We start from the raw sequence: 72,089 nt of genomic DNA, 5'->3' as shown, positions 1-72,089 counted from the left end.
TCACCAGGGTGTCACGTTGGGGAGGGTGCCATCTTTCCATTACTGGGTTACCTGTCCATGTCCATGGGGCTCAGACTGGGAGAGGCTCTGACACAATTAGCACCAAGCTACAATAGAATGTTTTAGTTCTAATACTGGCATTTCTTTCCACTGCTCCCACAGTGCATAACGCATCCATAATCCAAACAGAGCAACGAGAGAGAGAGAAAATGACAGCCAGACCCTGCAGACCATCAGGAATGCCCAGGAGATCCTGTGATGCAGCTCAGACTCTGCCTCCCATCCCAGACCTTGCTGAGAAGCACAGATTGCGGTTCATTTCTTATTTGGGTCCAGCTTAAGAACCCCTTCCTCCCACTGCTAAGCAGTTACTTACCAAAGTAGAACTATTGACTCCAGTGGGGCTGTGCTTGTGTGCAGAGCCATAACTAGGGCGGGGCGAGTGGGGCAGTCACCCAGGGCACAAAACCACAGGGGTGGAAAATGGGGGGGCGGGGCAGGTGGGATCACTTGCCCGTGCCCCCAGATTTCTGCACACTCACAGTTTGAAATTCTCTGTGCTAAATGGAAGGTGTGCCCCTCTATGCATTGCCTCTAGGGAGTGCAAATATACTTGTTCACCCCGCTTGCTAAAATGCTTTGTGAAGGCTCTGTTGTGAGAAAGAGCTCACCTTGGAGAGTAATTTCTCCACAGTCTGGCCTTTTGTCCATTTGGAGAGGGACAGGTCTTGGGCATGTGTCTGTGCACATTTGTGCATAAAGGCCAGTATGTGCCATTGTTACTCTGGCCGAGTAGTACCTGACTTCAAAGGAGCTGCTATTAATATGAATAGCACTACTTGTGGAGTAAATTACTCCTAAAGGTGAGGTATTTGCAGCTTTGACAACATAGAAAGAACAGGAAATTTGTCTTTGCTCCTACATTAACATTTGTCTCTCTAGCTGCGATAAAAACAATCAAATCTCATGCTTCAGGGCATTTGCTGGTTGCCTTCCCAGAGGCCAGGAAGGAATTTTTTTCTCCCCTAATTCAAAATTGGCCAGATGAATTATGGAGTTTTTTCACCAGTCTTCAAAGAAATACTAGCGCATGATCTGGAGGATCAAACCATTATCACCCTTTCCTTAGCGGCAGGGTAACAAATGTCCAAAGTGGCTGAGCAATACACTGGTAGCCTGAGAGCTCCTTGCCTTCTGGCAACACACACTCATACAGGGAGACTCTCAAGACCCTAAAAGACCTCAGTTCTTTAGAATTTTTTTATGCGTGTCTGATCTATAGCCAGAAGCTCCAGAGGGGAAAGGAGCTTTCTACTTCTTGTATTGGTGAAAAGAAAAAAGTGCTGCCATAGGTAGCTTTCTTTGCACAGGCTACCTACCCACAGTTCCTTTAGTGGCATCTCAGTGATCAGCATAAGTATAAATTAACTTGGATTTGGGGCAATAGTAGACTCAGTGAGAGGAGAGATCTTATTTCCAAGCAGCCAGGACTCTAGATAAGGCTCCAAAAGTGCTCTTGTCTCCCCTTTGGTGGGGACTTTGCTGTGAAAGCCTACGTCGATAGTGGAGTTTACTGCAATAAATTAAACAGACCAGGGACTTTGCTATGAGAACCAATGAAGAAAAGAGAAGCAGAGGTGCATGGATTTCATTGAGATCCTGCCTACCCAGCCTCTTAATAAAGCTGAATCATTAAGCCAGCTTAGGTATCATAGAATCATAGGACTGGAAGGGACCTCAAGAGGTCATCTAGTTCAGTCTCCTGCACTTATGGCAGGACTAAGTATTATCTAGATCATCCCTGACAGGTGTTTGTCTAACCTGCTCTTAAAAATCTCCAATGTTGGAGATTCCACAACCTCCCTAGGCAATTTGTTCCAGTGCTTAACCACTCTGAGAGGAAGTTTTTCCTAATGTCCATCCTAAAACGCCAATTTTTTCTCCCTCCTTCTTGTAACATTATTATGTACTTGAAAACTGTTATCATGTCCCTTCTCAGTCTTCTCTTCTCCAGACTAAACATACCCAATTTTTTAATCATCCTCTGAAGCATCAGATATTGGCCACACTGAGACACCTACCCAGGGTAGTGATGCCTCATGGTGGGACCAGGCAAGCAACAACCTTGGGACTGGTGACAGACGTGCAAAGAGATACTTGGCCTACAGCAATTTGCTGATCCCAAACGTGAGTGGGGTTTTGTGGGTGGGTGAAGTAAAAGCAGTCAATGTATTTTTCTCTCTCAGACATTCTCACCAGCTGGGGGAGTTAGATGGACAACTCCCAAAGTTACTGGAAAGGAGCAGGGAAAGATATTTTACCCTTTCTTTGTGTGTATGTATATATATGTCTGTTTGATACAGCCTGGCCAGAGGGCAGCAGGAGAGGGTTGGAAGGGAGCCTTATTCCCTGTAGAGGGAAGAAAGTTTGCTATAGATTAATAAGAGCACCTGAAGCCAATTAGAGCACCTGAAGTCTGTCACCTGATTAAAAAAACCCTGCTTCAATCAGACGGGAAGGAGTTGGAGCAGAGAGGATTGGTGTTGGAGCAGAGAACAGTTTGAAGGAGTAGAAACAGTGGATTGGTGTTGGAGCAGAGAGCAGTTTGGAGGGAAGCAGACGGAAGTTTGGAGAAGTGCTGCAGTGGGCTAAGAAGACCAAGACCCTAGATAAAGGGACACCTGGCTTGTGCAGAGGGAGGGCAGGAAGCCCCCACAAGCTGAAGGGCAGGAGAGGGAAATAGCCCAGGGGAAGGAACCACTAGTTCAAGTGGTTCACTATCCTTAGGACCCCTGGGCTGGGACCCGGAGTAGAAGGTGGGCCCGGGTCCCTCCCTGTCCACTCCCCTCCTCTAGGACATTAGTGGGGCAGTTAATAACCCAGTTCAGGGGCAAGAAACGGCGCCCTAACCCCGCCCCCCCCCCCCCCCCCGCAAGAAGAGAAAGCGCGAGACCCATCATAATAGTGCCGACAATTTGCCACAAATGGTGTCAGGGTGGGATTTACGCGCTGGGGACTTAAACCAGGGTTAGCCAAACCCCCCATCCTTAAGATGGATGACGTGGTCAAGGCCCTAAAACAAGCCACCACGGCCCAGCAGGAGGCTACCCGGGTCCAAGCAACCGCCCAACAGGAGGCGACTCGGATGCAGCAGGAGACTAATCATCTGTTGATGAGTCAGGCTGCCCAGGACCAAGCCCTGCTGAAAGAGCTGGAGAACCAGATGAAGGCCCTTATGGAACTGAACCACAACTGCGAAGGGACCCGGACCATACGGGCCAGCCATTGCCTACAGAAAATGACACGGGAGGATGATGTGGAGGCATACCTCCTGGCTTTTGAAAGAGCAGCCCTGCGGGAGGCCTGGCTCCAAGATCAGTGGTCTGGTATCCTCGCCCCGTTCCTGTGTGGGGAGGCCCAGAAGATCTACTACGATACGGCCGCAGAGACTGCAGCAGATTACCCCCAGCTGAAGGCAGAGATCCTGACCAGATCCGGAGTAACGATGGCGTTGCAAGCCCAGAGGTTCCATGAGCGGCAGTTTATGGAGGACAAGACACCCCGATCGCAATTGTTTGACCTGATCCACCTGACCCGGAAATGGCTGCACCCTGAGGCCCTCAGCTCTGAGAAGATGATGGAGCTCCTGGTATTGGACCAGTATATGAAGGGTCTACCACCAGGCCTCCGGGCTTGGGTTGGCCAGAATGACCCCTCCACCTATTATGAGTTGGTCTCCCTCGTGGAAAGACAGCTGGCAGGCCGTGAACTGTTCCAGACCCCAGGTGGGGAGACAAGGCAATCCAGGAAGCCAACCCCAAACCCAAGGCCCCGCACTGTCGAGAACTACAGGAGATCTGTAACGGAGAGGAAAGACACCAAGGAATGGTTCGAGGCCAAGAAGGGACCTGGGGATTTGGGAAGAGAGCGCTGGGGGGAGGCGGCCAAATAGCCCCAGGCAGAGGGTGACAACCGGAATAAGGGGGCAGTGTTACGAGTGTGGGGAATTGGGGCATATAGCAGCCCAGTGCCCCAATAGGGAAGAGCCTATGCAGTGTAATCTGGGGGATCACGGGGAGCAATGTGGCCTAATCATGGATATACAAGATCAGTAAAAATGAATGGTATTAAGACCATAGCATTAATAGATTCCGGGAGTGCTGTCACGCTGGTCTCGGGGAAGTTGGTGGGGCAAGACCAACTAACCCGGGCCAAAAACACGGGGGTAACGTGCGTTCATGGCACCGTAAATTTCTACCCCACAATCCCGGCACGGATTGAGATCCAGGGGAATACTACCAGGGTGACTGCAGGGGTGGTCCCCAAGCTCCCCAATCCTGTCTTAATTGGTAGGGACTTCCCTGGGTTTGAGAGCTTACTCCCCCGCATAGAGCCAGGGGAGGGTAGCAACCCCCGGGCTGAGACGGAGGCACCTACAGATAGCCTCACCCCAATGTTTGCCGAATTTGCCCCAGAGTTATTCTCATCCCCCGGGAAACCCCAAAACTCTAGGCAGGAAAGAAGGGGAGATAAAAGATTAGGGACCAGGATTCTAGAAAAGAACCAAAAAACCTCCCTTGTGGGTAGGCGAACCCGTTCAGGAGGCCAGGAGATAATTCAGTCAAGTGAGGACTCGGAGGAGGTTCCGAGCCCAAGTAGGAGCAACCCAGGGGGCGGAGTAGAAATAGGCCCCCTAGAATTAGGTCAGATCAGTACCGCACATGAGAATTTTGGGCAGGACCAAGCCAATGACCCGCTATATGTGAATGTGAGGGAGGAGGTAGTGGAAGTAAATGGCGTACCCGTGGAAGGAAAGATCAAAGGCCCAAGGCCATATTATGTGCTCAAACGCGATCTGTTGTACAGGATAGAGCAAATACGAGGGGAAGAAGTAGAGCAACTCTTAGTCTCACGGAAACACACAAGGGCAGTACTAGCGTTAGCTCACAGTCATCTATTTGGGGGACATCTAGGAGTAGACAAGACACTGGATAGAGTCCTAAGAAGGTTTTATTGGCCAGGAATACGTGCAGAAGTCCAGCACTATTATGCCTCCTGCCCTGAATGCCAGTTGCATAGCCCTCGACCTTACTTGCGGGCCCCACTAGTACCTTTGCCTATTATTGAAGTCCCTTTCGAGAGGATAGCCATGGATGTAGTGGGCCCACTGGAAAGATCGGCACAGGGCCACCAAAACGTACTAGTCATCCTTGACTACGCCACGCGGTATCCAGAAGTCATTCCTTTAAGAAACCCCACATCCAAGGCAATAGCAAAAGAACTACTGCAGGTTTTTGCCAGAGTGGGCATCCCTAAGGAGATCCTGACAGACCAAGGAACCCCTTTCATGTCAAAATTAATGAAGGACTTATGTGCCCTACTCCACATCCAGGCCATACGGACCTCAGTCTACCGTCCACAAACAGATGGACTGGTCGAGCAGTTTAACCGTACCCTTAAAAGTATGATCCGGAAGGTGGTAGCACAGGATGGAAAAGACTGGGATACCCTTCTACCGTATCTAATGTTTGCTATACGGGAAGTCCCCCAGGCGTCCACTGGTTTCTCTCCCTTTGAACTACTATACGGACACCACCCAGGCGGAATATTAGATATCGCCAAGGAAGATTGGGAAGAACAACCCAACCCAGGAAAGAATGTCATTGAGCACGTGACACAGATGAGAGAGCGAATAACTCGAGTAATCCCTATAGTATGAGAACATCTGGAAAAAGCACAAGAGGCCCAGTGGACATATTACAACCGTCGGGCGAAAGTGCGGAAATTTCAGCCGGGGGAACGGGTGATGGTGCTAGTGCCGACAGCAGAAAGCAAACTCCTAGCCAGCTGGCATGGACCATATGAGATAGTGGAAGCCATTGGGGAGGTGGACTATAAGGTCAGACAACCAAACCGCCGAAAGCCAGAGCAAATCTACCACATCAACTTACTTAAGCCCTAGCGTAACCGAGAGACATGCCTGGTCATTCGGGGAGCTCCACCCCAGACAGACGACCCACGGGGCAGATGAAGATATCTCCTGAATTAACCCCAGAATAACGAACAGAGGTCATTGATATGATCCAACGGAACCAGGACGTGTTCTGTACACAGCTGGGCCATACGACACTGGTCCAACATCATATTGTCACCAGCCCCAGAGTAAGGGTGACGATAAGACCGTACCAAATACCGGAAGCTAAAAGGGAAGAAATTAGGACGGAAGTGAAGAAGATGCTGGAACTTGGGGTTATTGAAGAATCCCACAGTCAGTGGTCCAGTCCTATTGTCCTAGTCCCCAAGCCTGACGGCACCCTGAGGTTTTGCAACGACTTCCGGAAGTTGAATGAAGTATCCCAATTCGATGCCTATCCGATACCACACATTGATGAGCTAGTTGATCAGTTAGGCAAGGCCCGATACCTAACCACTCTGGATCTGACCAAAGGATATTGGCAAATTCCCCTGGCCAAGAATGCCAAGGAAAAGACTGCCTTCTCTACACCTGATGGCCAGTTCCAATACACTGTCCTCCCTTTTGGACTCCCTGGGGCCCTTGCAACATTCCAACGACTTATGGCTAAATTGCTGTGACCCCATGCCAAGTATGCCGCCGCCTATCTAGACGACATAGTCATCCGTAGCCCTAACTGGGAAACGCACCTAGGAAAAGTAGAAGCAGTGCTAGACGCCCTGCGGAAGACCGGCCTCACTGCCAACCCTCTCAAGTGCGTGATAAGACTAGCTGAGGTCAGATACCTCAGGTATATAGTAGGGAGAGGTTTGGTGAAACTCCAGTGGAACAAAGTGGAGGCAATACAAAGTTGGCCTCGACCAGTCCACAAAAAGCAGGTCAGAGCATTTCTAGGGATAGTAGGATACTATCGGTGATTCATCCCCCATTTCGCCACAAGAGCAGGACCATTGACGGATCTGATAAAGGCTCGGGGTCCCGAGATAGTAAAGTGGACTGATACGGCACAAGAAGCATTTGCAGATTTAAGGACAGCCCTCTGCTGCCATCCAGTACTCATAGCCCCAGACTTCGAGAAGGAGTTCATCCTACAAACAGATGCCTTGGAGGTAGGGCTAGGAGCCGTCCTTTTGCAGAGGGTAGGGGAGGAGGAACACCCAATCTTGTACCTCAGCCGAAAACTTCTCTCCAGGGAACAAAAGTATGCCGTTGTTGAAAAAGAATGTCTGGTGGTAAAATGGGCTATGGAGACTCTCCGCTACTACCTACTGGGGCGGCGGTTTACCCTCACTCCAGTGGATGCACAGAAACACGAAGAGGAACGCAAGAGTGACTAGGTGGTTCCTATCCCTGCAGCCCTTCCATTTCCGAGTACAGCATAGGGCTGGAAGCCAACATGGCAACGCTGATGGCCTATCGCGACAGCACTGCCTCTCGTCCCAAGTAGCCCAACCCCATGGTGTTGAGCGGGGGGGGCAGGGAATATGTGATACAGCATGGCCAGAGGACAGCAGGAGAGGGTTAGAAGGGAGCCTTATTCCCTGTAGATTAATAGATTGCTATAGATTAATTACAGCACCTGAAGCCAATTAGAGCACCTGAAGCCTGTCACCTGATAAAAAAACCCTGCTTCAATCAGACGGGAAGGAGTTGGAGCAGAGAGGATTGGTGTTGGAGCAGAGAACAGTTTGGAGGGAAGCAGACGGAAGTTTGGAGAAGTGCTGCGGTGGGCTAAGAAGACCAAGACTCTAGATAAAGGGACACCTGGCTTGAGCAGAGGGAGGGCAGGAAGCCCCCACAAGCTGAAGGGCAGGAGAGGGAAATATTCCAGGGGAAGGAACCACTAGTTCAAGTGGTTTACCACTAGTTCAAGTGGTTTACCACTATCCTTAGGGTCCCTGGGCTGGGACCCGGAGTAGAAGGTGGGCCCGGGTCCTTCCCTGTCCACTCCCCTCCTCTAGGACATTAGTGGGGCAGTTAATAACCCAGTTCAGGGGCAAGAAATGGCGCCCTGAACCCCACCCCCAAGAAGAGAAAGCGCGAGACCCATCATAGTAGTGCCGACAATTTGCCACAATATGAATGTTACTTACCTTTAACGAGTTCTTCCAGATGAACCCTCTATATTCCTACTTACGAGATGCTCCAACTGGTGCAGACTGCATGGTGGAGGGTTGATTAGCAGTGTCCATTGGGGTGCACATGCACTTTGTTTGCCGTTCCCCTGAGTGATTGTGAATGCTCTGAGGGCCAGACTATAAAAGGGGCCAAGCACTCCAGACACCTCAATTCCTTCTGCCATGACCGTAGGTCCTTTTGCAAGTAGGATTCTGAGGAAGTAGGGAAAGGTGGCAGGGAGTGTGACTAGACCAAGTCCATCTTGAGGAACTCCAGTTACAGGTAAGTAACCTTCATTTCTTCTTTGAGTGTCCTCTGCACATTCCTACTCATGGGAGAGACTAACAAGTAGTACATCCTACCCAGGAAGGTTGGACACAGAGTCCTAACTGAGTAAGGACTGAAAGAGTGCCTATAAAACTTAGCATCTGCTTTAGACTCTATGTGCTGAATAAGAGCATGACCTGAACTCCATGTAGCTTCTCTACAAAGCTCTCTACTAGAGGAATGTGTTTAGTAAAAGCCGCCGCTCTGGTAGAGTATGCACTGATGGCTAACTACTTCAGGAAGTCGGATTGCAGCTACTTTATACACTTCTTTTATGCAGAGTCTTTCCCATTTAGACAGAGTTTAACACTAACAGCTTGACTGTGTGCTCCTAAGGTGACATTTCCCCACATAAATGATACTGGTATCTTGCCATCACCGCCTGATAATTTGCTCGCAAACCCAGAGTAGCAGACGAAAAGATTTTCCTTCCCTCCATATCCATTCTTTTACTTTCCTTATCAGTTGGCATGGAATGAGCTTGCTCTCCTTTAGATCTTTGAATTGCAGCTTCAACCATGAACAAAATTGGGGAAAGGAGGGTGTGGAACATAGGCAAACCTGGGAAAACTCATATACTTTGTCAGTCTTTTTGACATAGGTTGAACTGATGAAGCTGCAGCCCATACTATCTTTGCCAGCTCAGATAAACCATCTAAAAGGTCAAATACAGGGTATATAGATTCTTCTGCGGTCACTGAAGGAATGTCCAGTGTCCTTGTCATTCTATCCAGCTTGTAGAATAATACTGCACCTTCTAATGGTGATGAAGCTGAAGTCACCCCGACACTTTCTTCTGGAGATGTTATTTCTCCAGAGTAGGGATCCAGCAATTAGGGATGAATTAACAACCCAACCTTATCTGATAAACTGTCCCTTGTTAATTCCATGCCAACTGATAAGGAAAGATAAGGGATAGGGGACCTATCCCTGTCATATTGTAACATTGGACCTGAGTCATGTTGTTCGGATAATTGAAATCCTTCCAAGTTCCATGAAAGAAAATGTCCTTATATACACTGGATATCCTGGATAGTGCATTGGTGATGGCCATTGAGGCCATCTAAGCCATGGTGGAGCTTGCCAGTCCAGCCAAAACCCTATACTGCAGAGAAGGGTGGAGGAGGAGGTCTCCTGAAGCTCCTGCCACTCTTTTTGGACAGGTCCTGGGAACACATGGCAAGAAGTGCTGGAACCATTGGAAATGCTGTGGGAAGAACAGCTTTCTTTTTGCTTCCAATGTATTGTGACAAAGTTCCTCCTCTATCTTGGTGGGTCCTGCGCTTATTGGCGGATTTTCTTGCCTCAGAGATTCACCATGTGGGTTGGGGAACAGCCCAGAGACCTTCCCCTCTGGGAGAACCCACAGTCCAGGTCAATTGGGAGGTTTGGGGGGAACCCGGGCCCGCCCTCTACTCCGGGTTCCAGCCCAGGGCCCTGTGGACTGCAGCTGTCTATAGTGCCTCCTGTAACAGCTGCATGACAGGGCTTCTTCCCCATGGCCTCCTCCAAACACCTTCCTTATTCTCACCACAGGACCTTCCTCCTGGTGTCTGATAACGCTTGTGCTCCTCAGTCCTCCAGCAGCACACCCCCTCACTCTCAGCTCCTTGCGCCTCTTGCTCCCAGCTCCTCACCCTCCCACCACAAACTGAAGTGAGCTCCTTTTTAAAACTCAGGTGCCCTGATTAGCCTGCCTTAATGGATTCTAGCAGCTTCTTCTTAATTGGCTCCAGGTGTCCTAATTAGCCTGCCTGCCTTAACTGGTTCTAGCAGGTTCCTGATTACTCTAGTGCAGCCCCTGCTCTGGTCACTCAGGGAACAGAAAACTACTCATCCAGTGACCAGTATATTTGCCCTCTACCAGACTCCTGTACCCCACTGGTCTGGGTCTGTCACATATCCCTCCCCCCTGCTCAACGCCAAGCGGTTGGGCAGCTTGGGACGCCAGACAGTGCACACGTGACAAGCCATCAGCGTTGCTATGACAGCTCCCTGCTCTGTGTTGCACATGGAACTGGAAAGGTTGGAGGGATAAGAACCATCTGGTCACCCTTGTGTTCTTCTCCTTGTTCTGCTGCATCCATTGAAGAGGGGTATGGTCGGTCACGAGGACAAATCTGCGCCCGAGCAGGTAGTAGCGCAATGTTTCCATGGCCCATTTTACAGCAAGGCATTCTCTCTCCACCACTGCATATTTTTGTTCCCTTGGAAGGAGTTTCCAACTGAGGTATAGAATTGGGTGTTCCTCCTCCCCGACCATCTGTGATAGAACGGCCCCCAACCCTACTTTCGATGCATCCGTCTGCAGGATAAACTCCTTGGTGAAATCAGAGCCTATCAGTACAGGGTTACTGCAGAGGGCAGTCCGTAGGTCTGTGAATGCTTCCTCTGGTACGTCAGAGCATCTCACCAGATCACGTCCATGGGCTTTCACTAGGTCTGTCAGGGTGCTTGCCTTTGTGGCAAAGTGAGGGATAAATCGTCGGTAAAAAACCCCACCACACCTAGGAACGCCCGGATTTGTTTCTTGCGACTTGGTCGGGGCCAATTTTGGATGGCCTCTAACTTGTTCACTTGGGGTTTTACCAGACCTTTTCCCACAATGTAGCCAAGATATTTGGCCTCTGTAAACTCTACAGCGCACTTGGCAGGGTTTGCTGTAAGGCCAGCTCGCCTGAAGGTATCGAGGACTGCCTCCACCTTCTCCAGGTGGGTTTCCCAGCCTGGGGTATGAATGACCACATCGTCCAAGTAGGCAGCAGCATAACTGTTATGTGGGCGTAATAGCTTGTCCATGAGGCGCTGGAAGGTAGCTGGGGCCCCATGTAATCCAAAAGGGAGGACAGTATATTGAAAAAGACCCTCTGGTGTAGAGAACGCAGTTTTTTTCCTTTGCATCTTCTGCAAGGGGAATCTGCCAGTACCTCTTTGTCAAGTCTAGGGTAGTCAAGTACCAGGCATTACCCAGACGGTCCACTAGCTCATCTATGCGAGGTATGGGGTTCGCGTCGAACTGGGATACTTCGTTTAGTCGCCGGCAGTCATTGCAAAATCTTGTGGTGCAATCAGGTTTGAGCACCAGCACGATTGGGCTGGACCACTGACTGTGGGATTCTTCGATGATCCCCAACTCCAGCATTATTTTTACTTCTGCTTTTATTTCCTCCCTTTTTGCCGCTGGCACCCGATAGGGCCTCATTGTTACTCTGGCCCCAGGGTTCGTGACGATGTGGTGATATGTCTCGGTTGTTCGACCCGGTTTTGTCGAGAACACATCTTGGTTCTGGAAGATCATCTCAGACACCTCTTTCTTCTGGTCTGGTGTTAAATCGGGAGACACTCTGTTTGGAAGGCTTGGTTTCCTGGGTTAGGTCTTTTTGGACCATTGTGCATGCCTCTTGTGCATGCCAGGGTTTCAGAAGGTTAACGTGATAAATCTGTTTTTGTTTTCTGCTTCCTGGCTGCCGCACATTGTAGGTTACTTCCCCCATGGGTTCAACCACCTCATAAGGCCCTTGCCATTGGGCCAGAAGCTTACTTTCTGCCGTGGGTACCAATACCATAACCCGATCCCCTGGTTGGAACTGTCGTACTTTTGCCTGGCGATTGTAATGGGTTCACTGGGCCTCCTGTGTCTTCTCCAAATGTTCCCGTATAATAGGGATAACCCGGGCTATCCGGTCTCCCATCTGCATTACATGCTCTATTATATTTCTCCCCACATTGGGTTCCTCTTCCCAGATCTCTTTGGCGATATCTAGCATTGGTCTACAATTTTTGAGAAGTCGTCTGCTTCAGAGATAAAATGTGCTATTTATTATGTATTTTGATGTGCTGAATTCAAATATGACAATTAAAACAACTGATTGGCTACTGTTTCTAAGATATTTAAGTTTTTACATTTTATGTCTATGTATATTGTGTAGATAGTAGAGTTTTAATCATAAATTGTAAACTTAGGTCTTTTCATGTGTTTATGGTTGCTTTACATGATACTATTTCACCTGTCCTGTTTATGTAACACTTTAAAAATCAGCAAAAGGGTTATATAAATAAAATTGATTATGAAACAAAAGGCAAAAAACTATTATGTACATAGTTTAGTCCTATTCAGTGTCTACTCAACGCTTCTTGGCTTGTCTCTTGTATTCATTAAATGAAGCATCTCTTGTCACTGTCCAGCAATAGTCTGCAAGCATTGATGGGCTCCATTTGCCCTGATAGCGTTTCTCCATTGTTGCAATGTCCTGGTGAAATCGCTCGCCGTGCTCGTCGCTCACTGCTCCGCAGTTCGGTGGAAAAAAATCTAGATGAGAGTGCAAAAAATGTATCTTTAGTGACATGTTGCAACCAAGGCTTTTGTATGCCTTGAGGAGGTTTTCCACCAACAACCTGTAGTTGTCTGCCTTGTTGTTTCAGAGAAAATTTATTGCCACTAACTGGAAGGCTTTCCATGCCATCTTTTCCTTGCCACGCAGTGCATGGTCAAATGCATCATCTCGAAGAAGTTCACGAATCTGAGGACCAACAAAGACACCTTCCTTTATCTTAGCTTCACTTAACCTTGGAAATTTTCCACGGAGGTACTTGAAAGCTGCTTGTGTTTTGTCAATGGCCTTGACAAAGTTCTTCATCAGACCCAGCTTGATGTGTAAGGGTGGTAACAAAATCTTCCTTGATTCAACAAGTGGTGGATGCTGAACACTTTTCCTCCCAGGCTCCAATGACTGTCGGAGTGGCCAATCTTTCTTGATGTAGTGGGAATCTCTTGCACGACTATCCCATTCGCAGAGAAAACAGCAGTACTTTGTGTATCCAGATTGCAGTCCAAGCAAGAGAGCAACAACCTTCAAATCGCCACAAAGCTGCCACTGATGTTGGTCATAGTTTATGCACCTCAAAAGTTGTTTCATGTTGTCATAGGTTTCCTTCATATGGACTGCATGACCAACTGGAATTGATGGCAAAACATTGCCATTATGCAGTAAAACAGTTTTAAGACTCGTCTTCGATGAATCAATGAACAGTCTCCACTCATCTGGATCGTGAACGATGTTGAGGGCTGCCATCACACCATCGATGTTGTTGCAGGCTACAAGATCACCTTCCATGAAGAAGAATGGGATAAGATCCTTTTGATGGTCACGGAACATGGAAACCCTAACGTCACCTACCAGGAGATTCCACTGCTGTAGTCTGGAGCCCAACAGCTCTGCCTTACTCTTGGGTAGTTCCAAATCCGTGATAAGGTCATTCAGTTTACCTTGTGTTATGAGGTGTGGTTCAGAGGAGGAGGATGGGAGAAAATGTGGGTCCTGTGACATTGATGGTTCAGGACCAGAAGTTTCATCCTCTTCCTCTTCCTCGTCTGACTCAAGTGAGAATGATTCTGGTGCATCAGGAACCGGCAGTCCTTCTCCGTGGGGTACTGGGTGTATAGCTGATGGAATGTTTGGATAATGCACAGTCCACTTTTTCTTCTTTGACACACCTTTCCCAACTGGAGGCACCATGCAGAAGTAACAATTGCCGGTATGATCTGTTGGCTCTCTCCAAATCATTGGCACTGCAAAAGGCATAGATTTCCTTTTCCTGTTCAACCACTGGCGAAGATTTGTTACACAAGTGTTGCTGCATATGTGTGGGGCCCACCTCTTGTCCTGATCTCCAATTTTGCAGCCAAAAGAAAGGTGATAGGCTTTCTTTACCATAGTGGTTATACTGCGCTTTTGTGATGCAAAAGTCACTTCACCACAAACATAGCAGAAGTGATCTGCACTGTTCACACAAGTACGAGGCATCTCTGCTCACTTTGGCTAAACAGAATTGTGTTCCTTTGCAAAATCAAACACTGACAAATAAGAGAGCACGACACTGTATGATTTCTAGAGCTGATATAGGGCAATTTGTTCAGGAGAGTGATGTAAGCATCGTTATGATTGCATCATCCATGACTTCTAGGAATAACATGACGCAATTCATATCATGTATGATGCAATACCAGCTTCAGATTGCATCATTCATTGTTTTGCCTAAAAAGCAAGTACTGTCCAAACCCAGTCATAGATTTATTCATAGATCCAGTCAAAGATGTATTTTAGTCATTTCTGGTTTAAATTGAGATCCCTTCCCTTTATAACTCACTTATCCTCCACCATTCCCAAGTCAAGGGTCGTATATACTGACCCAATAGCATATCTTGAAAACTATAGCCAATCAACAATTTTAAGCATCATTTTCATTCTCAGTGACCCAGAATTAGTAAAGTTTGACTACATTTATTTCAGAAGCATTTTGGCTGTAGAGCAGTGTAGTATGCCACGGGGGTGACGCCCGTATAATAACCGGAAGGGGGGAAACCCAGTTGAGGCCTGTGGTACCTCCCGGATAGCGAACATAATGTAGGGTAGTAGTGTGTCCCAATCCTTCCCGTCCCGACTTACCACCTTCCTTATCATAGCCTTGAGGGTTCGGTTAAACCTTTCTACCAACCCCATCAGTCTGTGGATGGTAGACTGAAGTTCTCAGGGTATGTATATGGAGCAGCGTACAGAGGTCCTTCATTAGCTTCAACATAAATGGGGTTCCTTGGTCGGTAGCCCCATTCAGGCAAAGATCCCCACCAGCTCTTTGGTTATAGTTTTAGAGGCCGTGTTCCGCAGGGGGACAGCTTCTGGGTAGCGAGTAGCATAGTCCAAAACAACAAGTATATATTGGTGGCCCCGAGCCGTCTTCTCCAGGGGTCCCACTAGGTCCATGGCTATTTGCTCGAAGGGGACCTCTATGATGGGAAGGGGTACTAAAGGTGCCCTCAAGTGGGGACGGGGACTGTGCAGCTGACACTCTGGGCAGGAGGCACAGTACCTCCGCACTTCTTCATGTACTCCAGGCCAGAAGAACCGTTGTAGGACTCGTGCCAGGGTCTTCTCTACCCCCAAATTCCCCCCAAAAAGATGACTATGAGCAAGACTTAATACAGCGTTCTGGTGTTTTTGAGGTACTAGAATCTGCTGTACCTTCTGCCCCTGTACTGGTGCAACCCAGTATAAGAGATCCTTCTTCATTATGAAGTAGGGTCCTGGTCCCTGGGTTTTTCCTTCCACGGGGACCCCATCTATTTCAGTCACCTCCTTCCTAATGTTGCATACCTTGGGTCTTCTGCCTGGTCCCGTCCAAAATTTCCTCTCCCGGGGCTAATCTGCCCAAGATCTAGGGTCCCAGTCTCTGTTGCCTCTACTGGTTCAGAAGCATTAGGGTGGGGGGTCAGACTCAGGTGCTTCTCCCTCCTGCATGGCCTCCTTTTCAGCTGCGCGGGTCCGCCTACCTACAAGAGCGACCCTCTAGCTTTGGGTCAGTATTCAGGTTCCCAAGGCCTTAGCTGCCCTTCTTTCCCTTTTTGTCTTTCTACCCTGTCTGGGAGCGGAGAACAAATCTGGAGACATTTCAGAGAAGATTGGGGGTTGACAGTCTGCTGTGGATGCCTCACCAATTTTAGGGTCCCCATCTTTCTCCAATCCCCCTACTGGGAGTAAGTTTCCAAACTCTGGGAAGTCCCTCCCTATGAGCACCGGGTATGGGAGTTTAGGGACTACACCTGCTGCTACCTCAGTAGTGTTGCCTTGGATCTCGATTTTTACTGGGATGGTGGGGTAGTAACTAACTGTCCCATGGACACATGTTATCCCCGTACGTTTAGCCTGTAGCAGCTGACTACGCTTCACGAGCTTCCCTGAGATAAGCGTGATAGCACTCCCCGAATCAACCAGCGCCGTGGTCCCTACCCCATTTAGTTTCACTGGTCTGGTATACATATGTGGGGTCAGTGAGACCGCCACAAGGTGGATTAGGGAGCATGGATCTGCCCAGTTCCCCAGGTTACACTGCATAGGCTCCTCAGCATTGGGACACTGTGCAGCTATGTGTCCCCACTCTCCGCAGGCATAACATCTGTATGGAGCCCTAGGCATTCCCCGGTCTCTTGGTTTGGGCAGTCTAACATCACGATCCTCTTCTCCCTCAGTGCTCCAACTCTTTGTGGTCTCTGATGGGCCTTCAGCCTCTCTCTTTTTCCACCTGGGCCCTCCTGGTGGCCCAGTCACCTGAACTTTAGGGCTTGGTGCTGCTAGTTTAACCCGGGGTGCCTCTTCCTTAACTGGTCGGGTCAGCTCCCTTGCTGTCCTTCGCCTCTCTACCAGGGCAACAACCTCGTCATAGATGGCGGGTTCGTTCTGGCTTACCCAGGCACGAAGGTCTGGCGGTAATCCCCTCATGTATCGGTCGATGACCAGAACCTCTAGTATCTCTTCCGGACTTCGGGACTCTGTTTGCAACCACTTTCGTGCGAGATGGATGAGGTTATACAATTGGGACCGTGGAGTTTTGTCTTCCTGGTACCTCCAACCGTGATACCGCTGGGCCCGCACTGCGGTCGTTACCCCAGATCTGGCCAGGATCTCTGCTTTCAGCTGGGGGTAGTCTGCCGCAGCCTCTTCAGGCAGATCATGGTAGGCCTTCTGGGCCTCCCCACACAGGAATGGGGCAAGGATGCCAGACCACTGATCTCGAGGCCAGGCCTCCCATAGGGCTGTCCTCTCAAAGGCCAGAAGGTATGCCTCTACATCATCCTCCCGCGTCATTTTCTGCAGCCAATGGCTGGTCCGTATGAGCCGCGTCCCATCATGGCTGCGGTTCAGCTCTGTAAGAGTCTTTACCTGGTTTACCAGTTCCCGCAACATAGCTCGGTCTTGGGCAGCCTGGTCCATCAGCAGGCGATGAGTCTCTTGCTGCAGCCGCACTGCCTCCTGTTGGGCAGATGCCTGGACACGGGTAGCCTCCTGCTGGGCCACTGTGGCTTGTATCAGTGCCCGCACTACGTCATCCATTGTGATGAAAAAAATAAACTCTCTCCTTTTTTTTTTTAAATCACCCTCCTCTTCCACCGCGCTGTGCACACCAAGATCCCACCTCTGACACCAGTGTGAGAAAGTTCCTCCTCTATCTTGGTGGGTCCTGCGCTTATTGGCGGATTTTCTTGCCTCAGAGATTCACCATGTGGGTTGGGGAACAGCCCAGAGACCTTCCCCTCTGGAAGAACTCACAGTCCAGGTCAATTGGGAGGTTTGGGGGGAACCCGGGCCCGCCCTCTACTCCGGGTTCTAGCCCAGGGCCCTTTGGACTGCAGCTGTCTATAGTGCCTCCTGTAACAGCTGCATGACAGCTGCAACTCCCTGGGCTACTTCCCCATGGCCTCCTCCAAACACCTTCCTTATTCTCACCACAGGACCTTCCTCCTGGTGTCTGATAACGCTTGTGCTCCTCAGTCCTCCAGCAGCACACCCTCTCACTCTCAGCTCCATGCGCCTCTTGCTCCCAACTCCTCACACTCGCACCACAAACTGAAGTGAGCTCCTTTTTAAAACCCAGGTGCCCTGATTAGCCTGCCTTAATGGATTCTAGCAGCTTCTTCTTAATTGGCTCCAGGTGTCCTAATTAGCCTGCCTGCCTTAACTGGTTCTAGCAGGTTCCTGATTACTCTAGTGCAGCCCCTGCTCTGGTCACTCAGGGAACAGAAAACTACTCATCCAGTGACCAGTATATTTGCCCTCTACCAGACTCCTGTATCCCACTAGTCTGGGTCTGTCACAGTATAGATCCCCAAAGACTTCAGGGTAGGGTGACCAGATGTCCCGATTTTATAGGGACAGTCCCGATTTTTGGGTCTTTTTCTTCGATAGGCTCCTATTACCCCCCACTCGCTGTCCCGATTTTTCCCACTTGCTGTCTGGTCACCCTACTTCAGGGTCACCCTTGAGTCTGTGGGTCTATGCAGACTGTCATCTGTTTTACTGGAAAACAGCGAAGGACCTTCAAATAGGAGGTCCTGAATCGAGGTTTGATGCTTGCAGCCAAGATAAACACCACATTGTGATGGCTGAGGCCATAGTTCGAATTGCAGAGTTCGCTACATTCAGGTTTGCCTTCAGTGTCTGGCAACTAATTTGCCTTCCTCCACCATAGCAGAGAACTCCTGCTTTGTGTCATCAGGAAGCTTGTCTTTGAACTTCAGGATATTATCCCACAGGCTGAAATCCTATTGACCCAGCAGTGCTTGCTGGTTGGCGATCCTGAGCAGTGAACTTCCTGTGGAATAAAGCTTCCTGACAGACAAACCTAGGTTCTTCGCTTCCTTTCTTTTTGGAGTAGAGGATTGATGTCCTTGTCGCTCCTTTTCATTAGTGGCTGTGACCACTAGAGAACCTGGAGGAGGGTGGTTGTAAAAGTGCTCAAATCCCTGTGAAGGGACATAATATCTTTTCTCCACCCTTTTGGCTGCAGGAGGCAGGGGAAGAAGGAGTATGCCATAAAACCTTGACAGGCTCCAGGGTTGCCTTTTTAATGGGGAGAACTACCCAAGAGAGTCCTGCTGAGACTAAAATGTCCACAATCCTGTGTGACCTTTCTTGTACCTCTTCTGGCTGGATATCTAGAGCTGCAGTCACTGTCCTCAACAAGTCTTGATGAGCTCTAAAATCATAAGGAGGGGGAGAGTAAGTTTCAGTCACTGCTGCCTCATCAGTTGATGAAGACGAGGTTAAGGGGTGCCCAGGAGGTCCCTCCTCCAATTCCTCTCCAGGGGAGTACTTAGCATGTGTCTCCTCTGCGCATTATCAATCCCGGTACTGAAGGAAAGAGGATGGTGACCTTCCTGTAGATGGTCCTGGCACCTGGTTGACATAGAGGTGCAGGAAAAGAGCAGAGATGTTTTGGACTATGCTGGTAAGTCCCAAGGAGTCCAGAATGGCCATTGGTACCAAGGTGGGACCCAGTTCTGAGAAGCCCACTGACTCCTAAAATGCTGAGGCTGTGGATGGTATCATGGCAGACAGGCACTTGGGACTGTTGGGCAAGCTCAGGTCAGGACACAACAGATCTGACTTCCAAGTCCAGTGAGGAGTGCATTTCCTCCAACCACTGGGGAGCTGAACCCATCGGTAGAGCCCTGCATGGGACTATTCTTTAATCCCACACACCCACTATTATGGCAGTGGGTCCAGGAGGGCCTGCAGGATCCCAGTCCCGCTGCAGGGCTCTACCCATCAGTACCAGGGAACGGGGCTCCAAGTCTGGAGAAGGGGGTACCAGCAAAATCAAGATGCAATCCTATGCAGAGGCACCGCAAGAAGTGGCTGGTTCCAGGTGGCACTCTGGCTCTGGAGTTGAGCCCACAGGAGCATGTGGTTCCAGTGTCAGTACCAACCAAGGCTCTAGAATTTCAGGAGAAGCCAGTACTAACGAGTTAAGTAACTCCCTGGCTTCCTTGAATGCCTGGGTATTAACAGCACCGGAAAGAGTTCTTGAGCCTGTGGTACTGAGTGGTGTGTCAATGCTTTGGGAATTGGTCTCTATGGACCCTTCCTGGATTCTGGAGACAACAATCCCTCTTGGCTTAGAGATTGCTCCTGGGGGTGTAACTTTTTAGGGCACCCCATGAGTCTTTGGTGCCTTCCTCTTGGAAGGTCCTGGTACTGAGTTGTTAGGAGATTTATGCAGTCTCTTCTTAGGTATTGGTGACACATCTGGCTGATGATTCTGTAAGAACTGGAGGAGCATTCCTAACAGACTCTCATGTGCTCAGTACCCATTTGGTGAAGCAGCCCTGGCAGCCATGTCCTTTTTCGAATGTGGTTTGAACTGCCTACACTTGTGACATTGGTCACTCACCTGTGCCTCTCCCAGACACTTAAGGCAGCTGGGACAAGGGCTATTCACTGGCATAGACCTGTTACATGAAATACAGGCCTTGAAGCCAGAAAAATGGGGCATCAGTCCAGCACCGATTCCAATTCCAAACTTGGCACTGGTAACCACACACTAAAAAGCTAGTATTATACATTTATACTGATAACTATTTACAGAACTACTATACAAGACTAAAACTAACACTGATAGTGCTATATACACTAAGGGAGGGAAGATAAGAAGATATTAAGATTGCATCTCCAACAACACTGGAGGTAAGAAGTAACTGAGGTTGGGTCGGGAGCAGCATGGCCCTTTATACCTTTGTGCAGTGGTGCGAGGCACCAGATGGCAACTCATGCTCCTCTGATGGGTAGTGACAACTATGCATGAGGCACACACACACCTACAGGGGAATGGACATGTGCAATCATTCAAAGAAGGTTACTTTCCAATCTCTCTCTTTCCTTCTTAAGTATCTCTTGTGCAGTTTTCCTTCTCTGATCTTCTCATGATAAACCTTTGCTGCCCTTTTCATACTTGCACAGTGACTTGGCTAAAGATTTTTGTAAATTATTTTAAAATAATACAAGAATGGCCCAAATGGTTTTTTCTCATTCTGCTGAGTAAAATAGCCAACTGAAGGGCAATCAGGCAACCTGGGTTGTATTTTCCTCTCTGCCTCTGACCTGTTTTCTCCATTGACAAATCACTTTGTCTCTGCTTCTCTCCATCATTTTGTCATGCTTGTTTTCACTGTCTAGACTTGAAGCTCTTCAAGGCATGGACTGTCTCTTACTCTGTATTTCTATAGCAACTAGCACAGTGGGATCCCCAGTGGGATTGGGGTATCTAGGCACTCTCTTAACACAATAAGTATTGCTATTATTTCAGATGATAGCTGAGCATGTACTAGGGAAGGAGTTTAGAGGAAATGCATCATTTAGCTGGTCAGCAGCAATTCAAATGGAAGGTATCAGTGGGGTGCCACATTAGAGATTTTAGCTCTAATAATGACATTTCTTTCCACGGGTCCCACAGTGCATAAAGCATCCGCACTCCATACACAGAAAGAAAGAGAGGTGGAGAGAGAAATAAAGAGGCTGAAAGACCGAGAGAAAGAGAATGACTATCAAGGAAGACCAGGAGATGCCATGAGGATCAGAGTCTGTCTTGCACCTGACAGTGCAAAGAAGCAAAGACTGAAGTTCTTATTTAAGACCAGACTGTGAACCCCTTATTCCCACTCAAATAGAACCACTGTCTTCAGTGGAACTGCTAATAAGAGCGAGCTCACCATGGTAAGCAGCTTCTCCAGAGTCTGGCCCTTTGTTTATTTGGGGAGGGCCAAGTCTTGGGCATGTATCTGTACACATTTGCTATGTTCCATAAAGGTCCCCATGTGCCATCCTTATTCAGGCTGAGTAGTGCCTTACTCCACAGCAGCTGCTACTGAAATGAATGGTACTACTTGTGGAGTAAGGTACTACTCAAGGTGAGTAAGCGTGGCACAATTAATCGCTTCCACACCATGGAAAGAAAATGAACCTGTGTTTTGTTCCCATAATGTGAACACTCTGTGTAGCTGAGATAAGAATAATCTAATCTCATGCTTCAGGGCTGATCATCTGCACAGGGGCAAGGAAGAATTTTTTTTCCCCCTACTTCAAAACTGGCCTGATGAATTATGGGGATTTTTTTCAACTTCCTCTGAAGCATCACATATCATCTGCAGTTGGAAGCAGTACACCAGCCTAGGTGGAACCAATGGTCCGATGCAGTTCAACAAATCCTGTAGCCCTAGCTGTGCCACTCTTGCTCTCATGCTAAGGCTTAAACCAATCACCAGATTTAGATTTAGGAAGGAATTTTCCACCAGATCAGACTGGCCACGACCTTGGCTTTACACCGTCCTCTTCAACATTGAACAGGGGTCGTAAGCAAGAATCATTTTGGCCTGTCTGACACCACCAGTTTCCTGTCATTGCAGAGGCTTCAGACACTGGTGCCACCGCCATCTTTTCTGGTTTCCATCTGTGGCAAACAACAATTTTCTCCTGAAAACTCCACATTTTACAACAAAATTGGTTCATACCTGACTTACTAACTGGGATTTTGTTCAATAAAATTTGTTTGGGAAGATTCCAAAGCAAGCTGTGTTTGTGTCTATAGTCAGGGTATGCATGTGATGAAAAACCTTTTTCAGATGCTAGAATGACAGACTTTGCAGCCAGAGCTGAGATGTCATATATTATTTCAAGGGCAGTCCCCACAAGGAACTAGTGAAACTTCCTCTGAACTAGGAGAACAAATGGTAAATAAGCAGGGTAAATGGATAGAGTAAGTGCATGCTGAGACCATGGGAAAATGAGGTTCAACCCTACTAAGTTACAGTGATTTCCTTAAGCAGGAAATCGATGAAGACTTAGCTCTCTTCCCTTTATTCACCAGCCAGGAGACTGGCCACATAGTGGGAGCGGGTGATACCCTCTAATGTGGTGCTGCTAGCTTTCTTTCCATTGCCAGTTGGGGATCTCTGCGAGACATTCTGCTTCCTAGGAGAATTCCCTTCTCATGCAGCACCACCGCTAACTCTGGCCCTGGCTAATACAGTAGCTTATTAGCAAGCAGAGTGGTATCAAGTTAAACACTTTATTATGAACAGAAACGATATACACAAATGAGATAACCAACTTCCTACTTTTCTGTGGACCTAGAACCTGTCACTGGCCTGGACTGGGCTGCTTTGTTTCTGCCCCAGCAGGAAGTGTGTCATCAGAAACCAAAAACTGCATCTAGAGTGTACAGGAAATGTGGCATCTCTACACTTCTTGGAGGACTTACTCCATAGCGTGGCTGTAATCCACATTCTGTCCTATAATCTGTTAACCACGGGGGAAAATCAAAGTCATAGCCACGTCATTTGAGATGTTGAAGGACCTCGTAGTGCTACCACACCCCGCCCCAGGAAAGGAGCAGTAAAGGTGGGTTCTTCAGGTCTGCCTAGAAGGACTGCAAGAAAGCAGCCAGTCAGCACAGCAGGCTCAGATAAAAGTTGCTACTGAGCAGGTCAGTTTCTGGCTGTGACCAGAAGGGCCAGGACAGAGGGACTCTACAAACAGGGAACAGACAGACCCAAGGACCGTAACCCTGAGGTGGTGGATGAAGGTGATGTAACAGAGCGGGAAGCAGCTCAGGGAATGCAGCAGCAGCAACTATGAAAAAAAGCAGCATGTGGTTGCTCTTTGTAGGGGCCATGGATGGGCTTTGGGTTCCCCCACTGGCAGGGTGGCCAAAGTCCTGAGAAGGGAACAAGCTTCATTTGGAGGCCCAAGCACAGGGCTGGAATTTAAAGGGCTTATGGATGGGGCTGAAGACACTGTAGAGGGCCAACCATTTGTTGGACCTTTGTTACTCTGGCAGGGGTTCATCCATTTGAGACTGTGTGGCTTAGCCTGAGGGCTAGTCCCTGAAGATCCACCTCAACCCACCTGACAAGGGCAACAGCTGACAGGGGCTCTATGAGCAGAGAGAGAGTGTAGGTTCACACCCAGCCGACAGGAGGTGCTCACTGCAGGAGAGGTGAGTGCACCCTGTCATAGAGCCCAGGTGTTTTTTCTGATAAAAATGTGAGAATTCAAGTGTTGATTGTTTTTAGCTGATTTCTCAGTGTTTTTTCCAGGCCCATTGAGGGAAAATTCTCCAGGCCCCGATACATCATGTTCAAGGGGGCCCCACCCATCCCATCTCACTTTATTTACACAGAGGCTACATACATGTTGGGTCCCTTGGAGCTTAGGTCCCTGGTACAGCTGCCTCTTTTTGTCAACCCTGGTCCTCCCCAGAGTGCGAGATTAATTCTTCCTTATAAACACTTTCATATAGAATCTACGCTATATTTCTTAGAAAATAGTAACTCAATCATATTTTATGAAAGCTGTCTGAAAAGATTGCTTGATATAAGGCAAACAATAAAGATTAAATGTGCTAGAGATGAATGACTCACTTTCTGGAAATCATTATGACATTTAAAACTTTCCCAACTCCAAAAGAAAATTTACATCTATATTAGAATTTAATAACTGGAGCCATAAGTTTGACAGCTACAAAGAAATTATTAAAATGGTGTTTCTATTAGAAACTTTATCTTCAGTTATCTTTAAAGTGTCTCTTGTGTTTTAGGCTGAGAGAATGGTGTAGCACAGCTGAGTGCGTCAGACACATTAATAATATGTGAACAGACACTCTTAAAGATATGCTATGAAGCTTTAGTTTAATGCATTAAAATATGTTTCTTAAAACATATGTTAGATGAATTTTTTACTCCTATTCTATGCTTGTGAAGTAAAACAAGATGATGATATACATGGAAAAGTTTAATTTGATAACCAACCCAAGGTTATTAGATTTATGGCATACTGATTCAGCATATTAGGACATATTGTACTTTAGAAGACAGAACTAAACTGATGCAAAAATATTAATAAAATAGCAGCGAACATCAAATCAATTATTTTCTTTCCACAGGAAGATCCCTGTTGCAATTGAGTTCCATGCTATATAGCAATTGCTAAAGAACTAAAAACAGATTCCTCTGAAATAATGAGGGATTCAATGGTACCACACAGGCTCAGTCCAAGCAATTTCGGGACTTCCATGGAACTGTTATGGATATGTCTGGAGCATAATTAGACTGCAAAGCACAGCTAAAGTGCTTCCTATCTATTCTATCTATTCTAATGTTACTGTATTTGATTTATGCATCCAAACAAGCCACCATAGACAATATGGAAATCCAAATGTGAAAGGATTAATTTAACAATGTACGTTACCTGTATTACCGTTAAATTGAGTTATATGTATATTTCCAAGGAAAAGAGAAAAATCTTACTGCAGGGTATACACTACAGAGCAGGCCTCATCTTTCTTCCATTTTCTCTTATTTTAGAGAGTAGAAATTTGGGGATTGTTGCCTGTGGGAATCTTTTGGTAGTGTATTTCCTAAGTCCAGGAGAAGCCATGGTGCTTGTTGCAGACCACTGGTCTCCAATATGGACCATGAGTGGGGGCTTCTAAGTGCAATTTATAATTATCTGGTGTTAGGAAGGAAGCACTGCAGTTTCCCTAGAGGGGTGGGAAAAGTTGTACATGTTAGTTGGCTTTAGGTGGTTTGTTAGTGGTAGCCCAATACTTTCCTGACCAGAAAAAGAAAAGTTAAAAAAAAAAGAGTTAATTGGGGGGAATTATATTCCCATCCTCACCTATGGTCATGAACTTTGGGTAATGACCAAAAGGATGAGATCATGGGTACAAACAGTGGAAATGAGGTTTCTCTGCAGGGTGGGCTGGGCTTACTCTCCTACACAGGGTGAGGAGCTTGGCTATTCAGGAGAGCCTCGGCGTAGAGCCACTACTCCTCTAGATCGAGAAGAGCCAGCTGAGGTGGTTTGGGCAGCTGATAAGGATGCCCCCAGGCATGTCCCACTGGAGGAAGCCCTGGGGCCAACCCAGGACATGCTGAAGGGATTATATCTCCCGGTTGGCCTGGGGAATCTCCCAGGAGAGCTGGAACTTGTTTCGGAAGAAAAGGAAGTCTGGTCCGCCTGATGCTGCTGCAACTCTCACCAGAAAAAACGGCATAAAGAAAGAAGAAAACACATTGAGGTAGAAGGGGATGACTGGCTAAAACCAATAAGAGCTGGAGCCAAGTGTCTCTAAAGCTTGCTTTAGTTTTGAAAAAACTCAGTTTAGGAGCTTAATCCAGGTCAGGACTCAGTACGGGTTAGATTTCAGCCCAAGGATTTCAGTCAGGTGCCTTCTTGGCCTTAGGGAGGAATTTTATAAAGGGAAGACTATTTCATATGTGTTGCTACTGAGACTGTGTAAGTGAAAATTCACTTTTTATAGGCTCTTAAATCCCGTACTTTGATATTTGTAATGGACTCCTGACTACTTTCAACCCTATCCCTCTCTTTGGTATTTGAGTCTATAATCCACATTTCACATAACTTAATTTTAAAATGGACTTCTAATGTACTTTACACTGCTTGGCAGAATACAGTGATCTGTGGTGGTCTTGTCCTCTAGTGTCAGGAGCTCTTGCAAAAATTCCTACCACTAACAGCTGTTGATGAAAGTAGCAAAGTATTTTCTGTAGTGCTAGTAGCAAAGCTGATGCTTTTAAATTAGCAGAATCTGATTCCTTTCTGATTGAACGAGAGTACAAGCATATGGATCATTGCAAAGGGCACTCTGTCATCTTCCACCAGATCCCATCAATAGGTTGTCTAAATAACTTGAGAACACCAAAACTGTCGTAAGAGATCAGACTATTGGTCCATCTAGTCCAGTGTCCTGTTTCCAAAAGTGCACAGTATCAGGTGATTCAGAGGATAGACCATTAATTATGTACAGGAACTCCTCACTTAACGTTGTAGTTAAGTTCCTGAAAAATGCGACTTTAAGCGAAACGATGTTAAGCAAATCCAATTTCCCCATAAGAATTAATGTAAATGAGGGGATTAGGTTCCAGGGAAATTTTTTTCACCAGACAAAAGACTATATATATATATATATATATATATATATATATATATATATATATACACACACACACACACACACACACACACACAGTATAAGTTTTAAACAAACAATTTAATACTGGTACACAGTGATGATGATTGTGAAGCTTGGTTGAGGTGGAGGAGTCAGAGGGTGGGATATTTCCCAGGGAATACCTTACTGCTAAATGAACTAGCAATTGACTGAGCCCTCAAGGGTTAACTCTCACAACACTCTACAAGGCAGCAGGAAAGGAGGGAGGGCAGACAGAGACACACACCCTGTGTGTGAGAGAAAAAATATGCATTTCCCCTTTAAGTAGCTGACCCCAGGCTTAAGTACACTGCCTTGTTAATTAAATCAGCTTGCTGAGACCCGCAGCTGCTGCCTAGAAGCTCCCTCCGTTGGTCATGTGTCCCCCCTGCTCTATGGAAGATGGGGTAAGCAGGATGCTGGAGCAGGGGGAGGGGGAGACACCCTGACATTAACCCCTCTCTTCCCCCCTCCCCCCGTACAGCAAGCAGGAGTCTCTGGGAGCAGCTCCAAGGCAGAGGGCAGGAGCAGCACATGGCACATGGAGGGACAGCTGCTGCACAGGGAACTTAGGGGAGTGGGGAGCTGATAGGGGGCTGCTGGTCCACCCTGATTCCAACCGCCCACCAGCTAGCTGCAAGGGGCTGCTCTTCCCGCAAGCAGTGGACAAAACAGGTGGCTGCCAAACGACGTTAGAAGGGAGCATTTCACAACTTTAAACGAGCATGTTCCCTAATTGATCAGCAACTTAACATCGAAACAAGTTAACCGGGATGACTTTAAATGAGGAGTTCCTGTAATAACCTGCCCATCGTGACTTCTAAGAAGCTTCTAGATAAAAGTTTGGTCGTGCTGCATCTTCACTGAACTCTCAGTCCTTCTGCAGTCTAATAATTCAAACAGGAATTATGACTTATTCAGCACCACTCAAAGTTTTCCCTAAGGGCTTATTGCATATATATGGTTCTCTCCAGAGCACTGTCAGTCAGGGCTTCAATGGACCTTGAATGGAGCTTTGCATATCATTACCACTATGATATCCATTAACATTGTGGGTTTTTTTAAAAGGCTAAATAAAAAGTTCTCACATCTTACACTTTAGAGCAATGAAGAACATGAAGTTCATGTGAAATATGAAAAAAATAAAAATACTAAAAAACAATCAATTTAAATAAAATGAATAAAAACTTACTTTATCAATGAGAGACTAGTGAGCTGGTTAGATATAACAGTGATAGGTGTCTTCTTTTATGCTTACACCCTTCAAATATTTGTAAATGGTTAGCTTGTCATCTCTTAGCCTCGGCTGCCTGAGCTTTCAATTTTTCCTTGCAAGTCAATCCATCTAACGTCCTAATAATTTTTATTCCTTTTTTCTGATAATGACGTGCCCAGAACTTAAACAGAATTTAGAAGATCATTTGCTCTTAATATTGTATTTCCTGAAAAATGAAAGGCTTGTATGGAAAGCAGAACTAAACTTCTTGGGTCTGCAAATCTCATGAGTATGGGCTCTTTCACAAGATCACCTATATATATACATATATATATAGGCCAAAAATACAAGAACAGCTTTCCTCATGGAATATTGGTTTTTAAGGCCGCAAAGATTTTGTTTGACCCTCTGAAAGGGTTGGTATAGTTTCAGCAGGACGTTTCTATTTTATCTAGGCCATTTTGCCCATCCTAAAAACCAAACTTGCCTTTCATCACTAGAGGATGTTCAAATGAGATGGAAGGAGAATGCAGAATATAATGTATATCCTGAAGCATACAAGGTTTCCATTTTATTGGCTGGAGATCATGGGGTTTGATTCTCCATTGCCTTGTACAAGTGTAGTCACTTACACCTATCAAATGCTACCACTCCCTTTGAACACCAATTTTGTACTTATTGGGTTTATTTCACCACTATGGCACTCCAGTTTTATGCCAATGTAATTCTAATGAAATCAGTGGTTGTATCTCGGGTCCACTAGGTGAAAATTATTACATAAAGCATTAGGCAATGGAGACTTGTTCTTTGTATATCCATAGAGCACAGAATGGGTTTGCTAGATGCTTTAATAAAACTCTGTGCATGTGTGCAATGCAGAGCTGTGATTATATTGGGCCTGATTTACTACTGTGTTTCTCCAATTTTATGCAGCTATAACGCCATTGGTTTCAAATAAATTGCATTGGTGTAAAACCTCATGACTCAAGCTCTACTAAACTCTGTATGATGGATATATCTTATTCAGTGATGCAGTGAAAACAGCCATAATACAGTTCACTGTACAAAAGTTGGCCTTTTAAATGTGATTTCATAACAAACTTGTTTTACTTAATAAGTATATACAAATTTCAGTGACTATATCATGTTCAACAGAATCTTCTCTCTCTCCCATTTAATTTCTATTCTGGGGTTTTTCAGTCCCCTTTCTTAGCTTGCGCAAGGGCACCAAGGAACCATCTCCCTATAAGGACTTTTATGCTCTTTTGTAGAAATTCCATAACTTTGCAATGTCAGTCAATTCTTAAAAGAAAATTTAATATATTGAGTTATATGCATAATACAATTTTAAAAAAATCTAAAGGGATAATGTGTTACCTGCTCGTCTCTCTTAACTTGTTGACTTTTGACTCAAATATAAGGTTTAATTTCATCAAGAAATAGTTCTTTATAATTTTTTGTTTACTTTTTAGTAAATTCTGAGAGAACCATTGAAAATGTGCTTTAGGAGACATTACACATTTTAAATTCAGATTTTTCCATTAGATACCTCTCAACTGGCATGTACAAAATTGGGAAAACTAAAGGGTGTAGTTTCAGAGTAACAGCCGTGTTAGTCTGTATCCGCAAAAAGAAGAACAGGACACACCACACGATCCATTGTCTACAGCCAAGCTCTAAGATATAACCGCATTTGCTCCAATCCCTCGGATAGAGACAAGCACCTACAAGATCTCTATCAAGCATTCTTAAAACTACAATACCCACCTGCTGAAGTGAAAAAACAGATTGACAGAGCCAGACGGGTACCCAGAAGTCACCTCCTACAAGACAGGCCCAACAAAGAAAATAACAGAACACCACTAGCTGTCACCTTCAGCCCCCAACTAAAACCTCTCCAGCGCATCATCAGAGATCTACAACCTATCCTGAAAGATGATCCTTTACTCTCACAGATCTTGGGAGACAGACCTGTCCTCGCTTACAGACAACCCCCCAACCTAAAGCAAATACTCACCAGCAACCACACATCACTGAACAAAACCACTAACCCAGGAACCTATCCTTGTAACAAACCCCGATGCCAACTCTGTCCACATATCTATTCAAGTGACATCATCATAGGACCTAATCACATCAGCCATACCTCGTTCACCTGCACATCTACCAATGTGATCTATGCCATCATGTGCCAGCAATGCCCCTCTGCCATGTACATTGGCCAAACCGGACAGTCTCTACGCAAAAGAATTAATGGACACAAATCTGACATCAGGAATCAAAATACTCAAAAACCAGTGGGAGAACACTTTAACCTGTCTGGTCATTCAGTGACAGACCTGCGGGTGGCTATATTACAACAGAAAAACTTCAAAAACAGACTCCAAAGAGAGACTGCAGAGCTAGAATTGATATGCAAACTAGACACAATCAACTCCGGTTTGAATAAGGACTGGGAATGGCTGAGCCATTACAAACGTTGACTATCTCCCCTTGTAAGTACTCTCACACTTCTTATCACACTGTCTGTACTCGGCTAGCTTGATTATCACTTCAAAAGTTTTTTTTTTTTTTTTTTTTTTTTTCTCTTAATTAATTGGCCTCAGAGTTAGTAAGACAACTCCCACCTGTTTATGCTCTCTGTATGTGTGTATATATATCTCCTCATTATATGTTCCATTCTATATGCATCCGAAGAAGTGGGCTGTAGTCCACGAAAGCTTATGCTCTAATAAATTTGTTAGTCTCTAAGGTGCCACAAGTACTCCTGTTCTTCTTTTTTAAAGGGTGTAGGACACTATTTTGAATATGTTGGGGTTATGGAATCCCTGTCTTTGGAGGTATTTAAGAACAGGTTAGACAAATATCTGTCAGGGATGGTCTAGGCTTCAGGGCGGGGGAAGGGGGAGATAGACTAGATGACTTGTTCAGTTAATGATTACAAATGACTAAAATTGTTTGGTGACTTTTACATATGTAAAAAGAAGAGGAATTACAAGTTGCAGATGTTTATAAGTTGCCCATGATCATAGTATGTGAGTGCACCCAGGATGAAAGCATCACTTTCATTCACAGCATTTCAACAGGCTGATCTATTAGCTTCCCTTTGAGTGCTAATGACACTTCATAGGACATATAGTTTATGCCTCAAAAAACCCACTGTGCAATTGCAAATATGTTAGTGCCTTTTCCCAGTCGCATTAAGGAGACCCAAAAGACAGGAGTTTGGTCTGATAGAAGTTAAGAGATAGAACTGGGAAGATCCACAGGAAGAGATTTAGCTCCATTTTGAGACCCACCACAGGAGCTATGACTCCAGGGAGGCAGATACAGGGGGTGTTTGGTGTTCAGCAGAGGAGCAGAGTATTGGGGCACACAGGTGAAGGACTAAAGTTCAAGCCAAGGAAAGGTGAAAGTAGTTTAAGTTTATACTTTTGGTTTCAGGTTTTTTGGAGAACTTCAGAGAAGACTCCCTGAAGAAACAGTAATGTCTGAGACATTGTAGTGCCTGAGAGGAATACAGGTACACAGTGGGCCCAGGAAGGGGCTGTAGAAAAGGCCTGCTGATAGGTTGAGGTAGGAAGAAGCCTGGGGGGGAGCAGGGGATGGGAAGGTCTGGATAAACACACCTTGCATGCTCACTATAGGGTTCCTGGGCTAGAACCCAAAGGAGAGGGAGAGCCTGGATTCCCCTATGGGCCCTCCAAAAACAGTGCCAGGACCCTGGAAGCCAGGTGTCAAAGGACTAGTATGTTTGGATTTGGGCCACAAACTCAGCATGAGGTGTTGGACTTTACTTTGTTGGACTTGCTTTCTTACCCCAGAAGAGAAGGACTATAAATCACCTGGCTATAGGGTTACATCACACGAAGAAACAGACTGCTCCAGGACTGGACCGGCTGTGGCAGAGGGCACTAGAGGAGGAGAGCCTGCTATGCTTTGCCCAGAGACAAAACGGGCACATAAACGGTCAGTCCATCTTCTACAAGCCCCTAAATATCATCTTTCTGAAATGTGACTGAACCTCTACATAGCTAGTATATTAAATGATGCACTTAAATATATCTAGAGTTAGTCACAGAGATACCAGTCATTATTTTCCTCAACTTACGCATTAGAAGAACTATATCGATTGAAAAAATACACAACGCTATGACAGATATTTTTGGCTTAAAAGATTGGTTTCCTCATTATTCAAGGCAATGAGAGTTAAATTATATTTTTATAAATTTCAAGTACAAATTGACCAAACTATGTAATATACCAGACTATAAAAAAGCAAGCAACAACTTTTTCGGAAAAATGTATTTGCAATTCAACTGATCATATAAAAAGCATTAAATGTTTTAAAAGTTGTAACTATTTTCAGAAGTGCCATTCATTGCAACTACATTCCGGAGTACTGTAAAGTCCAGGGCACATTATCCTTATTTGTGTAGCACAGTGAGCATTATCTTTACACTGAGGTCACTCTCATCACAACCTCTCCAGAACTGTTATCTTCTGATGAATCCTCATGAGGTCTCATTCGATTGAACAGATGCAGCAATACATATCCACACTGAAATCTTGGAGAGGTTAACTGTGTTGGATGAATTAAACTTCTGTTTCTAAATGCAGTTAGTGGTAACCACAATGTCCTACCCGGTGAAGATGCTCCTCGATTGCTCTCTTCTATGTCTGTAGCTTTATCATAATTTAATACATCCCAGTGAAGATTAACAGCCCTCCAACGCTTAAACACTCTGTAAACTGATGCACCTTCATGTACAATCAGTCCTGAAATTTAAGGAAATAATTATTAGTTACTACACAATAATCTTAGACTCCATTTTAAGAGGGAATGAATAAAGATGTAAACTTAACCATATTTATCACATTGCAACTGGCAGGTGCCTATCAAATTAAGATGAGTGTCCCTGTGAGTATCTTAACTCTAATAATACAAATAACTGTCCATAAAAGATACAGAGGACTTATACAATCAGCCAATAATTTATCTAAATTATTTGAGGTAAACTTTAGGTCCACTCAGAGTGTATATCATAATTTTACCCCCTCCTCCTTATCGTCAGTGTAATGAGAATCTAATTTTTTTAATGAAAGTTTCTAGCCTTTATGGTTATTAAGGAAACCTTCTGTATGTGAACTGAACATAACCAATGTTATCTGAGGCCTTGTCTATACTAGAAAAGTGCCTTGATTTAACTAAATTGACATAAAATCAATCATTCCATTGCATTAGTAAATTACCAACTGAAACTGAGTTAACCCTTGCATATACTGATTTAAGTTTAGCTTAAGTGCTTCTATGTTAGGGATTTTTACTAGTGGCGTCGACCTCATACAAATTGGCGCAATCTCCTTCTGTGGATATTCTTAAATTAGTTTGAGCGGCTTATCTAAACTGGTATAAGGCACTCAAACAGATTGAAGAGCGTCCTCCACATTCTTAGTTCTTCTCTGTGTACCTATAGCCTGGAACAACAGTTGTAATAAATGTGAATTCCCCCTATTACTCCAATGTGGCATTAATTCTGAAAATTGTCTCGGGAAAATAACTGAGATGTCAACATTAACTGTTACTTCACAAGCAGGGTTTGGAGTGGTGGACTTTATTCTTTCTGTTCAAATCTCAGAAGGCCAGAGAACAGGGATCCATTCTTGAGATTTGCAGAGATCCAGAGAATCTTTTTAAGTATCCCTCAATGGAAACATGGCTCATTTGATCTCCTTTATAGAATGACTTACTCTTAAGCTCCCATCCAGCAAATATTTACATATATGCTTAATTGTCAGTATGTCACTTGTTCCACTGACTTCAGTGGAATTATTCATATGTTCAAAGCTAAGCATGTGTTTAAGTATTTACAATATTGGGCCTTTACTAATAATGCTTATTGCTGTGAGTAGTTTCATTGGCTGGATTCTGTTTGTAGGATCAAGGCCTATCAGAATAGTAGTTCATCAAAGATTAAACACTCAAAAGAAAATATATCTGGAAGTTTTAGCCAAGTCATCTCCAATAAGTAACACCAGTGACTGAAAAGAAATAATTCTCATAGAGAAACCTTAGTTTTTCCTTTTCGTCTTAAATTTTTTTTAAAAATAGAAAATGTTAGCAATTTTTAATAGGCACTGACAAATCTTTATAGAGAAAATTAAGGTATTTTTGTTTTGAGAGATGGATTTTTTTAAGGTTGCTAGCGCTATATTTCAATTGAAAATGTGGTTGGTTCCAACTAGGATTTTTTTTTGGTTTTGAAAAGAGAAACTTGTAGTGTGTCACCATAAGTTTTTTCTTTTTCAAACTTTCTGTAAGAAAAAAAAAGCGGGGATGTGATGTCCTAAAATGGTTAATGTCCCATATTGTCACTATAAACAAAGCTAGCAGAATATTAGATGTTCACTGCTCCTCTCAACTATGGCTGTTTTTTTCATGTAGCTAAATGACATATTTCGAGCTTGCAATAAAATTGCTTCATGTTTTATAAACCTGCTGTCTGTGTATTTAGGAAATTGAACTATAATGAACATGAAGTTAGCCACTTGTTGCCATATTTACCTGATAATGATCAGGATTCTGATTATCATCAGTGAAGGAATTACTGGCAAGGAAAAGATACCAAATTTCATTACTGAAATACTTAATGTAACTCTATTTTTCATCAATATTAAAATGTTTCTAAGATTATTTGCTACTCTGTTTGTGACTATAGCGTCTAGGAAATATTCTTTTTCCACTCTTGCCCATATGAAAAATTATCTGTACAGTACAACTGAATGATCACCATTAATGGATTAGTTCATGGATGGATGCTTTTTCATCAAGAGATGATCCAGGACATAAACAGATTGATAGAAAATGCAACTGATTGCTTTGTAAGATAGCCAGGACCTCAATGCTTATTGCTTGCCTGAATCATTAGGAAGTATGCAATTCACTGGATTTAATAAAGAAAAAGCTAACTTGCATTCTGGTCTGCCTTGTTTCCCAGTACTAAAATCATAGAGCTGTTACTGGGTAGCCAATCATTAGAAGTATGATTGAATAGATGGTGTCAAGCCCAGCATCAAAAGTGTGAGGGGAAAGGACAAGTGGAAAATCCTGGCACTGAAGATTCAGCGCCTTTTTCTGTCATCTTCTTAGTGAAAGAAGGTGTTAACAATAATTGATTTCTGAATGTATTGTTTTCATCAAGTCTAACTGTAGGAGTTGTGTGTTTAGCCAGGGAGCTACAAAAATATCTGAGAATAGTAGCTGGCTTTTGAGAGTTCACACTATTCCCTTGATCCCAACATTCATAAATAGAGGACACAAATATCTGGTCCCCTCTAACCATCCTTCAATTCTCCTCTACCTCCAGAAGTCCTATTATACTTGGGATCCAAAGCAGAAGAAAAGGTCCATGTTGCTCTGTGGAGGGAATATGTTTGAGAACAAAGAGTTGTGGTTTCTCCTTCTAACACTACCTCCCCAGGACCACACTGTAGGAGACTAGTTAGCACTGATTTCCTGAGGACAGCTGAGAAGTCCTGGTAGCTAAACAATGACTTGAACCACTGCCCTCTCAAAGCCTGTTTCTGCCCTTGATGCCATTTTAGGAAAGAGTGATTTGTGACTTCCTGTAGCAGCCATAAAGACTTCAGGTAAGGGCACACTGTGGATATATGATATTGAAGCTGCCATCCTCCTAAATTGAGTGAATCCTGAGCTTCAGCTCATTCATAATGACTGGCTGTATAGTCATATCCATTTCGTTTTTGACCTGAGATGGTTTAACTTTCTACAAAGGCCACAAATGATCTCTTTGACTTTCTAAATTGCTTAGTCCTGTCTAAGTAGTAGCTCTCTCGATATATAGGGTGTACAACTTTTCCTTCCAAAACTCTAGACATTCTGGTGAGGTGAAGACAAATAGTGATATAAACTGACTGACATCAAAGTCCAACACAGTTCTTACCAGAAATTTGAAGTGATTCCTAAATACAATCATATCTTTATGTTGTACAGTATAAGATCTGTAGGCCATAGCTCCTTATGGCAAGGACTCTCTCTTTAGTACATCCTATGCACTGTATGAACATAATGGGGCCATGATCCTTGATCAGGCCTTTAAGTGCTACCGTAATTTAAATTATTAAGGGCCTGCAACTCTGCTGGGTCTCTTTATTTGCCTTCTTGTTTTTAAACCATTAGGGTGCACTCACATTACATTTACAAACCTTTCTCTGAAACCATAAGGACTAAAAACTTTTTTAAATGAAAGCAGATATTCTCATATACTCACTTGTCTCAAGGAGCTGTTGGTTTAAATAAAACACTAAATACCACAAGACTTGCAATAAAACAGATCTGGCAACACTAGATGAGATAGAAGGGGCAACTTCTGAAGAGTTTCCCACCATTTCCTCCCCTAACACTGAGTCTGACTCTACATCTGGCACAACTATTGATCCCAGGGACTCAGGTGAAGGGGGGCAAGGGATCCTCATTGGTGCCTTCACCTTCTTGCAGGACACTTTCTAGGGGAGTCCTGGAGGATTGAGTTCCTAGAGCTTTGGCCAGATGGATCTGACCTGGCAGGATCCAAGAAAGCCATATCCTCAGGATCTCTAAGATTTAAGCAAACTGATTGCAGTGCGATCTGGCCAGATCCAACAGTAGGAGCACCTTTTCTTCTTATTGTGATATCTTTCAGAAATAGTACCACTGTAAGATCTTTCCTTGGCTCCATACAAAGAATCTGGATCCTGAGTCCGTGGAACAAATTTCAAAAGTCCCTGCGAACACTTTTACAAGAAGACAATCCTTTTCAACCTCTGATTGGGCATCAGGCTCCAGCACCAAAACTGGCTTTGTCACCACAAAAACGGTATGATTAATGGATTTTCCAAAATGTTTGGCAAAGCAAAAAGTCTACAATTCATTTCACGTTGACCAAAATGTTTCATTTTGATTTTGATCATTTCTAAATGCTTTGATTTTTTAAAATAAAATTAAGGCAAATTTTGAAATTACTTTTTGAACCAAAAAGCAAAACATTCACTTTAAAAATGTTGAAATGATTTTTTTCAGAATTTTAAAGACTTTTTTTACTTAAAGAATTCAGCAAAATTGACACAAAAACCTGAAATATTTCAGCATCACTAAATCTGCATTTTTTTGCTGTAAAACATTTAAGCTGAAATATTTTGTCCAGCTCTAGTTGCCATGCTACTCATGCCGGAGGACATCTTCCAGAAGACCGTCTCCCAGAATCGTGCCTGTTGGAGAAGCAGGTTCTGGAGCAAAGTCTTAGTCCTTGTGGGCCCTTTTTGAGTTGGCCTTGCAGGCATGACAACTTTTAGCTAAATGCTCTTCCCTGTGGAATAAATTGCCTGTCTCAAGTAGGGACCATCACAGGACAAAAGGAAAACAAACCCCTTAAAACTATTGTTTAGATGGGCCCACAAAAATGTGTGAATTGGTCAAACAATTAACATGAAATATAAATAAATCTAACTTTAACAATACAACTATTTCAAAAACCACTTACAACTAGATTTGTTTAACATGAAGGAAAACAGTTGGTGAGTAGAAAGATACTGCGGTACAGTTAGAGGGAGAGGTTATTTATACCATTGGTCTATAGAATGTTAGAGTGGGGGAATTGTACACACACTAACTGACAATTTACTACTTCGAAAAGGTTCCATTACCACGGCTTAGTCATTCTTCTCCAATAGTGTGACTATGTGGAGGCAATGTGATGAAGGAGAGCAGCCAGGTCCAAGCAATGGAAGAGCAGGAAGCTAATGTACTATTCCTTAAGGAATCCTTAAAGTTTTTGAATCCTAAATTCCTTTATTGAAAACACCTTGAGCATACTCTCTCTCTCTCTCTCTCTCTCTCTCTCTCTTTCTCTCTCTCTCTCTGATAATCCCAACAGGGACGCACTAATCTCTGGCAATATCAATGTGTACAACTTTGACTGGTCACAGTTCCATTTAGTTCAAATGTGAAAGACTTCTCTGCAAATCTTGCATGCTTTGGAAATTTTCCTGTGAGAAAAACTTCATGCCCAGTTCAGATGCAGAATAGCATACAGAATTGCCATATTTGACACTGATGTGACTAGAAGGGGATGCTGTAAGGAGGGACCCAGAATTTTCAGGGAAGATCAGAAGAGGATGAAGGGAACAACAGACACAAATTTCACCTTCATGTTAAAATGTGTAAGTTAAATTGATGTTGATAGACCTGTCCTGTGCATAGAGAATAAGAATAGTCTTGTAATATAAGGCAACTTTATTCTTTGTTAAATGTTACAGAAGTGGACTTCCTGTAAAACTGGATAGGCTGCAAATGGAACTGAACAGAGAATCCACGTAAGTTATTTATTGGGTGGCATACTGGTGAGCTGTAAGCTTTGACAGTTTTCTCTTGGTACAAATGAATGACAGGCTGGCAGATTAAAATGTATGAGACATTTTTTATATTACTTACTGGATAGGAGTGTGGATTGATGCAATGAAATAAGATTTAATGGAAAAATACTAAAAATAATCTGTTAAAGTTTCTAAATGTGCAGGTTTTTAATATAACTGTGCAGTTCTCACTAGCCAATTATTAAACTTCATTTCAAAATTATAAAAACAATAACACTTCAAGCAGTACAGATATTTACATTTCTCAGGTGGCTGAAAATATTTTATTGTTTATGCAGAGCCATAGATGTACATGACTTTAGACAACTGGAATAGGTCTTTGGTCATGGAGTTTACAACTCAGGACCTGACCCTGAAATTAACTATCCATGAGCGCACCCTTGTGCCTATGCAAATCCCCACTGAAATCAGTGAGGCTTTTCATGGGTGCAGGGACCCATCCACAGGGAATTTATTGCAGGATGATCACAAATAAAGGGGTGGGGCACTTAACTTTTAGACTTGTGCTTCATAACACTTCCGTTGGCTGCATCAACACTGCACAGGTCATAGTGTGTGAGGAACAGAGTATAGCATACATCTACTTGTTAGTCCGTTTACATAATTTAGAGCTAATTGTTAAGAATTAAAGAGTAAGACAAAAACTTTCTAATGTAATAAAATCATTGCCCACTGAACTGCTGTTGGAAAGTTATATCTGTCACCAGATTGTCTTGTGGCTTTTTTAGATCATTCAGAAACCTAAACATTTGCATTCTAAGGAATTTAATTCAAATATTTTCAGTTAAAACAATTACTCAGATTAAAGTCCTTTATCCTATAGAAGTTACAATAACAGACACCCCTAACACAGAGTAAAGTTGGAGATGCTAATAGATATTTTAAAAATGTATAAGTGGTCTTGGATGCACATGTTTAAAATACAATAGGCTGCAGAAGATTACTTGAAAGTATATTGAATTTGAATGGTCTGAGCTGATCAGAAGTACAAAAATGCTGCACAATTACCAAACCAGTTAACCAGTTATTTCTTAATTCCCAGACACAAGTTTAGTAATTTAAAGTTATTAGGTAACATAATTGTTAAAAAAAACCCTACATACTAAGCTTACCATTAATTAAAAGTTAATGTTCAAGTAAGGAAACTATAGTTACAAAATGTAGATAGAGATGCTAATTAATGCTATAAGTATTAATTATAAGACTGTAGTTATATGCATATATTTAGATATCTAAGGCCACTGGCAAGTTTCCAAGTAACACTACTGTATATTGTTTTAAATCTAGATGTTAAAATTTACATTGGACATTTCAGTGACTACTTTATAACTCTTAGCAATCCTTTCTTAGAATTGAATTTCCTCATTAGTACAGCCAAAACCCTGTTCCATTGATACATTTAGTTTTATAAATACACTAATGTATTTTTATCTGTCTACAGATACTAAGCAATAAATTTTGAACTGATAAGAGTTTGATTTTTTGTAACAAATTAAACCAGTGAAAAAATTCAATTAACACAATTAGTTTCAAATTACTACGTTATCAACTGACCTGTATGATAATGTATACATGATATAATAAGAGGCATATATAAAATTGAGTTAACAGCAACATTTGCAAAGCATTTTGAGATATTTTTTTTTAATTAAAAGCATTATACAGCATTTCATCATGTTATTGATATAAATATTCTGGGAACCTTAGTTCAAATTACTATGCCTTACTTACTCTAAAAGTGACTAAAATTCCTTTATTTTTACTTTAGTGTAACCTCTTTCACATTCAGCTCATAGTTGCTTTACTAACTATTTAAAAGTTTTTATTTAGACATTTGGGGATCAATATATTAAAGGAAGTACGTACACACACACACACACACACACACACACACACACACACACACACACAAAAGCTTTCAGAAAGTTGCATCTTCACTCTTTAAAAGTTCTGATGGCATCATAAACCACTTGAGGTCTGCTTTCATAGTATAATTAATAAATTAAAATACTTAGCACTTATATAGTGTTTTTTATCTGTTTAGGATATCAACAGAACTCTTGAATTAGTTCCTTCATCTCACTGCAGCAGTGCAGCCTATCCATTATACTCTATTTCTAGCATAGTGATTCACACAACTCTGTTCAGTGTAGTGTTAGATATGTAGTTCTACGAGAAAATCCTTCAGGGACCTATTCTATCCTTGACATATATAACTAACTCTGCTTAGCAACAAAGGAAGATTTGAGAGAACAGAACTATCATTAGTCCTTTTCATCAAATCTTTGTTATAATTTCACCTATTGACCCTCCTACACTTTACTATCCTTTTAAATTTCAAAGTAAGCAAAACTGATTGTGATTCTGGGAATTTAACTTTTAGGGAAAGTGATTTGATCAGTCTGTGGGTTGAGTTTTTGTTTGGTTTCTCTCTCACAGTGTCTCTACTTTTATAAAAGTCAAGTGTTTGCTAAATATGTCATCTAAGAATAAATAAGTAGAGAATTGAATCGCTAAGGAAGTTTGACCCATAGTTATACTCTTAAACCACAATCTGTACTGATTAATGTTTTGAGCTTACCTATGCACACTAGATCCATAAAACCATACATTCCATAGCAGATTTGAAAAAGGATGTCCTTTCTTTGCCATACTGCATAGGGGCTGAAGGCTGACCATAGAAGCCAAGTCACACTTGCTACTAAGAACAGAGATCCTAGGATTACAGCAATCATCTGCACTTTCTCAACCAGTGTTATTGTAATGCTTTGCCACTAGAAGAGAAACAAAGTAGTGTAAGATAAAATATTACTTTTTGAAACTTACATTCAACTCCAGTTTTCTCCTGAAACCAGAAATCATTTTAATATTCATACAAATCTTCATAGATGTTTCCTAATATTCTTGACACTACAATTTATGAAGGAAAAAAAGACAGACCAGTAGTATAGAAATTGCTTATGTTCAAGTTTTTTTAATGTTGTCCATATCACCATCTAGAAATGTACTTTGGAAGATTTACATTTATTTCAATCCTGCTATGAATACATAGGACAAAAATATTCAGCATCGGGAAATGCAGCTTGCCTCTCACATCTATATAATGAGTAGCATCAAGACACCATGGGAAGGACAATATCAAAGCCTTAGGTCACAGACCAGCGAAAGGCTGTGTACCTTTGTGGGCTTCATACAGAATGGGAGTCCAAGTAATAAACTTCACAGCCAACAATTGTTTAAAATAGACCTTATAGCAAGAGGATGGATTTGCAGAAGATGGCCTAATGGTAAATCCAGTCACAAGTGGCATATTATGAAGGAATAGTTTGTTTCCTATAACTAAGGTACTATATATATACAATACATTTTATCAGTATTTAAAATCTGTAGAACTATATTTGGATTTTATTAGGGTCATGTATTCAATAGCAAAATCATTTCATACTTCTCAGCTACAGCCATATAGCACCTTTGGCAGTTTTATGCTCTGTAATGCTATCAGTTAGACATTTCTGTTCTTCTCTTCTCACATTTACCAAAGTGAGACAGAACAAGAATAACTTTGTGCTAAATGTTAGAAATCAAAACAACACTCTTAAATGTAATAAAAATTAATTTTCATGAGTCACATAATTGTTAAGAATTAGTAGGAGCATTGCCAGCAGATCGAGGGAAGTGATTATTCCCCTCTATTTGGCACTGGTGAGGCCACATCTGGAGTATTGCGTCCAGTTTTGGTCCCCCCACTACAGAAGGGATGTGGAAAAATTGGAGAGAGTCCAGCAAAGGGCAACAAAAATGATTATGGGTCTGGGGCATGAGGACAGGCTGAGGGAACTGGGGTTATTTAGTCTGGATAAGAGAAGGGGGGTGGGGGATTTGATAGCAGCCTTCAACTACCTGAAGGGGGGTTCCAAAGAGGATGGAGCTAGGCTGTTCTCAGTGGTGGCAGATGACAGAACAAGAAGCAATGGTCTCAAGTTGCAGTGGGGGAGGTCTAGGTTGGATATTAGGAAACACTATTTCACTAGGAGGGTGGTGAAGCACTGGAATAGGTTACCTAGAGAGGTGGTGGAATCTCCATCCTTAGAGGTTTTTACAGCCTGGCTTGACAAAGCCTTGGCTGGGATGATTTAGTTGGTGTTGAGCAGGGGATTGGACTAGATGACCTCCTGAGGTCTCTTCCAACCTAATATTCTATGATTAAATTGTTTAGAATATGTGAAAAAGGTTAGCGATAAACTGATAAATAAACAAAACCTTCACAGTGCAATTTTGGCAAGTTTGAGATTCCTTTTTAAATAAACTTATGGTCATATGAGCTTGACTTTGGTTTTGGGTTTTCTTGTTTAATTTAAAAGAAAATTAATTGCCTGTTATAATTTTTTTTAAGATATCATCATTAAAGGTTTTCACTCTGGAGGGGAGAGGGAATACAAGTGTTTGGTTTGGGACAAAGATTACAGGACTCTACTCCTCCCCCTGAATTATTGAGGGACTACATCAATGGTTCCCATTTGGATTAAGGATGACATTCATAACCGGGAAAGAGGCAGGGACAATTGCTTTTCATAAGTGAGTAAATTGTATTTTGCCAATATCTTTTGATAATTGGCAATCTTCATTTCCAGGATGGCTGGTACCCCTTTATCTACTCTTTGCTTTTGAAAGCAGAAATGTAGGTGTGAGATACAAATCCTTGGACGGGTCTTAGGGACCTAAGTTTCCACCAGTAAAGTTCCCTACGTGCCAGAATTTCTGCCGGTAGGCATGTGCAATAGCACCTAAATCCTGATGCCGCTGAGCTGCTCAGCATTCCAGCTCATGTCTAATCCCTTCTGAGATTCACAAACTAGGTGTTCCCTTGCCTATTACACCTGCACGAGCTGATCTGGTTGCCATACTCTTAGCATGCCTACCACACCAAAGACAGTTGGGGGATAGAGAGAGCAAGTCCCACTATCTCCATCAGCCCTGTGGTAAGAACACTCACCTGGGATGTGGGAGACCCAGAATTCAACTGCGCTGCTTGATTTGGAGCAGGGACTTAGACTCATGTCGCCCAGGTGAGTGCACTAACCACCCAGCTATTCTGCATGGACCTCTTTCAATCTCTCTTGTTGAAGTAGTTCCACTTTGTATAACTAATGAAATATTCATTGGGCCAGAAAGAGAATAAAAATTATTCTATAATCCAGAAGTTAAAGCACTCATCTGGAAGATACAAGAACTGAGGTTAAGTTCTTTCTCCAATTCAGGCAGAACAGGGATTTGAAAACAGATCTCCTACATCCCAGATGAGTACCCTAATTACTGGGCTATCAGCTGTAATGGAGTGGGGGAAGGGGGTCTGTGATGGGGTGCATAAACCCTATACCAAGAAGGTGAGGATTAATGAACTTCTCTGGCCTCAAGCAGCCCTGCCCCACCACACCTGCAAGGCATGTCAGGCTTGGAGAGAAGATATAAAAGACAGAAGCTCAGCTAATGGGAGATCTGGAAGGGAAACAGACCTTTGCTCTTCAGCCCTAAAGTGCCTGGCTGAAGGCAGGAGCTGCTTGGGTAACTGCATTTTGAAGCCCTTGCCAAGACAATGGAGAGCTTGAGTCTGAAACAGTATTTTGAGACTATTACTAGAGACTTGCCTGCAAGTGCCAAACTGGGCTATGGCCTATCAGCAGCTGTCTGAAGGAAGTGTCCTGCCATGACCTTGTGTTGGTTCATTTGTGATTGGTTTGCCTTTTGATCTTTGATAGCCCTGGAAGGATTGGTCTTCTACCGATTCAGTTGGAGGGCTTAGTTTACCACAACCAGACTTGTACTTTTGGCTGCCTGGAGATGGAAGACCAAAGGCCGGGTGAGTTCAGAATCCTATTATGCTTGTAGGCAGGCCAATTATGACAGGGGTTTTGGGTTTAGTGTTGTTAGAAATGACTGACCTGGCTTTGTTACCTAATTCCACAAGAGGTAACATTGCTGTGAATCTTAGGTGGAGGGAAGTGCCTTTGAGGTGCAGGGTTAAGTTCTATCCCTCTCCACAGCATTTCCTGTGGGTTAGCTTAGGTGGATCCCTGCTCAGTTGCCTTTCTTGGGTACCCAACTCTTCCCCATGTATTGTATAAGATGCCTGGACATTTAACTGAGAATTTCACTGGGCAGTAGGGTGTCTGAGAGTTAGGTGTTTCAGTGTTGCAATGCCCAAGTCCGTTTGCAGACCTAACCCACAGTGACTAACGTGTATATATTATTTGGCCGTGCATGAAGATATTTAAATCTCTACACATTCTGCATATAAAATGGTTGGGAGCACGTTACAGCAACACTGGTTTCTGCAATAATTTATGTAGAAGGCCAGTGTAATATTGTAAGAACAAAAAAGGATATTTAACCATCTTCTGCACAATATTTTTTCATTGACAATTATGTGGATGTTGGGGGCCAGGAAAGAATTGTACATATTATACTGTGTAACTTATGGCAACAAAAATGTTATCTACCTAGGGGTTGTTTTTGTACCTAAGGATATAAGGGAGGACAGCTTGCATTTAAGGGACACTATGATAAAAGTCAAAAGAAATCAACATAAAATTTTGACATTCTATTTAGACTTTTTGCCTCCCATCTAAGAATTCTACAACTGGGGTAACTCTATTTTTAGCTATACCGGTGTAATATCCATTGAAGTCATTGGGAGTTAAACTTATTGGACAAAAATCATATATATATATATATATATATATTACTTTGTGCCATTGTTTCTAGTAATCTATCTTTACACAAGCTTTAAAGAAAAGCCACTTCTCAGTGGTATTTACTGAAATGAAAATGTAGACAGGTATAAAACCTTGCAGATCTATCAAAAACACATTAGGAATTATACTTAACCATTTTTGTAATTCATTCAACTGATGCATTTTGCTGCATTTTAATACTTTTAAAAATGGAAACTGTTCACATTAGAAATACTTTAGAATTTCCCTGCAATATTTCACTGAGCATGTATTTAGCATTTAAAAGATAAACGAATATATTATTTGAATTAAAAATGGCTCAAGTTCTCCATTTATGGTTTAGTGTGGTTACTAATGAAGGTAGACATAATTCAAGACTGGATTGGCTTCCATTCAGTAGACCTGTGGGAATTAGGGTACTGAAGAGAATTAGCTGACTCTCAGGAGACTGGATTATGACCAGATCCACAGCTCACTACCATTGTCATAATTTGCTGGTTTATACCAGATGGGGATCTAGCCCCGTAGTTTCACAGCAATCTATCCTAAATTTACTAGGAGTTAATCTAAACAGATACTTGTCTGTGGGCACAATTCCTTTTTGACATTGGAAATGATGTGGTAGGAAAGTCATGTTTAGTGAAATAGTAAGCAAATGGACAACCTATCCTGGAAAAGGAAGAATAGGAAATGCATAATTTTTAAATTCTCTGTTGCTAGCTGAGATTTTTATTTAAATCTTAGTATCAGCAGACTAACTGGTGTTCAAGGGTTTGGATGGGGGAAGTAACCTTAATGTTTAATGTAGCTACTGTTTGGGTATGTCTACACTTTGAGCTGGGGATGTGATTTCCAGCTTGAGGAGACATACCTGTGCTAGTTCTGATCTACCTAGCTTGTTAAAAATAGTATAGATGGTGTAGTGCGAGCGGGAAGAGGAGTTAGGGGCCCAAGTACTTGCCTATGGTCTTGGATGGATACCTACTCAGGACAGCTAGCCCCTCCCATCACTCATGCTACTGCAGCTACACTGTTTTCTTAATGTGCTAGCTTAAGAGGGGATGCAGTTCATCCATTTCAAAAGTGTGGTAGACCCACAACTCAGTGCTTAGATGATACACTGATAGGTACCTTAGAAATATAATTAATTAGATAGACAGATGTCTATCTGCAACTAAACAATCCTGCCACATGGCATTTTTTAAAAAGCCAATGTTGTCTGCCCCTATTGGACAGATGGATGATTTGGTTAGAAAACTGATCGTAATATCACAGTACTCATTTTTACACTCTAATACAATAGCATTTTATCATTTTCCATCAGCCCAGTTGAAGAAACTGCCTTCTACCAATTTGTCATGTTCAATCTTAGAGAAATTTCCCTCTTGGATTTTAAAATGGGTGTATTTTTTTAATGAATAGATACTTGAGTCCAAGCTGGCACTTCATTGTCCTTGCAAGATCCAGTATAGAACTGGATACAATCCAGTATATGATCCTGCCCACAAAATCGAAAGCTTTGCATTACAGAAGTGCAAAAGCTGTAAATACCATACTAACTTCTCTCATATGGAGTCTAATTTTGAAAGCTCTGTACATAGAGATTCTGTTTTGTAAGTTGCATGTGTGAAAAGTTTGTAGTGTAGGCCCCAAATTTTGTAATTCCCTGCATAGTAAAAATTTTTGAATACTTCAGCCAAAATTGTGAAAGGACCCCAAAAATCTCCAAATGAAAACTTTTATCCAGACATAAGATTTCCAGTGGTTCTGTTTATTTGTCAGCTTTTAGTTAGTAACCAGTTATTGTGAACTGATAGTATTTAGAAGTAGGTATAGTAACTTCTGGTAGCAAAATACTTGTTTTAGTTTAATACAAAAATGACCCTTCTGCATCGGCGTTCTTTGTTATGACACACTGGAATACATTCTCACAGAAATGAAATTTCATAAATATGCATTACAGAAAGTCTATTTCCACCAATCACAAAGAACAACTAGCATGAAAGTTTGTTTTTCTGAAACTTATCTGAAATACATAGTTATAGTAATTTCATATGACTAAGCCCCTTCTTGTAGGCAGTCACTAGCTAAGCAACTGAAGTCTTTGTCATAAGAACAAGACTCATTTTATGGAATCAAAAACTATTTAAGCTTTGTCTAATTGGCTATGATTATTTATAGCTCTTTACTACACACAATGTTGCATTCTGTTAAAAGATTAAGTGACTGAAACATCACATGAATTACTTACCGTCAGCAAGTCTTTTCAGTGTAATTGTTGCTGTTTGTCTCAATCTTTTAATGGGAGTTAATGTTGAGAGGCTGCACTAAGCATTTTATAAACTGATTTAACATTCAAAATCGAATTAATTTAGTTATTGAAACGAAAAATGTAATTCTAATTTAAACCATTATTTGCAACAAATACTTCTCATTTTCTTGATTTGGTAACTTGCCTAAATAAGGTGTTATGAAACATGAATATAAATTGTTCCCTTTATCTCTAGATTTTTTTTAACTTACAGAGCACTTTGCTAAAATGACCTTTCTAATTAGGGAATGTATAGTCAGCAAATCAAAAATTTTAAAGATGCTTTTTTCAATATAGACATATGTGAAGAAAGTGGAGAAAGACACCCTGAAAAATAAATATTTCTTGAAGAGAAATCATCTTTAAATGTAACTCTATATATTAACTATATATAAAATCATTTATAGTCTCTGAACGTTATTAAACCTGTCTGCTAACTATTTAAGTCTAATTTTTGGTTTAGCCAGAAAAATATTTGCCACGTCAAAATCTTTGAATAAGAGCATTCCAATCCATGTTAGAAACCATGGGAGAGGGTTGTTGGGTAAATTGTGCCAGTGCAATCCACAATTTACATGTTTGCACAGATTCTACACTACTAGACTGTACTCATGCAGCTACTTCACTTTGACTAATATCTCCATTGTAGACATAGCCCTTACAGAGAAAACAACATGCAAGTGCAAAATTCTGATTTTTGTAGCATTTTACACCCACTTAGCCAGGTATATAAGACTACACAAAGTAAAAGGCATTGGGGACTTGGGTTCCTTATATTCATTAAAAACACTGTTACACTAATACGCATGGAGATTGTACTATAACATTCTTCCTGCTTTCCTTTGAAAACAAATCACATTTTCCCCTATGTCATAACTATAAAGGGAAGGGTAACAGCTCTCCTGTGTACAGTACTATAAAATCCCTCCTGGCCAGAGACTCCAAAATCCTTTTACCTGTAAAGGGTTAAGAAGTTCGGGTAACCTGGCTGACACCTGACCCAAAGGACCAATAAGGGGACAAAATACTTTCAAATCTTGGGGGGGGGGGGAGCTTTTGTTTGTGCTCTTTGTTTGGGAAGTTGTTCGCTCTTGGGACAAAGAGGGACCAGACATCAATCCAGGCTCTCCACATCTTTCTGAACAAGTCTCTCATATTTCAAACTTGTAAGTAAACAGCCAGGCAAGGCGTGTTAGTTTACCTTTGTTTTCTCAACTTGTAAATGTACCTTTTACTAGGGTGTTTACCTCTGTTTGCTGTAACTTTGAACCTAAGGCTAGAGGGGGGTCCTCTGGGCTCTTTAAGTTTGATTACCCTGTAAAGTTATTTTCCATCCTGATTTTACAGAGATGATTTTTACCTTTTCTTTAATTAAAAGCCTTCTTTTTAAGAACCTGATTGATTTTCCTTGTTTTTAGATCCAAGGGGATTGGATCTTGATCCACCAGGGGTTGGTGGAAGGGAGGAGGGGGAATGGTTAATTCCTCCTTGTTTTAAGATCCAAGGGGTTTGGATCTGTATTCACCAGGGAATTGGTGACGAGTCTCTCAAGGCTACCCAGGGAAGGAAATTAGCCTTGAGAGTGGTGGCAGCAGACCAGATCTAAACTGGTAGTTAAGCTTAGAAGTTTCATGCAGGCCCCCACATTTGTACCCTAAAGTTCAAAGTGGGGAAGCAGCCTTGACACCCTACATTTACATTAATGTTTTTGAAGACCCACTTGGATATTTTGCTTTGCTAATCCACCAAAGGCCTTAGCCTCATGTAGAAGTCCCTTTGAATTATATGGGAGTTTTACTAGTGCATCAGTGGCAAGTCATATCTCTGACTCTGACCCCAGATACACTGTTCTTCTATTTAAGTAGTCTGGTTATTTTTCAAAATAACTTCCTTTCATAGGATATCTGTCCCCTTTAAGAGGAGTCCAGGCCCAGTCTGCCAGTGATAGGCTTCATTCGAAGAATGAGCCCATCTCAGCTCACGTGTAAGTAATTAACTGCCGAGGTGGCTGGTTGGCATCTGGTTGGCTAGTGAGCACCTGACCTGATAAAAGGCTATCAGAATGCAGTTAAAGAAGAGGTACCCCCAGAAAGAGGAGGATCCTAAGGAAAGCATCTTAGAGAGGGCTTTTCTAGATAGCTGTGCAGTAGGTGTAGCTTGCAAGGAGCTGCATGCTACCTAGAGAAGAGCTACAGCTGGCAGGAAGGTCCTGGCTTCAGGGAACAAATCAAAGTTCAGTACCTTGTGAGTGAACAGCCTGGACTGTGGGACTGAAACTCAGATGGAGTTTGCCTCCCTGCTAAGAAGCCTTTGTGAAGCTCTTTCTTGTGCTCCTGTTGATCTTTCCTTTTAACAAATGAGACTCTCGGAAGGGTGGTAAGGTGAAGGTGTGCTGTGCTGAATTTATTGATAACTAAACTGGAGAAACTAAGACAGGGTGTACCTGCAGTGCCACACCTGGTTGCAGGGTCCTCAGCTGCTGTAAATCATCAACATTTACTTTAAAATAATGATGCCAATTTACACCATTTGCAAATCTGGCCCATGTTTTTAAAATGACAAATTTAAACTATCCAGCATTAACTGAGTCACAACTTAGAGAAGGAAAGTGATATGGTTTTCACTTAACACAATGTAGTATATACATAAGAGCTGCCATATTGGGTCAGACCAACGGTCTATCTAACCCAGTGTCATGTCTCTGACAGTGGCCTATACCCAAGCTTCAGGGGGAGTGTACTGAACAGGGCAGTTGGAATGATCCATCCCTGTCTTTCTCTGCCAGCTTCTGGTAGTCAAAGGTTTAGGGTTGCTCTGAACATGGGGGTTGCATCTCTGACCATCTTGGCTAATAGCCATTGATGGACCTACCCATCCTTTTGCAGGTGTTCTTTAAACAGGAATGCATGGAAATTATTTTTACAAAAGTTTCTCAACTGTAGCAACAGGTACTGAATGTTAGGCAATAGACAGGTGAACAGAAGCAAAACACCAAAACTATGTTGTAAATCTCTCACTCTTTCTTCAGGACTTGCAACTTGAAGCCCCAAGAAATGTACTGGGCCTGATTCTTCTGAGTTATCGCTCTGTAAATCAGGAGTGGTATTTCTGAAGTCAGTGAAGTTACTTTGGTGTAAAATCAGTGTAAAGTGAGATTGATCATCATCTCACTGCCTTTTGCTCTGAAGGGACATCTTACCATATCTAACACGCCCTTACCATTCTTTAAATGTGTCAATAAAATAGTGGACAAAAGAGAAGCAGTTGATATTTATGTGAACTTTCAAAAAGCCTTTGAAAAGTACTTCACAAGAGACTACTATTCTCACTTGGAAGTGAGAGAAAAAGTACTGTCATGGATCAGAAATTGACTAAAATAGAAAACAAAGAATAGGAATAAACAATCAATTTTCATCCCGGCAAAAGATTAATAATGGGGAGCCAAAGACAAAGCTAAGTGGTGTTCAACATATGTATTATCTGGAGGTGAACAGTAAGGTGGTAGAATTTTCAGGTAACACAATTATTTAGGTTCCTCAAGACTGAGAGGACGAAGGAAACTTGGAGGGATTTAAGCAAGCTAGATAAATGGAAGATGAAGTCCAATGTTGACAAATGCAAAATAATGCACACAGGAGGGAATAACTTAATCTACTCATACACCTAACTAGGTTCTTAATTAACTGTAACCACTTAAAAGAGGTGGACACCATTGCTAGCAGCCCCAAGTCACTTTGAAATATCACTTTATTAAACGTATGGCAGCAGCAGTAATCAAAAAAGCAAAGTGTTAAGATTTATAAGGAATTAAAATAAAGAGTAATACCGAAAACACTACATTGTCATTATCTACATTATGTACTTATGTGGAATCGTTTCAGTTTGGGTCACCCTATTGCAAAGGGGTTCAGGGATAGGTAATCTCAATTATGTTAGAGGCATGGAAAAACTCTCATATGAGGAGAGAGTGAAAAGATTGGAATTACTTGCAATAGAGGAAATGAATGAGAAGTTATGATTAAAAATAAGGGTATGGTGAATGTAGATTATGCACTGATATCTGCCCATGCTCCTACTACAAGTATAAGAAGACATTCAATTAAATTGAATGGAACACATTTAAAACTGAAAAGAAATACTTTTTCATGTGATACACAACTAGCCTGTGGAATTCAGCATTACAAAATATCACTGCGGCCAAGAGTTTAGCAGGATTCAAAAAAGCATTGTTTTAGAAGGATTACAAGAATATCTAAAATTATGATTGTAAGGATTTTTTTTTTAAATTGGCATAGATAGAAACTCTTTTGCTTCAGGACATAAACCAACCTCTACCTACTGGGAGGTTAGAAATGGAATTATCGGGTCACACATTTTCTAAGGCTAGGTCTACACTACCCGCCTGAATTGGCGGGTAGAAATCGATCTCTCGGGGATCGAATTATCGCGTCTTGTCGGGACGCGACAATCGATCCCCAAATCGACGCGCTTACTCCACCAGCGGAGGTAGGAGTAAGCGCCGTCGACGGGGAGCCACGGAGGTCGATTTTGACGCCGTCCTCACAGCGGGGTAAGTCGGCTCTGATACGTCGAATTCAGCTACGCTATTCGCGTAGCTGAATTTGCGTATCTTAAATCGACCCCCCCTCCCCCGTAGTGAAGACCTGCCCTAAGTGCCTTCTGCAAGGTTCTTGAATCTTCCTCTGAAATACCAGCTGTTAGCCACTAGTGTGATCCAGCATGACAATTCCATTGTTCCTATGCTGAGGAATTCAGAGCTACCGTAGAACCCCACCAGACATAGAGCCATGTTATGAAGGTTAAACAAGCATCGCTTTGAATATATTGTGCAGTTTTGCAAAATATTAAAGATTATTTTATTTCAATGATTATTTAGAATGCCTAAAAATCTGCAAAACCACACAATGTACTACAAAAGCAGTACCTACCTGACTCCCCTTTAACCCACAGGCAGTTCTATGCTCAGGGGAGATTTTGTGATAACTTATAGCATAATGGATGTTGATGTGTCACGTCAGAGTAGGTGCTGGCAACTGGACATGTTACTGGATCTAAGGAGAAGAAGCAAATTATTTTTTAACATTGTGTTAAATCTCCCTCTTAGCCTGGCTATGTGGGCATTGACCATGTATTGCTACAGCTGAGGAAAGTTTTTATGAAGCCAATTTGCTGTTCACCTCTAAATACTCTGACTAAGCTGAATAGAGACCAACTGGAAGACATAAAGGCTTTTTCCCTGCTCTGATTGCCAGTTCCAGATTGTTCCAACAAATAAATGTTAATCATAATATTCATTATGCAAAACAGAATTTGCAACCTGCTTGTATACATGTAAGATTCTTATGCAAGCAAAAAAGAACCCAACATTTTTGTGAGCTCAACAGATGTTTTGGAAGTACATGTTTAACTTCTTTTATTTTAATGGAAAATATGACTAAACATTCAGAGAACCCACTTTCTCTGATGCATAGCAACAGTCACAATGTTCCATATGCATGATTTCCTATGTAGAGAATGTACAATATACTTGTTGCTAACTTAATGACCAAATAGATTACATGTTGGCAAGCTTATTTATTTTTAAGCACAAGCTTCTTCTATATTTTAAATTATAGGATATATCTTTGTCTAGAAGGAAGCACAGTTATGTCAGTGCAGACTCTGGCTTTGATGGCTGTACATTTTGATTAAACATAAAAACTCAGGGTACTTATAGTTAATAATGGGCACCCTATCTTTTGTGTCCCACAGATTTATCATGCAGAGCACTGCTAAATTTGCTTATGTATACCTTATCAGCCCCGTTGCGACAAATTATGTCCTTCTTTGTTCCTTACCTTCAAGCTAGAACACTGATGTAATTTTGGAGGTTCTGGAGCTATTTCTGTTCTGCTACAGCCTTTTTATACTGTTCTGGTGGAGTAAACAAACTTAAGATATCAGAACCAGCCCTTGGTGAATTCCTTTGGTATAATAGCCAATGCAGCATAGAGCTGCAAAAGGGGCTGGTTATTCTGAGCCCTGGAACTGCCGGAGGTCCACTGCAGTTGATTATAAGTTAGAGCAGTCCTGAAGCCAGACCAGAACAGTCAAGGAGATCTAAAGATGCCAGTTATGTTTGCTCCCTCACATTCATGCAGCAAACATACCTCAGGTAGAATGGAGAATCAGCCCTTTTTGTTTGCTGAAATGCATTGGTTCATGAAGCAGTCTTTGACAATTTCTGCTACCCCATAAGCCAAATGTGCACTACAAGTCTTCAGAAGCTGTGTGGTGCCTATAAGGAACTTTACTGTGATCTTTGGTATCTACAAGGACATCAGATATGAACCACAACACATGTCAGAAATTGAGTTTTATTTTGGTGCCGTGAAGTATGTTTAATGTGCTTAATTTGAAAATGAATACCTCACATTTACTTCAGCATGTATGTAGCTGTAGAAGACTACAATCGTATGACAAAATTCTGCTCCCCTCACACTTTTAATTTTCTCATAGGGAATCTGATTTCAAATTGCTAGATGGATAATTAATATTAATATATCTAAGGCTAAGTAACAATAGAAGGGTCCACAAAGATAATGGCAAAGCGAAGAGTAGAATCTTCAACTTTTGCTGCTTTGGTATAATCACTGACAGCCATTTATGTTATAATATTCAGCAGAAAAAAATGAAATATTATATGTTCTCTATTGACAATATAGACACATGAAAATTGTCACCTCATACCTGGAGCCAGTGCTAATGTGAAATGTTTTCTGCGAGCAGTTAAGCTGGCACTAGTGTGGTTTTGTCCAGTTAGTGACTACTACGATATTAAAATAAAATCATATAGTAAAGAGACTCTCTTCCCATGCAGAAGATTGAGTGTTCTATTTGTTGGAATGATAGAATCTCACTTATTTCAAATTAGGAAATCTAGATTATTAGGTTCTAGTTGGTGGTTTGTTTATTTTCTTTAAATGTAGAGCTAATGCTCACTTAGTATTATTGGGTTGAATGCTCTAGATCAGGGGTAGGAAAACTTTTTTTGGCCTGATGGCCACATCAGGGTTCCGAAACTGTATAGAGGGCCAGGTAAGGAAGGCTGTGCCTTCCCAAACAGCCTGGCCCCTGCCCCCTGACTGCCCCCCTCATAACCCCCAACCCATGGAGAAATGGTCTGAGTTAAACAGGATGAAGTTTAACAAAGACAAATGCAAAGTGCTCCACTTAGGAAGGAAAAATCAATTTCACACATACAGAATGGGAAAAGACTGTCTAGGAAGGAGTACGGCAGAAAGGGATCTAGGGGTTATAGTGGACCACAAGCTAAATATGAGTCAACAGTGTGATGCTGTTGCAAAAAAAGCAAACATGATTCTGGGATGCATTAACAGGTGTGTTGTGAGCAAGACACGAGAAGTCATTCTTCCGCTCTACTCTGCTCTGGTTAGGCCTCAGCTGGAGTATTGTGTCCAGTTCTGGGCGCCGCATTTTAAAAAAGATGTGGAGAAACTGGAAAGGGTCCAAAGAAGAGCAACAAGAATGATTAAAGGTCTTGAGAACATGACCTATGAAGGAAGGCTGAAAGAATTGGGTTTGTTTAGTTTGGAAAAGAGAAGACTGAGAGGGGACATGATAGCAGTTTTCAGGTATATAAAAGGGTGTCATAAGGAGGAGGGAGAGAACTTGTTCACCTTAGCCTCTAAGGATAGAACCAGAAACAATGGGTTTAAACTGCAGCAAGGGAGGTCTAGATTGGACATTAGGAAAAAGTTCCTAACTGTCAGGGTGGTTAAACACTGGAACAAATTGCCTAGGGAGGTTGTGGAATCTCCGTCTCTGGAGATATTTAAGAGTAGGTTAGATAAATGTCTATTAGGGATGGTCTAGGCAGTATTTGGTCCTGCCATGCGGGCAGGGGACTGGACTCGATGACCTCTCGAGGTCCCTTCCAGTCCTATAATCTATGAATCTATGAATCCAACCTCCCTGCTTCCTTGTCCCCTGACCGCCCCCTCCTGAAACCCACCCCCCCGCCCCTAACCACCCCCCTTAGGACCCCAACCCATCCACCCCCCCCCCACGTCCCCTGACTGCCCTGACCCCTATCCACACCCCCGCCCCATGACAGGCTCCCCCAGGACTCCCACGCCTATCCAATCACTCCCTGTCCCCTGACTGCCCCTCAGAATCCCCTGTCCCTTATCCAACCCACCACTCCCTGCTCCCTTACCAGGCCGCTTAGAGCACCAGGACTGGCAGCCACACCGCCGCGCAGGCTAGAGCACTGGGGCAGGCTGGTGGCTCTCACAGCTGCGCTGCCAAGCAGGAGCTTGCAGCCCTGCCGCCCAGAGCGCTGGTGGCCCGGTGAGCTGAGGCTGGGGGCGGGGACAGCAGGGGAGGGGCTGGGGGCTAGCCTCCCCAGCCGGGAGCTCAAATGCTGGGCAGGACAGTCCTGCAGGCTGGAAGTGGCCCGGGGGGGTGTAGTTTGCCCACCTCTGCTCTAGGTACTAGTTCAGATCCTCTGGAGATGTCCTTCTGTAGCACCACAGTTCAATCTGCTTGGGCACTAGCAGGAAAGAATTAAGAGTCTTGCTGCTGTCAGTTTGTGTCACAGGGCCCTGGTCAGCTGGGAGGAGTAGTTGCAGAAAAAGCCATGCTCAGCCTCTGCATCACCAGGAAGGCGCATGCTCAGTTGCTCCATGGAGGATGCCACATGCACAATCCAGTCAGTAGGTAGGAGCTGTGTTGGGATGGAATAGGGTTATTGAAAGTATACCCTTCAGCAAATAAAACTGACAGCCTCCAACAAACTTCTATGGAACATATGTGCACTGTGGTCTTTTTTGCAGAGGCTTCTAACTTGACCAAACCTGAATAGACTTTCATGGGAATAACAAGAGACATCCCTGAAACCAGAATGAAGCCCCTGTCAAACTTCAAGTCTTTGGTTCAAAGCATACAGATGCTAGAGCTCATCAGTGAAATGGCTGGAAATGGCTTGACCATTTTTGCTGACCCAGCATGGGAAACTTTAGCCCATATGATTAACATTTGACAAAAGTATAAGCAACTGAAAATGGGATCTTACAATGGAAAGTGTTAGGCAGCCTTATTTATACATATCAATACCAGCACCAGCTATGCTACTTTGTACTCATTTAGCATTTTTCATCTATAGATCTCAAAGCACTTTGCAAATGTTGACAAGTGCCACTATTCCCATTTTACAGATGAGGAAAGTGAGATGCAGAGATTAAGCAATTTACCCAAGGTCACATGGCAAATAAATCAAAGCCTGTCTACCCTGTTTCCCCGAAAATAAGACAGTGTCTTATATTAATTTTTGCTCCCAAAGATGCGCTAGGTCTTATTTTCAGGGGATGTCTTATTTTTCAGAAATGAAAAATGCCTTATCGGTGGATGCCTTATTATCGGGGAGGTCTTATTATCGGGGGGATGCCTTATATTACAACGAGAGGCAAAACTGTAAGTAGGCCTTATTTTCGGAGGATGTCTTATTTTCGGGGAAACAGGGTACCTGTTTATCAATGTTACTATATTTTATGCTATCTAAGTGATTTCCAGGCAAATTAGAACTGTGTAGCAAGATTATTAGTTGACTTCTGGAATCTTCTGTTCTTCTCCCATACTTTGGTAAAGGAGGCTCTCCTTGAAATGAGTGGCATTCTCCAATCTGTTATAGCCACTTTGCACCATGGCCTTAAAATTGCCAAAGATAGCTGTTAAGGTCTTCTCTTGTGGTAGTCGAAATCTCAAAGAAAAGCTTAAAAGGTGTGCCAACTGTGACTTACCCCTTGTGCCTGACTTAGGAGGCGGGAAGTATGATTGAGCAGCACCATGCCAGTAGTGAAAGCTAGAGTAGCCTCCTGGCAGCTCTAGTTTCTGCTAGGGCTGGGCAGCTCAGAATCAGGGATTATAACTATCTCCCTGGGGCTGCTGCTCTCCTCTACAACTGAATACAGCTGGATTAGTGGACAATAATGGCCTACATGTATAAAGGTTCCCCCGCTTCCCTATTTCATTATAGATTATGTTTTTGCAGCCTGGTCTGAAAATGATCACACTGTGCCTAAGCCAACATTCTCCAAAAGGTTGTTCCAACTGATGGAGGTTCAGCTAATGAAAACTTGTTTCTAGTGCTCTCACTTCATCTTACCATGGGCTTTGTGAGCTGCTTTCCCCTAGAGGAGTCCAGGTATCTTAATGTATCAAAGAATTTGAAGAACAACTAGCTAAAGCCAAACTTTATTTTTGCTGTTAGTTTATGTACATCAGAAGCAGGATGCCTGCCAAACAGTGAATGGGGCCACTGGACAATCGAGGTGCTAAAGGAACACTCAAGGAAGACAAGGCTGTTGTGGAGAAGCTAAACTAATTCTCTGCATCAGTCTTCACTGCAGAGGATGCAAGGGAGATTCCCAAACCTGAGCCATTCTCTTTAAGAAATAAACCTGAGGAACTGTCCTAGACTGAGGTATAAGAGGCGGAGTTCTGAAGGAACTCTGGGGTGAATACCATCTGGTCCTAGTGACTTATTACTGTTAAATTTATCAGTTTAGCACGCTTACCCAGTTGGAACAATCAGCAGACTATTGACTATAAGAGGAAATGGCAGCACCACCACCAATGTTCTATAGAGGGCTTGGGCTGGTAGATGAGCCCTAAAGCAGCACCACAGCACATCTACTGGATCAGGCCCCACAGGTGGAGAACACCCTTCTTTGTGAATCCTGTCAGTGTTTAGCTGTGAGTTAGGTGTCAAGCTGCTTGGCAGTGTTAGGAATGAGGCACCTGCGTACATGTTCACCAGCAGAAATGTAGGAGCCAGGGGACTTTATCAGTGGAAACTTAGGTACCTAGGGAATTTAGGACCTATAGGGTTAACAGTGCTAAGCAGAGGTTTTGTGAATGCCCGTGGCACCTAAATGTTGGATGTAGGTACCTATAGGGTCCACTGCCATTTTGAATACAAGCTCCACACAGGAACCTCACAAATCTTTCACTTTTCCATCAAAGATGTAGCTCCAAGCCCTTAAAGAGTCAATAGCATCAAGTCATCTGCATATGTACTGATAAAGCTGGCACATATCTGAATGCCCCTTTTGCTACACTTACTGCTGCTTGGAGCACAATGAAGATTAATTCATTACTTTAGTATTTTCTATTTGTAAATTATATTTGTACATGGATACTGTAGAACACTAAGTCACTTTTGAGGATGAGTCATATATACCAAGTACATCAACAGAACTAAATGTGTGCTTAAGTGCTCTCTTGGCCAGAGACCTAAACCCTTGTAACAAGTTAAGAGCCATGCACACCTATAATTATATATTATATAAATGTCAGTCATGTGGACATGATCCAGCTCCCATTGAAGTCAATGGGAGCCTTTCCACTACTTTCTGTGTGAATTGGATAGAACCCTTATACACAACTATGGTATGATAAAGAAGATGAATTGGAAAATGAATTATATGATCATAATGGACAGAGGAAACTAACAAATGAAACTGCTGCACATCAGTTTGACAAATCTAGAAAAATAACCTTTATAGTTTTACTATATTACTAAAAGTCTAAACAAGAAAAAAATGATTTTACATGCCAATTGGATATCAATATTCTCAAGACTGGATGAATCACTTGGGTTACTTTGTCAGCTGGGTATCCTCATTTAAGGTGGCTTCTGTTTCATCTCTTTGCTATTAAAATGATCCATAACATGAACTTTGAAGCAGAATAGTCTACCATCTTTAAAATCTGATCTAAATTCTTCATAACAAATATTTTAGGATTCCAAGCAGATCTGTGATAAGGACTATATTTTGGGAAGAGGTTAATAACTTAGGGGCAAATTGTGATTCTTCAGTTGCAGGAGCTGGTAGTGAGGCATGCTACCACCTGATTTCAGAGGGACTGTGGCTGCCCTGAAAAGGGTAGTATATGCTCAGTTTTGTTGGTCTGTGTGAAAGAGGTGCTTCCTGCCCACTTTTGGAATCTAGTGCTGCTGGAGGCATTAAGACTCCCATGGTTCCCTACCCTGAGCACAAGGATTATGATTGTATCTACCCATGCAAGAAGGACATAAGGAGAGGAAAACCTTGTGTCCTCTACTCACTTAGCACAACTGAACAGGTACCATCTAACTCTTAACATTTTAGCATTCTGAAAGCATAAAAACACATGAAATTAAGTGCCTCTTCCCAAGTTTCATTTGTAGCAAGTTGATATTGTACCTAATTCCTGCTCTTTTTTTACCATTTTGGTAAGGGCCCCTATTAAACTACTAGGACCAAATTCTGCCCCCAGAACTGTAGCAGTATATCTGTGTGTAACACTTTAAAGTCAGTGTAGCTGCATATGTATATTTGAAAGAAGAACTTTTACCTCAGTGTAATATTCCAAACTATTAGCTCATTTAATTTTTGAGTAATTTCTTAACTTTTCTGTGCCTCAGTTCACCTGTATGTTAAATGGATATATTAATACTTGCTTGTTCCTCAGAAGTGTTTGGAGGATTATTGGTTTGCTCTGAAATCATAGGATAAAAGGCATCAATATAAGTGAACTATTATTGAAACAATGAAAATTTCCTTTGTTGCAAACTGCAGCAGTAATATTGACTTTGGTTGTGACTGATCTACCCTTGATAACACTCTCTGAAAGATGGCAGGTATGGGATGAGAGGTAATGGAGTTGACTGAAAGAATTGTTACATTCTGGGTAACTTTCTTTTAAAAGTGACTTGCAAAGCTAAACTGGAAACTGACTAAAGGAACAGATCATTGTTGCTCAGGTAGGTCACATTCTTGGCAAAACAATGAGAAGGCACTGAACTTGACTTTCTAAAGGAAGTCAGTCATGGCAAGGTTACTGTATATGAATCTGTGGAAAGATCACTAACAGGGTTCATGTCAGTCCAGAATGCCCAACTACTGGGGAAGGTCAACTGTACTACTGAGTTCGAATCTGGATGCCTCTCTATACACATGAAGAAACTATTGTGGAGAAATCATAAGTACAGAAAAAGCCAGGTGGTCTCTTTCTTCTCTCCTCCCCGCTCTCTCTCCCTCCCCCCTCTCCCCCCGCCCAAAGGGAAAAACTTAGTGCTATCTGAATTGCTTGATAAACATTCAGCCAAATGCAAAGTTATACATCTAGGAACAAGGAATGCAGGCCATAACCACAGAATGTGTGACTGTATACTGGAAAGCAGTGACTCTGAAAAGGATTTAGGGGTCACAGTGGACAAGCAACTGAATATAAGCTCCCATTGTGATTCTGTGGCAAAAAGGGCTAATATGCTCCTTAGATGTGAGGAGGAATAGGGAGGTGGTTTTTACCTCTGTATACGGCACTGGTAAGACCAGTACTGGAATACTGTGTCTAATTTTTTAAGAGTGCTAAAAAACTGAAGTGCAGAAAACAGCCAAAAAAGATTCAAGGATTAATACAATGCCTTACAATGTGAGACTTAGGCATGTCTGCACTGCAACTGGGAGATGTGACTGCAGAATGTGTAGACATATTTGAGCTAGCTAGATTAAATAGCAGTGATGCCACAGCAGCATGGGTGACAGCCACTCAAGTATGTACCCAAGGTCTTAAGCAGGTGAGGCTAGCCCAGGCAGCCACCTGTGCTGCTGTGGCCTCACTGCTATTGTTATGTGAGCTAACTTTGATCTCACAAGATCAAATCTACTAAGGTGCATCTAAAAGTGCTGCAGACATATCTGCTGATTGCAGCTTAGACACACCCTTAAAGAGTTCTATCAATTTAACTAATCAAAATGATTGAGAGGTGACTGTTCACAATGTATAAGTATCATGTGGAGAAAATGCTGAGTACTACAGGGCTCCATAGTTTCATAGGGAAAGCATGACAAGAACCAATGGATGGAAGCTGAAACCAGACGAAGCCAAATTAGACACAAATTGAAACAGTGAGGGTGATTACCCATTGGAACAAACTATCAAGAGAAGTGGTGGAGTCTCCATCTTTTGATGTCTTCAAATAAAGACTGGATGCCTTTCTGGAAGATATGCTTTAGACAAACACATGCAGTGCTTTTAGTCAGACACAAGCTAGTGGACTCCCCTCAACCATTGTGTTGAACATAAAACAGCCATACTGGGTCAGACCAAAGGTCTGTCTAGCCCAGTATCCTGTCTTCCGACAGCGGCCAATGCCAGGTGCCCCAAAGGAAATGAATAGAACAGGTAATCGTAAAGTGATCCATGCACTTAGCCGTCCATATGAGATGATGTGGTGAGGGCCACAAAGATATCCTGGGTCCACTTGCCGCAGTGATCCCATGCCATCTCCTGATCTCCCTCATGACCTCTCATCCCCTCCCTTACTCTTCTCCTTAATTTCTTACTCTCCTCTGGCTCTGTCCTCTCACAACACAAGCATGTTTAGGCTTCCTCATCTTAAAAACGCCCTAACCTTGATCCATTTGACTCTTCAACTACCGTCCCTTCTCCCTTTCATCTCTAAGATCACTGAGCGTACTGTTTACAGTCACTGTCTAGAGTTCCTCTTCTCCAATTTCATTTTAGACCCAGTTGTGCTGGAACTAAGGGTGCTGGGGATGATGATGCTGCACCCCTGGCTTGAAGTAGTAATAACAAACACCAAATATGTGTTTCCATCAGCAGCACCCCTTGCCTCTCCAATCTTGCTTCTGCCCCTTGCACTCCATTCCCTTGCTCTCTACAAAGTCTCTGACTTCTTCCTAACCAAAGTTCAGAATCAGTACTCTAGTCTCCTCCTCCTTGTCCTGTCAGCCCTTTTCAACACTGTCAACCATATTCTTATTGAAATCTTGCCCACTTTTGGCTTCCATGTTTGTCCTTTTTCCATGTTCTCCTCCTACTTATTTAATCTCTTCTTCTGCCTGTCCTTTGGAGAATTCCCTGCCCAACAATTTTTTTGTGAGGGGTTCCACAGGGCTCTGTCCTAGGTCTCCTGCTGCTCTCCCTCTACAGCTTGTCTCTGGTAATTTCATCTGCAGACAACTACCATCCCTATACTGACCGCTCACAATCTACCTTTCTACTCCAGCTCTATTGTCTTCTATCTGAACTAAAATGTTGGCATGTCTCTCTGACATCACCTCATGGATGTCTAATCATCAGCTCAAGCTCAACATGGCTAAAACAGAGTACTTAATCTCTCTCTCTCTCTCTCTCTCTCTCTCTCTCTCTCTCTCTCTCTTCTTCCCCCACCCCTCCACCCCCACCAACCTGCTTTGAATATCACCATCATCCTGCCTGTCACTCAGACATGTAATCTTGGAATCATCTTCAACTCAGACCAGCTTTATGTCCTCACATTCAGGCTATGTCTAAAATATCTTGCTGGTTCTTTCTGCATAACATTTAAGATGTTTTCCTCAACTTAACATTAAATCAGTTTCTAAATTAATTCACCACTAGGACTCCTCTTTCTTGAAAACTAACAAATTACAATGTTAACTGACTAATATTTCTTGCATTTCCATCCACAAATGATGATTCTATGATCATATATAACAGTTTAAAATATAAAACATTTTAGAAAAAGTAGTCTATTCTCTTTTATAGCCCCAAAGCAACATACGAACTAGGGGAAGATAGGCATTCCTCCACCTAATTGCCTGCAGGGCCCAATCCAGTAAGTATGATCAGAGCTTGCCTATCAGATCAGGCCCCTATAGAGAAGCTTACACAAAATGCAAGGGAGGAGACCCTCCCTCATAATGTTTAGCCCAGTGGTTAGGGCACTCACCTGACATGTGGGAGATGCCCAGTTCAAGTTTCCCCTCTACCTGACTGGGAAGAAGGGATTTAAACTGATACCCACTGCTTCTCAGGTAAGTGCTCTAGCCTCTGCGCTATGGGATATTCTAATGTGAGGCTCCCTTAATCTCTCCTATTGAAGCTGTTCCACTCTGGATAATTTTAAAAACGTCATTGGAGCAGGAGGACTAGATCCTAGGTCTCCCACATGCATGCTATAACCACCAGGCTACAGAGTCATTCTCACACATTTATCAACACCCCTGTTCCACTGGATAAAAATGAAAGAATCATTGGACCAGAGACAAAGCAAGCATCAGAACTGGGACAAATTTTTCCCTGCTGTAAAAAGGAGCAATTCCACTGACTTTAACATTTACTATTAGAGTTATGCTTGTTTACATCTGGATCACTGAAAGGACAGGATACTGGGGGGGAAATGCACAACTTGCATCTCTCCAATTAATTTGTAATCTACATCGCCCACTGCCAGCAAACCAATTGGCTAATCTTAAAAGTAAATATGAATTTTCTCAGTTTGTAATTATGCTTTCGTGCCTAATCATATCAAGATGTTGCATATTTTCAGGAGTGGGCCCCTTGATGTTAGTTATCTGACATGTGGTTAGATGTGCACCATGACAAAATATACTGAAAAAGAGGTTACCAACATAAGCGTTCCCTGAATCTACTGCCTCCATAGAGGCCCACTTTGAGATTGCATGCCATACAACAACAGAAACCATATAAAGCAGTTGGATGCTAGGAGAAATGTTCACATGGCTGGTTGTTCCAACATTCTGGAACTAAGGGTTACAAAAAACCCAAGTCCTAATTTTTCCTCTCTAATTCTGGGCACATCCTGTAAATCTCTGAAGTAGAAGGGGAAAGGGAGGACTGGTGTGGCTCTGCAGAGGCAATACATTTGAGAACAAAAGTTATGTGGGTAAATAAGCCATCTTTCTCTTTCATGACTCTATCTACTCAGATCCCATCTGCGAGAGATTAGATATTAGTGACACTTCTCAGGAGATGGGTTGAGGAATAGTGCTAATTGAAGAATGACTAAAATACAGCTCTCCCAAATGAAGTATCTCATCTGAACTAGACTCAATACTGAAAATAACATTTTGTTAAGGTATTAATCAAATTTCATCTTTCCAGATTTCAACAATCAGCACATGACTAAGAATACTCTGGAGAATATTCTACCTCTTTGGTAAGAGAGCATTGGTTCCTGGTTGTACAGGAACTTCAAGGAGTGTTTAGCTTGTCTGAAATATGGCATATGATGCACTTGAATCATCTCTGGACTGAAATGAATTGGGTCTTAGCTTTTCACCAAAAGCCACAAATTACCTTAAAGGGCTTTTTCCGGTCAAGAAAATGACCAGTCTTTTCCTTTTTCATCTGGCTGATGTAAATGTAAGTGCAACAACTATAATTTTACATTTAGATTATTAAGCCAGATAATTGCGTCTGAAATAGCAAGAGTATTGCTGTGATGCCTCCTTCATATTTGTGAATCAGGCATTGAGTTGTTATATTTTCCATGGTCTGTTCTTGGTAACCACAGTCACACACTGGAGAGTCTTTAATTTTCCATTTCTGCAGCAAGTATCTGCATCTGTCATGGGTTGTGTAGATATGGTTTAGACTTGCCCAGGAGCCCCTCTTAACAACAAAAGTGTGGAACCAAACTTAAATGAATTATAAGGCTTAGTAAAATCCTGGTTTTAAAAAAACTTGCCTGATTTTAATGAAAGTCCAAGACCGGCATAGTCAAGAATTTGAGATGTGATGTTAGGACTACTATATCATTGTGAATATTTGCACAAGGAGGATTTGCTATCAAAAACTGTGGTTCTGAAACTCTTCTGGTAGGTACTATAGCCACTTGCGAAGGAAACTTCACTGATTGATGCCAGAAGAAACAGGTACTAAGAGTCACAAAAGGAGCTTTCATAAGCCCTATGAGAACCAAGTGTTTAGCCATATTAATATGTAAGCTATAATATGAAAATAAATTGTCATAGAATCTTTAAAATAACCATTTTCTAAAGGATTGAGATTGAACTCATTTGCACAAACAAAGGGAAGACCAACAAACCTGACTCCACCAATGACAAAAAAAAAACAGTAAAATAATTGAGGAGACAAAAGACTGGAATTCTCTCGTTAGGCTCTCCAAATGTTTAAACTGTTTTCACTTAGACATCCACCTTTGTAGCAATTGTTCATCAAAAGGTTATTACATAATCTCTGGTGATCAAATTAGTATCCCCATTGAAACTGAGGTACTTTCTGGGCTTCTGCTTCCCAGATATATGGATGTATGTATCCTGAAGTTTGTTGGTCTTGAGCAATCCTGAGAATTTAAAAGCAGGGACTATACTGCCCAGTGGTACAGAAAAGCTGTGGCACTCACACCAATTATATTTACAGAAGAGATCAGACCTCATCACTTAAGAGCATAAAGAAAAGGCTCCATGGAGAAAAATGGAAAGGGGACTGGGTATTGACATGAGCCTAAACTGAAGGTCATGCCACCATTCAATAAATCCAGGACACATTGCTCCAAAGGGATCCTGCCATGCTTGTAAAAATGTACCTAATCTGGAATTGACTCTGGCTCCTCTGGCAAAACTACAGCTTTGCTGTACCTACAGAAAATGCCAATTCAACCAAGACAGTCTAGGTCTCTGGTAACCTCTGAAGTTTGTTTTTACTGACTGATCAGATAAAGAATCATGCTTGATGTGGAAATATTGGCCTCACTGATATCAGAAAGACTGACCCAACCTCAGTGACCTAGCAGTTAATCTGATCACAGAATTTGATCATAGCAGTTAATCTGATCACAGATCATAACCAAGAATACCTCCAACAGAAGAAAGTCCTAGATAAGGACCTACTCACCAAGTCTAATAGGTATTTAGAGACCCTCTGCCTTTCCCAACAGGAACACAGCTTGGGAAACCGCATCATGTGTTGTGCAACCAGCTGGCAAATGTGCCCCAGAAATTTTAGTACCAGAAGGATAACCACTAGAATCCATGCCTTTATCCTCTGGAGCCTTCCTCAAATTCATGTCCCTGTTGGGTTTGAGAAGAGGCAAAGCCAGGTCCCCCAACACCCTTTAGATCTGAAGTATGGAGAAGTTTGGGAGAATTTCCTGTGTAGAACCTGAAAGAATAGGCCTGAAGACACAGCTGTTTGTGAAGGCACCTAGTATATGGACAAAGGATCAGAATGCCTTCAACCTAAGGAGGCCCTTTCACCTTCAGACTCCTAGGATCTGACAGAATTTAAGCACCTTGGATCCATGGAAAGCCCATCACCCTCAGACTTGCAGGATCAAGGAAATGATCTGAGTGCCTTGGATCTGAGGAGGTTCGATCAACCCTGGACTCATGGGATCCAACAAATTATACAAATATCTTAGATTGGTCTCAGGCACACACTACTCCAATTTATAGGGCTCATAGTGCTTTTAAACCATTCTGTCAGTGCAAAGGGGCCATTAAGCTGGTCTAAGTAAGGGTTTTCTCAGGAGGGCTGGCTCTATGCTATTCTACTTTGAAGCTCCTTGGTGTGGTCATGAAAAAGAAGGCTTGGCCAAAGTGGTACTGCATGCTTCAGCTTCTGGAACAGTTATTGGGGGACTGCTGCATTTATATACTCTTATGCTGCTGTAGGTTGTAGCAGGGGTTGAAGTGGCCCATAGCTGACTGCAGAACTGGGAAACTGAAAAAGCAGCATCAAGCCACCTTTTGTCCCTCACCTCAATCTTTCAGAATGTGGCTAAGCACCAAAATAGGACCCAAAGGATAAGATTGGCTTAGATCCAAGGAGGCCTTATCACTTTTGACTCCATAGTGGTAGGGCATACGTGGAACCAATCTTTGAGTCTTTACCAGATCCAGAGAACTAATGCATATTACTGGATGACTGTTTAACCCTAACACTTCCTGCATGTTGTTGAAGAAGATGCATCCAGGGTGCACCCTGAGTCCTTAGAGGACCTGGCTGCTCTGCTTACAAGCAAGGGATCCAAACTGCTCTTGTTGGGATAGAGGCAAGAACTTCTTCTGTAAGTAGTCTTAAGGCAGAAGAGCCTCCCCCTACCAAATGACTGGATCCTACTCTGGTGTGTACTCTTCCCCAATGACTAAGCACTTTGAAATGGGGTCCAGTGCCTCACAGCAGGGCATGCAATCTCACAGAGGTGATCTGCTGAGACAATGTCAAGGAGGAGAATAAATCAATATTTTATAAAAATCTGCCGGTATGCCATAAATTAACATTAGCAAGTCTCTGAAATATAGAAACTAAGTAACAGTTTTGATCTGTAAGTATGTAAAAATGTTACCTGGCAAGGTTTTTTCATTTTAATTGCTATAACATGGTATCTGTAACAGCAGAGTTCACAGGTCCATGACCCTCTTTCACTGATCCACTTTAAGAGGCACAATTGATGTGTGTACCGTACCGACCCATCACATCGGCAAGGATTTAACAATTCACCCTGAAACAAGACAAAAATAAATGTCAGAGGGATTTATTTTGTTTTCTTACACAATATTTCATGTTATCTGTTCTGGAACAATGAGTTTGTTTTAGTCTCTATCCTACACTTTTATATTTTTGGCTAAAATAAAACTCAAAAGTTAGAGCTCTTTTAAAGATATCATTATCTCCAACTTAAATATTCTACCACATTACAAACAACAGGTAACTCACTGCATGTGTAATTATTATGCCAATGGTCACATTATGATCTCTTTCGAGTAACTTTAGATGGATGGTTAGATGTATTTTCTCTGCAGTAATTCTTAATCATGGATAAGAAAGAAATGTATGACATCATAGTGAACTGCATGCTTACAGTAGCATTTGTACTGTTAAGATTCCTGACTGTCAGCAATTACACCATTAAAATTCTCTACAAAATGAACATTTTAAAAAATAATCTAAATATGTTTTTCCCATCAGAATTACATCTTGTAACAAATACATGGATGACTGTGTGCTTGGTTGAAGCTTTCTTATTTCTGTGATGCTACTTCAAAAATGTAATAGGCTACCTCTCATACTAACAATCGCCCTCACCTATGTTCTAAAATAAAACACAAAGCTAGTAGACTCATATATTAAAATCTAACTGGACACTAAAATAATAGCATTCTTTTTTTCCATTTCCTTGCTTTTTAAGAGAAAATAAACCAAATCCCCCTATTTATGTCATAATGGCCCAGAGAGGGAGCTGGCTGACTAAGCTGACAGCTATAGAGTGAAATGCTAGTGGAAGTGTCCGGCTCCGATATTGTGAAAATGACCAATCATGAAATCTTTCCCTAGGTTTTCTTCATAAAACTATTGGGAATGGTTGGTTAAAATGTAGAAGACAAGAAGCCTGGAGAATGGGATTTTGCTCTTGAAGTCTTTGAGGGGAGAGGCTGCATCCCAAGCAAATAGACCAATAATTTCCCTGCCTTTCTAGATTTGCAGCGGAGGCTGGCAAAGCTCTTCACAGAGGCTTGTCGCGACCCCCCGCTCTTGTGCCCATTGCACAGGCCCGCGATTGCATTTGCCCCCAGCTGTCGCTGAGCTGAGTTACGAGCCAACCCAGGGCGGCCTCACGGAACTGAACCTGCTCGACTCGGCCACTTCGGGGCTCGGTTTCCTGCCATTGGCGGCGAAAGTCGAAGCGCGGGGTCCGGCCCGGAGCCCTGTCCAGGGTGCTGACCGCGGCGGGCTGGGACCAGCAGCCTCCAGCAACCTGCCCCGGACCGCGTGCGCCAGAGAGCGGCAGGCGGCGCAGGTGCGGTGCGTGTCTGGCCGGCCGGGCTGGGTCTGTCTGTCTGTCCGTCCCTCCCGGGGTGCGGGGGAGGGGGGTCCGTCTGGCCGGCCGGCTCTCACCTGCTCGGCGCCCTGGAAGCAGATCTTGCAGATGGGGCCGGCGCCGCCGGGGTTGCTGTCGCTGCCGCTATCGCTGCCGCACACGGAGCGGGTCTCGGGTTTGTCGCCGCCCACGGCCCCCGCCTCCCCCCGGGCTCTCTCCGAGCCGCCCCTTCTCCCCTCGGAGGGGCCCGGGGGGGTCCCGCCGGAGCCGCTGCTCTGCCCCGCCCCGGGGGGGTCGTCGGCCGCCGGCTTCTCCTGGGGCTGCAGCCGCCGCAGCCCCGCGCTCTCCTCCGCGACCGGTAGCTCCAGAGGGGCGGCGGCGGCGGCGGGGTCTCGCTGCGGCTCCCCGGGGCCGGGGATGCTGCTCGCCCCGCCGCAGCTCATCCCCCCGCCCGCCCGGGACAGCCGCTGGCCCGAGCCGGAGCCGGGGGCGGGGACCCCGCTCTGCGCCCTCAGCAGCCGGGAAGGTGACCGGGCCGGAGGCGGCGGGTCCGGGACGGGGGGAGGGGGCGGGTCCCGCTGTCAGGGCGGCTCGCGCCGGTCCGGCTCCAGACGCAAACAGCCGCCTCCGAACGGAGAGAGCAAGAGACCGTTACACGGCGCGAGCCGGGCGGGGCAGCGAGCGCGAGACAGTCACTGCAACCGCCACGCGGCACAGACACCGAGACGCCTCCCCCCGCCCCCGCCCTCACTGCCGGGGGTTGTCACCCCTGTGCCCCCTCCCCCACCGGGGCACTGTCACCATCGCGTAGCAGGGACACAGTCAACCCCCCACACACCAGGGCAGCCACCTCTGAGGTCCATCTGGCATGATCCTCAGCCCACACAACTGGACCGCTGGCGGGGGGCACTGAGCACCCTACAGATTGCCCAGGACAGCTGCCTCAGCCACGGGGCAATCCTGGAAAAACCTGGACAGGTGGCAGCCCTACCCCTCTGCACACACCTACACACATACACCCCTACCACACACACACCAAGGACACTGTCACCTCCCCCCATTGGAAAAATGTTCATATTCAAACATTCCCTTCCAACACCATCACCTTCCATGCACACAAGTCACCTGCCCTCTTTCACACAGTGATCTTCTCCTATGGCCCCAGTCACCTTCCCACCAACATGTCACTTGTCTTTTGCAACCGTCTGTCACTTCCCCACCTAATACACAAACAGCTGCTCCCCCTTTGCAATATACTCACCTTCCTTCCCTGGACAATCAGCTGTTCCCCTTAAAACTTCTCACACATAAATGCCTGCCCCCTTCAAAAATTATCATCTCCCCACCCCAATCATCCATTACAACACCATTACCTTTCCCTCATAAATTATCAGCTCCCCTCCAACACTATCCATCTTTCCTAAGCAGACAGAAAAACAGTCCTTCCTCCCTCCCCCCCGCCAGCACTGTCCCACAATAGACAGTCACTTGCCCCCTTCCAACACAGTCATCTTCACCTCATGGACACAGTCAATCACCATTGCACACATCTACACACTCCCTCTCTTGAACACCATCACCCTCCAGCACACCTCCCCTCCATCCCCAGACACTGCAACACCTATGAACTGTCTCTCACACACCTTTTCCACCTTAATCTATGCCACCACAACACACGCACCTCCTCTCATGAGATTGTCACACCCCACTTCAGGATTTATCCTTTGTAAATAAAGACTACAGTATTATACAGCTATTGCCACAAAACACTTCACTAACATTTGCATGCTGAAGCATTTTGGGCTGTTACTGGGGATTTAAAAAAAATAGGAGCGGGACCTGGGTAAGCGATATCTATTCAGATTGATCTGTTAACAAACATGAAGGGTTGGGAATGCCTCTACCTATCAGGTAAAAGTGTCAACAAACAAATGTCCTGGAGCCTTGATATTTACTACTGCCTGCAGTTTCCTTTTCTGCTCTACATATACACTGGAGTGACTGGAAAGTGCCCATCCTCTTCCCCAGGAAACAGAGAGAGAGTTGTGTTAATCATAAATTCATATTTAAAACTGAACCCAGGTTTCTTGCTAAATCGCATTCTCTCTCTCCCTCAGAGAGAGAGAGAGAGAGAGAGAGAGAGAGAGAGTCAGGCAATCACTCAATCAATGAATAGACTTCACATATTTTGTTACCGTCCAGTACTTTGCTGTCTTTTAGAGGCATCTCACCTACCTGAACTACCTACTGTATATGACAGATTTGGCCTTGCTTGATAGCTCTGCTTCAGAGACTAATACCCTCTATCCCCCACATCCTTCCTGGGAAAGAAAATGGAGGGGAAATTGTGTGTCCACGCACTTTCAAAATGAAGAGTCAACAGTACATGTTTCATCTCTTTCCTCCTTCCCCCATTCCCTCTTTGGTTTAAGAGTTACATTGCATATTCTTCCTCACTCCCCTTTATTAAAAACAAATATACAGTTACATTCTGTACAATACAGCATTACCATAGTATTCCTACAGCTTTTGGTATGACCTGAGATGAGAGGAATGGGATGCAATCAACAGCAAAATACTGCTTATGTTTGAGAGAGAGAGAGTGAGTGTGTATCAGTGTATAAGGGAAGAGGTACATTTTGAAAAAGAGTATGGGACAAGCAAGATTTTCTAGATAAGTGTTGCTGGTGCTCCTTGGAGAATGGGGGTGGCATAGTTGGCAAGAGGACGCCCATCCTCTTAGACCAGTGGTTCATTTCTTTTATCAGAGTGGCCTGCAGGGATTGTGTTTTTAAAATAGTAGTCCATGTGTTCTTTTCCTGATGTCCATTTTCCAAAAATGCATGCTGTTACAAGTTTATAAAATATTATTGAAAATATTTTTATCTTCTAACAAGCATAAAAAATACCTGTACAAATACCCATTCTAGTTAAAATACACATTTTCAGAAAGTACTTTATAATAAAAAATCTTTAAATCC

At 43.2% G+C, this 72,089-nt stretch overlaps 1 protein-coding gene across 1 annotated transcript; it reads right to left on the bottom strand.

Annotated features, from left to right (window-relative positions):
* Positions 1 to 32,261: 32,261 nt before the first annotated feature.
* Positions 32,262 to 69,551, bottom strand: MARCHF11 (membrane associated ring-CH-type finger 11). Its single transcript, XM_054017608.1, has 4 exons — positions 69,186 to 69,551; positions 67,636 to 67,791; positions 40,987 to 41,179; positions 32,262 to 32,753 (listed from the first exon to the last, which is right to left on the bottom strand). Exons 1-4 carry the CDS (start codon positions 69,549 to 69,551, stop codon positions 32,431 to 32,433), a joined length of 1,038 nt encoding a protein of 345 aa, XP_053873583.1. The 3' UTR covers positions 32,262 to 32,430.
* Between the last annotated feature and the right edge of the window lie 2,538 nt (positions 69,552 to 72,089).

This window comes from Malaclemys terrapin, chromosome 2 (genome assembly GCF_027887155.1).
Source record: "Malaclemys terrapin pileata isolate rMalTer1 chromosome 2, rMalTer1.hap1, whole genome shotgun sequence".
Taxonomy (NCBI): Eukaryota; Metazoa; Chordata; order Testudines; family Emydidae; genus Malaclemys; species Malaclemys terrapin.
The sequence above is the reverse complement of the archived record's forward strand: the minus strand, read 5'-3'. Positions and strand labels throughout refer to the sequence as shown.

Coding starts and splice junctions, on each gene's coding strand:
- MARCHF11 (XM_054017608.1), bottom strand. CDS start 69,551: ATGAGCTGCGGCGGGGCGAGCAGCATCCCCGGCCCCGGGGAGCCGCAG. Junction 67,792..69,185: donor GCTTCCAGGGCGCCGAGCAG/GTGAGAGCCGGC, acceptor GTCTTGTTTCAG/GGTGAATTGTTAAATCCTTG. Junction 41,180..67,635: donor AAATGAAAAAACCTTGCCAG/GTAACATTTTTA, acceptor TTTCTCTTCTAG/TGGCAAAGCATTACAATAAC.